The sequence below is a fragment of the Elgaria multicarinata genome, chromosome 11 (assembly GCF_023053635.1).
Source record: "Elgaria multicarinata webbii isolate HBS135686 ecotype San Diego chromosome 11, rElgMul1.1.pri, whole genome shotgun sequence".
NCBI lineage: Eukaryota > Metazoa > Chordata > Lepidosauria > Squamata > Anguidae > Elgaria > Elgaria multicarinata.
In genome coordinates this window covers 14,137,445-14,209,380 of record NC_086181.1, presented here as the reverse complement: position 1 = coordinate 14,209,380, position 71,936 = coordinate 14,137,445, and the positions used below count along the sequence as shown (strand labels likewise).

Here is a 71,936-nt window from a genome sequence, read left to right as displayed (position 1 = left end):
CCACCCCCCTTGATCTAATGAGATTTGTGTGATCTAATATTTTCTCCATATTTTTATTATTAGAATTTCCTGACACAATCTCTTTCATTTTTTTCCTTCTTCCTTTTTCTCACAATGATCCTCAGGAATTTTCAAAGGGGAAATAGCACCACTGATCCAAAAATCACATAAGAATTCAGCCAATCTGCTAGATTCCAAAATAACAAGAAGAAATCCTGATCAAATTTGGCAAAACTTTTATAAATTCTGAAGTAAAATTTTGAAAATTCAAATTTTGCTCTTTGGAAAGACGTTTTTAAAACATGCTTTTGTGATTACTTTTATGGCCCTAATTTTATGTGTCACTTGTGCCAAATACATGACTTTTTAAAAATTAGATTATACATTATTATTAATTAGAAGATTATTGGAAAACTAACTAAATAAATAAATATTTGTTTTGGTGTGTGTTTTTAACTCGAAAAGTTTGTTTATTGTTCTGCTTGTGCAAACAATCACCCTGACCTTTTTTTCCCCATACAAAAGTAACATAATACATATTACAATGCATATTATACACATCAATCACTAAGACATTCCTTTTTTGAACCACTTAACTATGGTATGTGCATATATACTCATAACTACATTATGTTTCTTATGCAGAATCCAAAGTTACCAATAAACTATTTTCTTTATAGATCCATATATTTTATAAACAACTAAACCTATGCATGTTTAGATAAAAAAAACTCCTACAATTCCCAGCATTCTCTAGCCAGCCCCAAATCACGTTACCGGAAAACAAAACTGAATATTTTGGTAGGTTGCTTTACTTCTACAAAAATTAATAAAGCGTGTCCAAGGGTTGTTGCTTTTTTTTTTTTTTTTTTTTTGCTAATTTGGCCTCTTTGTCTTTTTTCTGCTGTTTCTGATATGCTGTATTATATGCAACCACTCATCCCCTGAAGGTGCTATTTGTGCACTGTCCACTTTTATGCACTGAGTATTCTTGCTGCAGCCAACATATACTTCTTTATGTGGTTAACTAACACATCCATCCATAAAATTAACAGGATGAAACAAGGGATCTAATGAGATTTTGCAACTTAACATTTTCCCCATATTTTGATTAACTATTCTGGGATTTATTTATTTAATTATTATTATTATTATTATTATTATTATTATTATTATTATTATTATTATTATTATTTTGAAAAGGGCATTCCTACTACCATATAATTTTTTAAAAAAATCTTTTTATTTCTGACATTTCCAGCAATTAATCGGGTAATTTTTATTTATTTTGGAAGCAATCCTATGGACTGCACCCTTGCTGCTCAGAACCTAGAGGCCTCTGAGACAGCCAGCCGGGTCTGAGGAGCAGTGGAGGCTTTCTTTGCCTCCCTGTCCTCCACTCTCCTTCATTTTCATGAGATGGGATTTTCAGCCCTTTTAGCGAGGGCACTTTGGAGGGCGAGGGGAGGAGGCTGGCGGAGGCTCAGGATAAATCATATCCCCGCCTCTCTGGCCTGCTCCTCTCCTTTCCAAGGTTGATTTTCTGACCTTGGAGAGGCAGGCAGTACAGTTCTCTCCATGAGGAGACGGGGGACGGATCTCCGACTCTCCCTTTCACGCTCGGAGCCCTGCCTCTGACCTCAGAACGGATTTCCCAAGACATTTTTTCTTTCCTCTTTTCACAGGGACCACAGGATTACTCCCCTGATATATTTTCACTGGTTTTGTCTACCCCCAGCCCTCACCATCACCTTATACAGATTTTTTTTCTAGTTGACATATTTAACGAAAAAACATGGCCCTTATGCCACAGGTTTTCCCGAATTTCCATTGCAATATTATTTCCAGTACTTTCTGCCCGCTTAACTCTATAATCTTGAACCTGTTCTGATTCTGTTTCATATTTTAAAAGTAATGTATAGGTTAGATAATAGATGCTCTTTATGCCGCATTATTAGTTGCTCAAACTCTGGGTCTGTCTTGACGAGGGGTTTGCCCTGGGGTAGATTCAAGTGGTGGCAGGTCATCTATATGACACAGCTGCCATCCCGAAGCCATCCAGGGTCAAACCTCCTAAACTCCGCTCCAAAAAAGTCGGGCCCTTACCCAGACTTTTTTGGACACGGAGGCGTGCCATAGCCGATGGCCACCGATGGTCGCCATCCGCTGGAGGAGGGCAAGTTTGGGCACCCCACATCCCTCCCCCTCTGGCTGCCCCATTCCTTCCCTTCCCTTTTTAATTTTTTTTTTAATCTATAGATGCGATCCTTCACATCTATAGATAAAAAATAAAACCCCAGGGGGAGGAAGAGAGGGACGTGAACTGGCTCTCCTCCCTCTGACCTCCCTCTCACTGCCCCATTCCTTCTACACACTCCACCCCACTCTCCCAGTGCTTGGTGGCAGCAACTCTGCACTCATGCTCCTGGTGCAGATGCCAGGAACGAGCAAGTGCTACCCAAGACGGGGGCCAGGTCATCTCATGCAGTGAGATAATAAATGACTATTTGAAGGCTAACTTGAGTTATAATTTCCTTGATTACACACACGTGCACACCACACCCCTTCAAATTCATTTCAGCTACAGTGCAGCAGCAATTATTAGTTTATTGAATACATAGGGAGGGAGGAACAGACAAAAAGATCAACTACCGATTATTGAATTGAGTTATCATTGAGGCCCCTAAACTGATGTCAAAAATTAGTGCCAACTGATAGGACTTATTTAGTATTGTTGCCTCCTTTAGAAAGGCAGTTAGCAGAGAAAAAACAAAAGGCAGACTAGAATGAGCGTTTACCAGTCCTACGTCCACACAAAGCTGAAAAGGAGACGGCATTCTTCTTTAGTGAAGAAAGATAAAACATCTTTACTCAATCAGGCATATAATATGCAGGCATAGTGTACAGTTTCAAAGAACAGTTTCTTCAGTCCATTTGTGTTCTATTACACTGGCAGGGGCAAGAGAGAAAACACAAGTGCTCCCAGCAATGGAGGAAGTCAAAGAGACGGGATGGGGAAGGAAGGGAGGAGCCAAAGGAAGAAATCACAGAGAACCACACTGTAAGCTGTAGAGGTCTTAAGGCTAACTGTGGCCTAATCGTCCATGAGCTAACTAACTGCAACGCTGCCCCCTTCCAGTAACTTGCAGACGAGGTTGTAATATTTCCAACACCAACAGGGCAGGATTTGGGGGCAGAAATCCAGAGCCCCACACAGGAAGTTCTGCAAACACAGCAGGGCTGGCTACCTGCCTTTCGAAGCATGTGAAGTAATACGCAGGGCCATCTCGAGAGGCCCCCCTCTTCTACCGTAAGACCATGAAGTCTGGAGGCTTAACATTTCCTAACTACACCACTGTGCAGCTCCTTGCCAGAAATGGGGTGCCACACCTTGCTGCTCTCCCTGGGTGGATGGTGTCCTCCTGTAGTACCTGTTCTTGCTAGTCATAGCAGTACTCCTGGTTGTAGCCCTGTATCTGGGCCATCTCTTCCGCCCCCACTCAACCAGGATGCTTGCAGGTGGAAGGTGGCTGGAAGTCAGGGACGCTGAGTCTCTTCAGCCAAATTTAAGAAGCTTTTGGGGGCCACAGTCCAATGGTGGGCAGGGCCAATGCCAAAGGGGTGGGGCAAAAAAGACCAGCATATTTTAGCATAATGCTTTTGGTGCCAGTAACAGCCTAGGAGAGGCATTTCAACCTTTCAGAATGGGGAAGAGCACTGCACAGAAGCTGGGAGACCCCAGACGATCGGTGGTTGGGTGAAAAGGGTCAGGGGGAGGGGCTATCTGGGACACCAGGAGGGCTGGATTTGGCTCCCAGGCCTGAGGTTCCCAACCCCTACTGTAAGTGCTACACAGCACAATGGAGCAGAGGACTGGCCGATAGTTTTGTGCCCTGGCTCCACTTAAGGCAGTCACCTAGTGTCTGAAGACAACTTTTTCCATGGTGAAGTTGTCACGCGGACAGACTGATCTCTCTCTCTCTCTCTCTCTCTCTCTCTCTCTCTCTCTCACACACACACACACACACACACACACACACACACACACACACACACAGTCTATTCAACCCCTGATTTAGCCTTGCTGTTATGGAAATGTATGCAGCTGCTTTTGCTCAGAGAAGTTGGCCACTGCTGCCCATAACGGCTGTGCTTCGTCGAGGGTGGGTTTTTTTGGTGTGTGTGTGTTGGGGGGGGGGGGGAAACTGTTTTTATTTTATTTTGTTTCTGAAAATGCACTGCTGTTGGAAACCCGCTGAGGATCCTTGTCAGTTCTTGGTCGTTCCGGAGATATGAGTGGGCTATTCACATGGATACAGAACCAAACAGCAGATTATGATGCTTCTGCATTCGCTGGCCCTCCAGGAAGGAGCTGCTTGAAAGACGAAGCTTTATCTCACAGCCGACCGAGATGCGGTGTCCGCGGGGGGAAGAACTTGGCAGCGCATCTCTTCTCCCTTTCAGCCCTTCCTGTCTCGGTTGGTCCCCAATGCAACTCCATTTTCTTAATAAATAAATTTGGACAGAGAAGAAAAGGGAGACAGAGAGAGACCACTAAGCAAGCAGGCCTGGAATGACCTCACGGTGAATTTTAGAAGACTGCAAAAATCCTGAGCTTTCCTAGCCGGCGTGGGCAGAAAGAAGAGCCGTTTCCTTCATCGGCATGGCTGCATAGGAAACCCAGGCTGCCGATCCATTTTCAGCTCTGGTTTTAAAGGGGTTCCCCTTCTTTAGAGGGTAGCGTGCATGACTTTGTGTTCTTCTCATGTGGTAAGCCAGCCTGCAGGGCATGGGCCCCCATTCTGCTCATGCTACTGAGCTGGGCCCAGAGTCCAGTTCTGATGGCGCCACTGCACATAGAATCATAGAATAGTAGAGTTGGAAGGGGGCTATAAGGTCATCAAGTCCAACCCCCTGCTCAATGCAGGAATCCACCTTTACACAGTGTGTAAAGGTTCCCTAGAAATGTGCAGGGGTTTAGGGCCGTTCACACAACAAAACTGATGGGGTGAGATGCATACTGAGCTTGGCTACTGAGCCTGTGCACAATTGCTTCCATATATGCCCTACGTTACAGCTTACTAAGCATTCACTGCACCCTCCGGAAAAGCAGAGTAGAAAACACTGTTGTGGGGTGTGCGTGGGGGATACGTGGCTTAACTGGCTTGAGTCACAAGCTGAGCATGTGACGAAATAACTGTTGAGCCCCATCCAACGTCACTCAAATCACATTCCCAACGCATGATGAGATGGGTAAAGGAAAAGGGGCATTCATTTCTAAGAAATTAAATGTCAGGGAAGGCAACATCAAAGTAGGTGCCTTTTGCTGTAATGACTCAGAAATGCACATCTGCCCTTGTTAGAGCTGCTGAACACATTATGTTAGCACTTAAGATTGTAAAGTGTATACATAAATATGTAATTGAGAATGTGGCAGATGTGGGTTGTATGGATCAGGGGTGGGCAATTTCAGCGCGGGTGCATTGGCCCATGCAGAACTGTTTGGGGGCCGTACAAGCGAGTAGGGCATCACTCACACTCACACACACACACACACACACGATCGCTGGGGTGGTGGTGGAAGGCACACGGGCTCAATTCTGAGTGGGTGGCGCTCCCCATGTGCCTATTTTGCAGCAGAAACAGAAATGCATGGATCAGAGAGCCAGGCATGACTTCAGCTTCCTGTTAAAGTGCTTACACACCACTGCAAAACCGAGGTATGCTGCTCTCATTAATATTACCGTTATTCATACGATTATCATTGGTTTATTATCAATACACTAGTTTAAAGCCCATATCGCCGTGGGCACCGGTAGTCTGCGGGCCAAACATACTGTTCCTTGGCTCCTGCTCTGTCAGTCTTCCGGAACCTGTATGGAGGTTACTTTCCTTACACAACTGAGGACGTTTGGCCCTCGCTTCCTCACACCTGTCACCCTTGAACAACATTTGCTTCTTCCCTTCAGGACTCAATCCCACCTCCTTCCCTCTTCCCCCACGTTGTAAAACCCAGCTTTTCCTACATTTCCCCACATTTAAAAAGCCCAGCTTTTCCTAGGGCCACTTCTTTCCCTCCACTGTCGCCATCTCAGAGTGTTCGCCACCCTCCTCCCTGCCACCAATATGGTCACACCGAGAGCAGGCTCCCTCGCTCTGTCCCCGCCTTTGTGGGTTTTTTCTCCCTGTACACCTGCGCAGCACAGAGCTACATAGGACTGCAGCTCCCCAGCTGCCTCAGGCTTCTGGCCAAGGCATGAAAACACACTCTTTGGCTACAGAAGCTCAAGCTTTGAACTTTTTCTGACTTTCACATTTTCCTGCATGTCTCTACTAGTCAAGCTTCAGTTTAAAACAAACATGAGCAAAATTGTTTTGGTCAGTCTTAAGTAATAAGCCTTACACTACTATACTCTTCTATCAGATGGGATTCCTGCAGAATGGGGACGGGTGCAGCCTCCCACATGCCTTCAAATCCTGCTCTGGATGGTTAGGGGACCTATGGGGCAGATTTTGGGAAGGGGTGGGGGTGAGGGCAGCAGTAGAGAGGAGGAGAAAGTCTTGTTGTCCAAGGGGAAATCTGCTCATGCAATGCTGGATTCTGCCCTATGTCATGGTGGGTTAGAAAGTATGAGAAGACAGATCCCTGCCCCCAAGGTGCTTACAATCTAAGGATTGGCACAAGGGGAGGGAAGAACAGGCAATTATTTTAGTTGCACGTAGTTAGGCGGAGTTGCACCAAATTCCTTGTTACTAAGGTAACCCTATCTAGCCCTTGTGTTTCAATTTCAACTTATCAGCAACTTGGTAGATTACTGAAAATCTTACAGACTAGAGTTATACCTATATATACCAATCCAGAGAAAGGGCAGGCCATTATTAAAGAAGGCATTTGCTCTATGGCAGATGTATTCAGGCACAGTGCTTTAATTTTGTCTGGTCCTCTTAAGTACAACCCAACATCTAGACTCCTCCTGACCTCACCTCTCTTCACCTGGACCATGAGCAACCCTTCCACCAGCCTGTTTGGGTGGTTTTCTTTGTTTGTTTTTAAAGAACCCTGAAAAAGAACTGCATTTACCGTGTGAAATAAACCTGTTGCATTACCAGTATCTGTGCAGCTTGAAATCAGTAGTCAAGGTTCAACAGAGAGAGAACCAGTCCAAACAAACTAGGGGGCTGTTTATAAGCGGGGTAAGCCCCGCAGTGGCTGTGGATCTGTGCTGAGTCAGTTACACAACACGGGTGCAGCTTCGCAGCCACTATTGGGCTTTCCCACGAAGCTGCGGATTGAAAAAGTCAGGGATTTACCCAAACTTTTAAAATCCAAGCGACATCAGTAACATTGCTCCAGGGCCAATCTGTGGGTGGGCCATGGTGGAAGGCGACCAGCCCGGGGTGGAGTGGGGGGGGGCTTTGGTACCTGGATGGCTGCAACTGACTCTACCCCAGAACCTGCAATTTGCAGTGGCGTAGTTAGGGCTGGCCGTTGTCGCCAAAGTTCAGAGCCCTACAGTCCAGCTTCCCGCTGCCAATGACCACCCAAAGAGTGGCAGGTGATGATAGCATCAGGATAGCAGAAGCAAAGTCCATTTTGTTCCTGTAGTCCTGGTGGTGCTATGATTTAAGCAAGTTTAAAAGGCCAAACTGCACATGCTCAGAGATGGGGTTGTGGTTTTTATCAAGGTTGGCAAACAGAGCTGTTGTTGATGGTATTCTAGCACTTCAGGAATGCAGAAGCAGTTGTAAAGCATAGAATGGGAGTTGGAGGGAGAGGGGTGGGAAAATGTCAGTTGTGTGATTCTCAGGTGAAGTAATACACATGGCCATCTAAAATGGGACCCCATAAATCGATTAAATCCAGGGTCTAAAATTACCTAACTGCACCACCATCTCAGTGAATGTGTTGGTGAAGCAACTCACAGTGTGTTGGCTTCAATTCATGCAGTAAGTTGGCTTTTGGGTTACAACCGGGGGAGAGAATTGCCTCCCTCTGGTGAATGAAACATGAAGGCCTGATTCATGCATAACAACCCAGAGTATGTGTTGTGGTTGCATCTTGGGTTGTGGTTGCATCTTGGGTTGTTGTTACGTGCGAACCCTGCACTATGGTTTAACTACGGCTTGTTAACTACTAACAACCCAGGAAGAGAACCTCCTGGGTTGTTGGATTGTGAACTCTGCATAAATGAAAAAGGGAACAAAGTTTCTAGTACAATGAATGACAGTGCTTTGGAATTTAGATGGCAACCATATATATATTCTCCCAATAATCACAGTAGGGCTTACTTCTGAGTAAATATGCATAGGACAATACTAGGTAGGATAATAATAATAATAATAATAATAATAATAATAATAATAAGAAGAAGAAGAAGAAGAAGAAGAAGAAGAAGAAGAAGAAGAAGAAGAAGAAGAAGAAGAAGCCGCTGCCCACCTTTCTTCCAAGTACCTCAAGGCGTAATTCTATCCTCACAATAATTTTGCTAGGTAAAGAGTGACTGGACAAAGTTACCCAATGAGTTTCATGGCTGAGTGGGGACTTGAACCTGGCTCTCTCCAGTCTTAGACTGGCTTTCTGCTGTCACACCGGCCTTGCTCTTCATGTAGGAAAAAAAATTAACCAGGAGCATATTTTGGTCACCTTTAGATTTGTACGTTTATTGTGTTCATGTAATGCACCCCAGCCTATCAAGATGTGTCCATCCTTTACATTGCCCCTACCTCCAGCAAGTCTCACTGCCTGCGCTTCCTTGCTTCTTCTTACCTGTGACAGCTCACACAGCAATCAAGTAGTCAGTCTCTATTGTGACACAAGGCTCTTTGCAAGGGCATCATTTCTAAAGTTTGTGTGTGTGCTGGGGAGGGACAGACGAAGCAACGTTTTGGCACTCGACATGTAGAACCAGCAATTTCTCTAGAATGTGTCCTAATCCTTCTCACCAAGTGGGTGAAATTCACCCTTGCCAACTGCTGTGTGGTCCTCCTCTCTAATTCTCCGTACTCATGGCTTTTTAATAAATGCTGGTCTTATGACCATGTTTGTTTTCTCTCTCTGGCATCAGCTAACGGACAGCTGTCTCCAACACGCAACGTTCAGTCCTTCATTCATTCTGTCCTACCATTAAGGCATACTTTCTCCTTGTCTTTATTTGTTGTTGTTGTTTCATCGCTTCCTGACACTTGTCATACTAGATAGATCACCCTCTTCGTCTCCTACGATGCCCTTTGGCCAATTATCCCTCTCTGCCTACCTGCAGATGGGGAGAAAAGCGCACCAATAAAAGCCTTTAGATGGCTTCAAGTCAGTTCTCCCTTCTCCTTTGCGGAAAGCAGATTGCTAAGATAACACTGAAGATTAATTTCTCTTCTGTGGAGGGGAGCAGATCTGAATAACACAAAGAGGCTTTTGACAATTTTGTGTGTGTGTGTGTGTGTGTGTGTGTGTGCGTGTGTGCGTTCTCCTCAGCCCTGTGGATGCCGGCTGAATTAGTGGTGTCTTTGAGAAGGGGGGAAATAATTTCACACACCATTAGGGCTGTTGGGAAGCAGCAGGATCAAGTTTTAATGAATACAGGATCAAAAGCATCTTCAAGGCAAGCAGCCGCTGAAAACAAGAGACAGACTCGCCAGGGAAGAGAATGCTTCTAATGAGAAACAAAGAATGGACTCAAAGACACGAGGGAGTCGATTCCTCACAATTGCGCATTTTAAAGTATAATTTCCTTCTCTCTAAGAAATTAACTTTGATTCCCCCCCCTCCTTTCCCAAACAGGTGAATGTAAGAGCCTCGCACAGACGGCAATTAAAATCCCCAGATCATATTTAAAGGTGATAAAATAACATTTAAAACACACACACACCAAAGAGCCCAGTGGTTGATTTAACAAGGTTGGCCCCTGCCCTCCTGCTCCGCAAGCAATAAAGTTTAAACTTTTGAATCTGGACGTCTGCAGTGCTGGTGATAATGGTGCCACATTGAAATTCCACAGTGGGAAACACAGTTTAGTAACATGTTTGCTTAGTGATCTCTCCACCCATTTCATCAAGCCTGCGGCTTACTTAGTCAGGGCTTGAATGATTCAAGGGAGGGGACAGGGCTGAAAATGAACTGGGGATTGAAAGCACCCATGCCTTGGGAAAAGCATAACCAATTTACATTCAATCCTGCCCTTCTGCTGATGGTCTCCAAGTGGGATTTGAGTCTCATAAACAACAACCCTGTGAGGTAGGTTTGGTTGAGAGAGAGTGGCATCCGCCAAGGCAGAGAACTTTATGACTGAGTGGTATTTCAGCCTGTGGTCCATAGACACTATACAGTTCTGCCATGAGAATTGCTGTGCTGGACAAGGTCCATCCCATTCAGCATCCACTCTGGTCAGGGGAGAATCAAAAGCAGCTCATAACCAGGGTGGATAGCTCATCATGACTTGCCCTACGGGTGGTGGCAGTTCTGCCCTATTCCCTGCAGCCTCCTTAGATGAGGCAAGCTGACTGGAATGACCCTGCCTTCCAGATCCTCAGCCACAGAGAAAACCTCCATTTCCCTGGGATCCGATTCTCCCTTCAGCATGACAGTGAAAATAGTCAGAAACCTAGGAACCTACCTGTGGGGATTTAGTGGGAGGAGAAAGCAGTCTAAACATGCTCAGAGAAATTCTCTTCCCTAGCCACTTTGCATATGCAGCCAAGAATAGGGTGTTATGTGCGAGGGGCAACATGACCAGGACTGAGGCCTAGCAAAAAACTGCAGCCTAACTTTAGCTTAAGTTCACCACAAGTGTGTGCACTGCACATCTTTTCTTTAAAGCCATGGAAGTGTTATGATTTCTTAGCTGTTGGATATGCTATGTCCTCCCGCAAGTGAACAGAAGTTTAGGATCCTTCAGTTCTATTCTACTTTCTTTGAGAACAGGAACAAAAGTTTCTGAGGAAAGATGTTAGGCTGAGCTAGTGGTAGGGTGACCATGTGTCCTCTTTTACAGAGGACAGTCCTCTATCTGAAGGGCTGCCAGAGGACTGCTCTCTATTTGAAGGTGTTCTCTGTTTGCAGGTCTGTCCTTTCCAATTCTGGTTTAAAGATAAAGAACCGTAAGAACCGTTGCCCATCCATAGTGAGTACCTGGGCAGCTGAATGAACAGGCAAGCATTCAGGTCACACTGGGTCACAGTCCTCTATATCATGGTGAGATATATTGCATCTCTGTTAGAATTGTAATAATTATTTCCAAATTTGCATCTATGAGCACACACACATTTTGGGGTGATGCAGTGCCTTCATAAATGGCCACCCTAGGCACTGGGGAAGTGGTTCTCCCACAGTGCGTGTCAGCAAGCTGGCTCTGGGGAGAAAGACCCAGTGCTGGTACAGCTGCGTTGCTCAGGGCAGGTAGTCCTCATTTGGGCAGAGCAGCTGCAGCTCCATTTTCCTCTATTGTACAACCTTAGGTCTACTGCAGAGGACAAGCTTGGACTGCGAAGGGGGGAATGCAACCATGCTCACTCCCGCTAGCTAGGGTGGCCACTTACACATTGCACCCCCAAAGGAAATGTATCACCAAAAGAGCTGACAAGCTTGCACAAGCTAATGTATATGTATAAACGTAAATTTGGAATACTTACTATAATTTAAAAAGAAATCCAGGACATCTCACCACAGTGGAGAAGACTGTCAGCAGGTGACCTGCTCAGTCTGCTTTCCAGGTGCAATGTCAAGGACCCCAACTGCTCTCCTTTCTTAAGTTCTTCATCTTTCAACCAGATTTAGACTGGGAAGCCCATCAAACAGAGGTCTGTCCTCTGTGAAGTAGGACGCCTGGCCATCCTACATGCTACCCCAAGTCAAACCTCCACGGCTTGACTCAGGATGACTAGGGTTCCCATTCCCCCAAGGCAAGTAAAGTGGATCTTACTTCACCTTCTGCTGCCTCCTGCTCTGCCACTTGTGATGAGAAGTGAGGTAAGGAAGAATCCAGTGGAGGCTGGTGGCTCTGATGCCAGTGGGGCAGTGAATCCACTCTGGGTTTCAATCAGAATTCTAAAGAAGCTATCCAAGGAGTTCTGACTGAAACCCGGAGCAGATTTACTGTCCCACTGGAATTGGAGCCACAGCCTCCACTGGAAGACTGAGAGGAGGCCTGTCTAGGTTTCTTCACGGGTTCCCTACTCCCGACTGCCTCTTGCTAGCCAAAAAGAGACTGTGTGCAGTCAGATTCAGATCCCAGGTTCATCCCCCCCCTTCTCAAGCCCTACAGATTGAAACCGATGGCACAAACCTGGGCAAGCAGAAGCAACGCAGTGCTGGATTTAGGAACAAGTCAAGTGAGTAGGCGGTTATTCGCAAATTATGCTAACTAGGCAATTGACATTAAAAGATCAGTGTAGGAAGTAGGATATGAAAAACTGCAAAACCTGTCCTAATTCTCACTAAGGTGGTAAACATGTGCCTGGACTGTTCAACATTAGACGGCGCGCAGGGATTCACATTACTCAGTTCTCCATTCAAAAAACATTCCCTCCACAAAGCAAATTAGATGTTGGGGAGAAGAGCTCTAGTCTAGGCTTCTCCCTTACATTATTTGTGTGCAAATTCCGTAGTCCAAAGCGGTATAGCCCAGACATTGGTTTACTCAACTCAGAGAGGACCAACTTAAACATGATATCGGGAGATTTGTGATTGGTTTTAACACAGTTCTTTTAAAAGATAAAAATGGCTGGGTGCTGGGAGAGGAGGAATCGGATCAGGTCCACGGAACTGGGGGAGGGCATTACTTTTCCGTCCAGGTCACTTTCCCAATGTTGATTGCCTCCTGAAATTTCACATTGCCCCCTGGATGAAAGCCTACAACAACCCCCACTCACCCATCCAAATACAGCGGCTTTTACCTTTAAAAAGAAGAAGTGGGAAATCCAATCACAAATCTCCTGATATCAAGTTGGGTTTGGCCTGGAGAACTAGAACACAGAAGGCCTAACCAGAAAGTTACATGGGAGATGTGTGTAACACAGTCTCACAATGTGGTGACTTTAACTTATTGGGGCCAAAAGAACAGTAGACAGGGAAGTGTCTTGGGCAAGAGGGTGGGTGAATTTTACGTTGAAAACACCCAGAGGAGCCTTCTTCTGTTCTTCCACTCCTGATTGCAAGCTTCCTGCTACTGCTGCTTTCCATTAAAATAAAATCAAAGCTCAGGAGACTGTTACATGCATCTCCCATGCAACATGCCGTTTGGTTGTGACATAACCAACTACAGATGGAAACAAGAAAAAGCAGGGACTAATTTGAGATGAGGGGTGGTGGCGGTCACCAGATATCAGCTCTGCAGAACGCAAAGTAATAAAGGAGATGCGAGAGAGCCTCTGGGCTCATACAGAGTGGCTTATATCGCACCTCTCTTTTTAGAAATTAAACACTCCGCGAGGAAAAAAAAAGAGACAAATCCTTTTTTAAAATGAAAAAGGCCTTCTGAATGTAGCTCAGCACCGCTTTTCAACACATCAAAACATTCCTTTTTAGATTACCTTCAGAAAATCAGTTGTGAAGATTTCCCAGTGGCATAAGGAAAGGTGAATCAAATTGAGCTTCCATTGTCTGTTCTGACTGTTGCATAGATAAAAGTCCTATTAAGTCCCTCCACTGAAAGAGTGAAGGGGTTTTGTTTGGAATAGTTTTTGTTTGTTTTGCTAAAACAAAGATTAGCAAATAGAGGAAATAATTAAATAACTGTGGTTTTTGTACTGCCTTGATCGTCTGGAGCTTATATGAGTTTTTAATTAGTGCTGCATTTTCAATAAGTCTATCTGTACGTGTTACCGATTCTTTCCTGGATAACGTGGAGATAATTACAAGAATCCTGTTTGGTGGGTTTCTTTCTTTTTCTTTCTTTTTTATTCTCTCACTAAAGGAACGGCTGATATATTTAATCATGATGTAGAAATGTTGGCAGCTTTTTCTTTTTTTTTTGCAGCCCAGCCTCCCTCTAATTACATTTCTAGGTTTTTAGCAAATTGAAAGGGAAAAACGGAGGAACAAAATAATTAAAAACCGAAGAGGAAGTGAATATTAAAAAAGCAGATGCTGTTAAAAATCCATACACGCAAGTGCTTTCAAGGACATTGGTTTAGAAACTGGGGAGACAAAGTGCTGTCGAAATGCCACAACGGAAGCCATGTCAATGGTCAGACACAAGTCTGCTGTCTCACATTGTTCAGCTGATCACTAAGGATGTAAAGCGCCTGCTAGGACAGTGGAGGATTTCTGTGGCTCCCACGTGGACACCGCTGTCAAAACTCATATGGCAGAGATGTGCGGTGAGGTTACGTTCCAAACACAGATGCCTCCATGTGCAACTGGCCTCCACACTTATCTTAAAATACAGAATGTCTCTTGCAGTTTTGAAAACATGTCAAGCTTAACTTCTATCCCTTCAGCCTCTGAGGACCATCAATACTGACCTCAAATAACACACCTTGTCACGGATAGAGAGTGGATTGGCCAGTGCTTTTCGCTCACTTTTTCGGGAACTGTAACCCTGTTGATTACTTTCATCTAGACCATCAGTGGGGAGCCTGCAGACTGGATGCAGGCCTTCTAATCCAGGCAGCAGCTTTCCTTAGCCCTGTTGCCCCCCCTCCTCCTATGCAGAATTTGCCTTTTTAAAAAAGAAGAAGCTTCCATTGACACAATTTGAATTTTTAAAAAGAGACTAATGCCACACAGGGGAAATTTGTGAGAGGTTTAACTTTTCCCTCCCCAACTGTGACCCCCCCCCCAAAAAAAAACAATTTGGCACCCAGCAGAGAAATTATTTGTAAGCTTTTATTGACACCAATGGAAGCAGTTTTGAAAGCCTAATTGCCACACAAGGGAGGGGTCAATTTTCAGGAGGGGTGTTGCAGCTGGGTAGGGAAGGGTTAACTTCCCCCCCTCAATCACACCTCCCCCACATGGAAATTAGTCTTTTAATAAAGCGCCTATTAGGACATGCAGGACACACTCACAGAAATCATTCATTATCTCCTTATTTAAATAGAATTAGAGGATTCCCTCTCTCCCTAAAGAGTCAACTGCATCTATTAAAAGCAGGGGTCCATAAATACACTCAACTTTTACACACATTTACTTTGAGAACGGCCATATGCCCACGGAGAAAGCACCCCCTCCACGTCCTTGAACGCACAGCATGAAGTTGGAGAGCGCTCCCCTTTTCTGAGTTCTCTGCACAGTTTGTGCAAGGCACAAGAGACATCTTGCCACCTTTGCACACAAAAAGAAGTCAGGGGAGATTACGCTTCTGGTCATTTTCCATCAAGCTTTAAAGAAAGGCTGTGTGTGTTATTCGCTTCTGCCCTTTTCCAGTGCCTGTGACATTCACCAAAGCCAGCCAAAGTGTGTCGACTCTTGATGAAAAGCCATCAATAGAACAGAGTGAAAGTGTGATATCAAAGCAGCCGAGCCTTAGTGTTTACTGTGCTCCTCTTTCCCCGCCCAGTCTATTTTGTGACCTAAACACAATTGCTATTCCAGTCTGTCTGATTTGGACTGGCCATGCACTTTTGAAGCTTTTCAAGACTACTGTCCTTTTAATTAAAAGCTTAATCGTTGTGACTTCTGCCCCTGTAATTGCTTGCTATTCAGCGGGGACATGGCATTATTGAATTTCTCTCAATCTGTTTTGCAGAAAAAAAGAAAAGTAAAAGGAAACCAGTAAATAGCGCATATACATAAGGGTAAAAAGAACAGGTAACTATGAGGCAATCAGTAATGCCTGCTTCCATACTGAAATAGAAGCAATTACACACAGAAAACCATAAGGAGAAAGCTTCTAATTAAAGTTGCAGGATATCTTTTCTAAATAGGATTTATCCTCGTTAAACATTATAGAAAAAAAATGGTCAAGGGAACAGGAGGTACCAGATAATGTAGTGTTATATTGTGTCATGTGGGGCCCCCATTTTAATTCCAGGTCTAGAAAAGCAATGCCTTACTATGTCACAAAAGAGCCCTAATGTGGGGGGGAAAAATCTAAATTTTTGCTGGGCATAAATTATACACAGTTATGTTCAGGCACAACTTCTTTATGTATAACATAGAAAGGAAATGAGTACAAGGTGTTAAGTTTTCAAGATTTCATTCTAGAGAAGATCAAACATAATCGTGAAAGACACAAAGGGTTTTGCTCTAAGCATCCACATACGTCCAGCCGCATATTTGGCTGGACTGTCCATTGCGAAGTAACTTCTAGAGAGTGGTTTTGGACATTATTATTAATATATATGGTTATTCTCTGGAATTGTTAGCAAGAACAACTTTACTGAATATTTTAGAAAATGAGGAAGAATTCTGCATAGCAACTAACGTCCCCACCTATGCAACAACAACAGAAAAAAATCGGGCGTTGTGTTGATGAAAAAACTAGACTAACAAGTTGGCATGGTACAGCACGGCCAAAAATAAAGAGGACGTTTTGACCTACAGTGTACAGACTGTAGCAATATAACTAATTATTGACACATATTGAGATAGACTAAACTGCAATCCTAGACATATTAAAGAACACACACAAATAAATGAAGACATTAATCAGATGAATAGATGACTGGATTTGCCAAAATATCACCCAATCCTATGCATGTTTATTGAGTTCAGTGGGGCTTACTTCCAAAAAAAGTGTGCATAAGATTGCAGCTACAATTAAGCACTTTAAAATTCCCAATGATTTCAATGGAAGTAATAAGTATACAAGGAATCAGGAAGTAATAGTTTAAAGCTGGTGTTAATGTTGAATTAGAATTCTGTTTTAATATTTGTAAGGGGTTTAACAGGTTGTTACCCATCTCCAACCTCTGGTGATAAGATGGGGTACCTAATAATAATAATAATAATAATCCATACTATACTTGGGCTAAATCGAGAGAAAATAAACTGCCCCCCCATTTGTGACACAAATTATTAATAAAATAATGATTCTGTCTGTTAGGCTATAAACAATTTTGCATTGATTACAAATGTAGTTATAACAAAGCCGAGTATATATTTAAATAAATTAAACTTGCATGATTATGCAAACTGGCACCAGTCCAGATTCTTCATTTTAGAAGAAGGGGTATACAACACAGTGTCTACTCACAGTTGCTTTTTCTCTTTACTTGATGTCAAAAATTTTAATTTCTAGTTTTATTTATTTTCCTCAATTTATATTCTGCCTAGAGATGCCCACTAGCAATATAAAACAAAATGAAAAACAGTATCAAAAAATAATCAGGAACAAAATCAAGAAACATTTTTTTAAAAAATGTACTTTACCCATTTTTGGTCTCCCCCCTCCCTTACACCACAAAGTACTCGAAAAGGGACGAGCTTTTTACAGACTCAATTTTACAGTTGTGGGCAAAGCTTTCCAGTACTTTGAAATGCAGCTGAGATTTCATTTAAGATTTCATGAGCAGCAGAGATGAGGGGTGCTTCCAGATTATTATTTTTTGTGTGTGTTAATGGAAATAATCAGAAGGCATTGTGCGGTTATTTCGTCTTGTTTTCCTTAACAGCTGCCTAAGGAGCATCCACAGTTCAGTTACGTCCTAAAGCAGCTTTCCCCAACCTGGAGCCCTCCAGATGTTTTGGACTACAACTCCCAGCATTCCTGACCATTGGCTAGGCTTACAGGGCAGATGGAAGTTGAAGTCCAAAACATCTAGAGGGAACCTGGTTGGGGAAAGCTGCTTTTAAGGCAGCAATCCTATACACATTTACATGGGAGTAGGCCCTATTGAAAATAATGGGACTTCCGAGTAAATATGCATAGGATTGCACTGAAAATCCCACTCCAGTGTCCAAAGGAGGGTCCAGCTCTTTTCTCTTTACTAGCTCAGTAGAATAGGGAATACCAGCGCCTGTCATTTTTCTTAACCCTAGTTGAGAAGCTGCTCCTGTTCAAATTCCCCCTCATACAAAATCCCCTCTTCTACATGATAAAAGTCTTTCTTCATTTGAGAGTAGCTGCTGGCCGAAAGTTGTGTTTTATTAATCTTTATTGTGATAATTTTTCATTCTTTTATACCTCACAACTATGGCAATTATTTTTTAAATAATAATAATCCAAAATCCAGTTAGGTTGGTCTTAATAACGGTATTGTTCAACTGTGGATATTGTTTTTCCCCCCTCATGGACCAACATAGCTACTGCTTCCTTTTTCGTAACTATGGCAATCACTTTTTATTAAAACGAAAGGGACTCGTGCTTTTGTCAAGCATACCTAGTACACTGTGTGTATTTGTTTATAACAATAGTTTGTTGTTTTTTTTAAAAAAATCCCTTTTATTGACTTATCATGATAATACAACATCAGAGTATTGAACCAGGGATTTTAAACTCTCCTGAGGAATGTGTCCCCCCCCCCACACCTATGACTGGTAATCAGTCACTTCCATGGCAACTCCACGCGCCGCATGCGCAGTGGCGCCAGCATCTCCCGATAGCCTTTTCCCTATCATCCTAATATCTCGACGGTTTTGTTCCCGCCACTTTTTCCGGGTTAGTTCCCTTACGACACATGCGCAATGCCGCCGCCTCTTCCCGCTCCCCCCCCCCGCGCCACTGAATGAACGGAGCGTCGTGGCAACGTCACCGGAGAGTCCCGGATGTGTCAGGTCAGGGCGCTATGAGGAGACCACAAGGGGACGGCCGTAGCCACCGCATATCGCTATCAGGTGAGGTGGAACGGGCGATGGTTATAACTCACCACATTGTAGGGACAAAGGGGGAAGACATAACGCCGGTGGCGGCTGGTTGCAAAATAATGAGCCAAAGGGCCTGACGCAGGGAGAAGGGGCGGGGCGGAAGGAAAGAACCCTCGGATAACATCTGCGCATGCGCGGCAGTGAGGTTTCCACCATCGGGATTGCGGCGCGTGCGCTTTCATTTAAAGGCTTGCGGAGACTGCGCAGGCGCCTTGGATGGAACCGATGTGTATGAGAGGAAGGTCCAGGTGAAGTCCAGGGCACGCATGCGATGCAAAAAGTTTTGTGGCATGCCGATCCTCTGCGCCTGCGCAAAGGGGAATGAAAGAAGAACAGTCACATCCTGCAGTTTCCTGGCTTCCCTTTCTCCTTCCTCCCACTCCATCCTGTTGCGCTTGCGCATAATGTTGCTGCAGGGGCCTTGCGGAATAATGATCCTCTGCAGCTACGTAAGGGGGAAAGAATTGCAAGAGGGAGACATGCTGCCAAATAGTGAGCTGTGAGTGCTGTTCCTGCTTTTCACAAGGGGAAAAGAAGAGGAGGACCTAGGAATGGTGGTGGAGTGGGGAGGGGATTCCCTTTGTTATTGTTGTTGTTATCCCCTTCCATTGCACCTACCTGGGCCACTGGCTTACTACTGTTTATCCTGATAGAGAACAAAGTGGCAGAAGTTACTTCCTGAGGCCAACAGGTAAGAGTCCCTCATCTTGATTCCCTTCCTGGAAGGTGCAGAAAGTGGGTGGGAGAAGTAAGCCCATATTCATTATGTTAATAACAAAATTTGGGGGTGAAATGGTGCTGACCCTTAAAAGCTGGACTGGTATGGTCCAGTGGCTGAAGAGTGTTGGTATGAAATTGCTGATGAAGTCTTAGAGGGAATAAAAGACTTGGCAGCCTGTGGGCAAGATTTTCTGTTTCCTTCATCTGTGTAATTGTAATAAGTTTTGCTGGCGTTTGTAGGGATGCTTCTAGTGAATGGACAGATTTGCCTGTTGGTTCCTTCTGACTATGGTTCTAAAGCTTCCCCATTGTACAATTTATTTCAATTATGGGATGTATGTATAGGCCCTTGGAATTTACACTTGAAAAATTAGAGCCTTTGAGATGGGATGGATTATAATACTAAGTAGAGGCCCATTTTGTTCACTTTGGTTTCCCAGTCATTGATGTGGTAAAGTGTGTGAAGCTTCATTGAAATAACTTTTAATGATGAATGGGGTGCAGTTAGTCTGAAAGAGAGAGGAGGGGGATGAAAAGCATAGTAGCTGTGTTTCAGTTTGCTCCAGCAATCAGACATGGTTTGAGAGAAAAGATAAGTGGGCTTGCTATATTAAGTATTTGATGTGGCTCCTATGCTGTGTGATTATCTCAAATGAGGGAGAACCTGTAACAGTTGTAACTTCATCTGTCATAGTACTGCATTGATGGGCAAAACTGCATAGCAAAGGCATAGGAGGTTGGCTTATACTAAGTCAGACCATTGGTCCATCTAGCCCAGTATTGTTGACACAGTCTGGCAGCAGTTCTCCAGGGTTTCAGGCAGGATTCCCCCCACCCCCCAACCTTACTTGGATAGGTCAGGGATTGTGCCTGGGACCTTCTGCATGCAGAGCATGTGCTCCACTATTGAGTCACAGTCCATCTGTTGACAAAGGACCCACTTTTCCTACATTGTATCAGACAATGATAATGTTTGGTTGACCCTTCAAATACAAGAGCTGGCCAGCCCTTTCTAGTTTTAGGTGTGTGAGGTTTTCTGTTTGTTTGTTTGTTTTTGATATGTAGAAATGCTCTCTAGCTTATGCTTTGGTATCACTTGTGCAACTTATCCAAACAAACTTACTGAACTGCAGAGGGCCAGAACCAAAATCAATGGAATCTGCTTGTTAAAGGGTGATGTTGGATTAAAGAGAGACTTGATAATCAAGAAAACTTATTTGGGTTTTTAACCCACAGAATCTTCAAAAACTCACAGTGCTAATAACATTTAAAATCAATACAGTGCTAATTGGGCTATAACTTACACCTCCAGCTCAAATACTGTTACATACATACCCATTCCTCATCCATGTCAACTTGCCTAAACAAAGGTCTTCCATCACTTTCAAGGTATGTTGAGTGTTGAGTTTTGACATACTTCTGGGAAGGGTTCCACAATTAAAGAGTGCATGTGAAACCTCTAAGCATGCTTTACCTTTAGATTCTGACACACTGAGGGAAGGGAGCAGCTTAATTTGGGGGAAAGAACTCAGCTCAGCCTGCGATGTGTTGAAGGTGGGTAGGGACAGAAAGAAGGTTAAGAGTAAAGCATTGCAAGGCTTGGAACAAAAGTAATAAAGTCATGATGACCTGGTGTTATGCCAGGTCGTGCTATCAGCAGTTCCCACCAAGTTACGAAATTTATAGGTAGGTTGCAGCCAATGGTACTGTTGTCAGCATAACACACAAGGTGAGGGTGGGAGTGATAGGTTAAACCAGGTTTTAAATAGCCGCTCAGCGGGTCACCCATGACGAGTATGAATTGTTTCCAAGTGATCTGGCAGAGAAGCTTTTGTAAATTGGTTCTTATTTTCTTTTCTGCCACACATTATTAACATTGATGTGTGTGGGCAGGAGAGCTAGTAAAAAAATTATGTATACCAGTCTTTTTTCTGAGTTAATTTGCAAGGCTGTCTTAAAAGTCCACAATAATGGCCACTCTGAAGTGGTGAGTTTGTCTGTTCTGTGGAGCGCTAATGAGCCAGGAACGTTCTGAAATAATTTATAGTTTGTGAAATGGTGGACTTAAAACTACAAAAGCATAATTCAAAGGACTGTTCAACTAAGAACCCATTCAATAATAATAATAATAATAATAATAGCATTTTATCCCACTTCTCAGCCCTAAAAAAGGTTCTTGGGTTGGCTTACAATCAGCCTGTAAAATAAATAGCCCCTGCCCACAGGCTTACAATCTAAAATGACATGACACAGAAGGAAAACAATAGATTTTCAGCAGGGCTGATGGAATGGCCTCTTATCTCCTGGGAGGGGCAGTCCAACTGGAACCAGCCTTGATGTTCCCTGGACATGCTCCTGTCTCCCTTCTGCTCCTTCTCCCTTATAGGGTGGTTGATGTCTGTTAGCCCTGTGGGGGCAGAGAGTCCAAATGGAGCAAGGCCCTGATGTTCCTTTAGCTGCTTCTTTCTCCCTCAGCTCCTGAAGTGTTACCAAAACAAGCCTTTGGATATTGAGATTAGTTGTTTGAGCATTCCAAAGTAGGTGACATAACACAGTGAAACTTACCTGGCTTGTTGGGCATCTCTGACCCATCTCTAAGAGAAATTGAAAGGAAAGGAGAGAGCAGCTTTGGAGTTTTCTGGAATATAAATGCTAGGATAAGCAAAAATACTTGTCACCACCCCCATTTCCCTTTAAAGACCTGATTCTGAGAGTTAAAATAGAAGTACCGTGTGATAAAACTGTTGCTGGGCTATACTAGTTCGTGGCTGTCCAGATGTTTTGGCATACAACTTGCATCAGCCCACGTCAGTATAACCATTGGTTATGAATGCAGAAAGTTGTAGTCCAAAATATCTGGAAGACTACAAGTTGCTTACCCTGGGGTATATCATTTCAGATTGCAGGTGGAGTCAATCTCCCACTTAAAATGTGCCTTAAACCTTCAATAAGAGAATGTCAGGGAGGAAACTGGCCTAGAACCTCTTCCCCATATGGCAGTCTTGAATGTGTAGGAAATATTTTAAGGGTGGGAGCATTCGAATATTTGATTCCCGTCTGTAGTCAAAGTGTCACAGTCTAGTAATATATGTATCAGCAGTGCTTCTGCCCATCTGTGTGAGCTCTGACAATCATCATGAGTAATGATGCCTTAATGGAAAATTAGTTCAAGTGGGTGAAAGGTGGCCTCCTATCCTGATCAAAACATTATGGGAGGGCCAGTGAAGAGGAAGGTCACTCCTGAGGAAGGGTTGCCTTACATTATTTATTTATTTATATAGCACCATCAATGTACATGGTGCTGTACAGAGTAAAACAGTAAATAGCAAGACCCTGCCGCATAGGCTTGCATTCTAATAAAATCATAATAAAACAATAAGGAGGGGAAGAGAATTCACCAAACAGGCACATTCTGACAACCACTCTCCTAGGTGTCCTGGTTTAGTGATTAGATAACCCAAACTGTCCCTTCCACTGAGTCACTACATCCCAGCATGTAGAGGTTGATTGCTTTGTCAGCACTATGAATGATCCTTCCCCCTCAGCATAGACTATTCCATGTGCCACAACAGCTCAGGCAAACATCTGCAAGTAAATGTTTGTGAACTGCAAGAGTTGCTTCTTTATTCTTCCTGATGTGCAAGACTGACTAACATTGGTATATATGGACAATCAAGCTACTAAAAATGTTTATTGGAATATTGCTGTTTTGCAAATATCTCTACTGTGGTGTTTGTAACTGAAATCCCATTTGCACATAATGGTAGCAAATTGTAGGTTAATTAATCTACAATTTTCCACAGTGCATGCTAGGCATTTTCTGCAGCCTTTTTGAATCTTCAACCTCCATTTGGGATGATTGAGGGTTGCTATGTGACATCTGATTCCCTCCAGATGATTTGGACTACAACTTCCAGGATTCCTGACCATTGGCTATGCTGGCTAGGCTTGATGCAAATTAAAGTTCAAAATATCTGGAGGGCATCAGATTGGGGAAGGCTGAATCAGAGTAAGAGGCGTAGAACTCATGTCTGCCTGTTTGTCTTCTCTCCCATGTTATGAATTTAGTGCTACTAGTTTTGGGTCTGTGATATTCTTGCCTCTTCTGTCAGATCTGGTTAAATGGCCAGACCAGACTAAGTTAAATGGCTTTAGACAGTATAGCATTGGATCATGGCCTGCAAATGAGGCACCACCAGAGCCTCTTAAACTTTAATAACAGTTTAAAACTTTCCAGACTACACTTCCTTTGACCCTGTTGATCACAGCTGGTGTAAGCATAGTGCTGTCTCCTAGGCTCCTCCTTCTTCCTGACTGCTTTGTGCTATGATAGGAACACCCTATACTGCATGATTTAAAGTGCTGACAGTGGATGGGGTTAATCAGATACGCACAAACAGCATGGCCAAGATTTGCTGGTCATAAAAGATGGTGGTTACCTATTGCTTGATTCAGGGCCTGTTCAAGCAGCATGCCAACCTGTGGTTAGACCGCTAACCCTTTTGCAGCAAATGGTTAGTGAGCGTGTTTAAACCGTGGCTACATAGCCACCATGATTAGGAATTATTCACATGACATACTACGACATGGTTGGCACGACACGCTAAGCCTTAATGTTTAGCTCAAAATGTTTAATCACTGGCTTAGCATGTTGTCTGAACAGGGTCACAGTGTCCCTGTAGTAAACCGCACGTACACTGTGTGACACACCCCTCCGCCAATATTATATCAGTGCAGTGTGAGTGACTACAGCAATCTTGACCATAGCCACTCATCCATTGCCTGAGAAAAGTTATACTTTTGTTTGCGTGGAATCAGATAAGCAGGTTGCTAGACCAAACACTCAAGCTACATATGGATGGCTGTATTGACAAAAAAAGAAAAAAGTATAGCTTTTCTGCAAGATTGGAGTACAGCTGGGCTGGTACTGTGTCACCTGGATGAATAAGCTCTGCCCTCTGTGGTACTCTCACCATTAAAACGTTGATACTTACTGATAGCTTTTGGCTTCATTGATGCCGCAAGAACCCTGACTGCGTTAAACTGTTTAGTTCACTTTTTCTTTTTTGGGGGGTGGGTGGGGTAGGGGGTAGAGAGTTTCACTTAGGCATAGCCTGCATATGTGTTCTGAATAAGAAGAGGTGTTGTCCTTTTTTCTTTTAAAGCTTGGGTGAAATGCAAAGGGGCTTGAAATGGCTGGTTCTTCATTTTTCTTGTTCCGACATGTGTGTTGCTGTTCTGCACAAGAAGTTGTTTTTGTGGGTTTAGCACTCCCGAAGTCAGCAGATTGCCTAAGATCCCTCTAAAGTTCCTAAGAGGTTCCTAAAAGCAGAGAATTGCCTAAATCCCTCTAAATTTGGATTTCCATGTTCAAGTTACTGTACACGAGAGGAGAATTAAACTGGAAAAAAAGATCAATGGTAGACTCATTTGGATTCTGCATTTATGATCTTTGTTAATCTTTCATAAAGTGTTCTAATGTGAATTGTGTGCTCAGGATAAGTTAATGTAAAGTTTGGCATCTTGTCCCCCACCCTCCTCCCCATAGCATGTTTGTACACCTTTGAGGCCCTTGTAAGAATATTAGTGTTCAGTTAAATTTCTAGCTGGCATGGTTTCAGACAGAGACAACAAAATAAAGGATAAGGAAGGAGGGGGCAGATTGAAAAAGAAACCTAAATTACATTCCATTTAACTCTTGTGGCATTTCTACTAGAAAAGTATTGCAAAGTGTTATTTCTCAAACTTTATGTGATCTTGTCCTCCTAAATTTAGTAGCACTTCTGTGTAACTTGTGCCCAGTCTAGAAGCTTCCCTGCATATGTTTGCCATTTCCTTGCATCTCCTACATTTCTCCTTTTCCTCTCACCTAGAACCTCTAGCCAACATCCCAGGGTGCTTCACCCTTTGGTATACACATTCTGTGCCATATATATAATTAAATTTATATCCCACTTTTTTTCTTCTTGCAAGGAACCCAAGGTGGCTTACCTAGTCCTTCTCCTCCTCCGTTTTATCCTCAAAACAACCCTGTGAGGTAGGTTGCACTGAGAGGCAGTGACTGGCCCAAAGTCACCCAGTGAGTTTCATGGCCAAGTGGGGATTAGAGCCCAGATCTTCTGAGTCCCAATCTAACATTCTAACCACTGCACCACACTGGCTCTCAGTGCATGTGATAACACACCTGCACACACAGGCAATTGAGCTTCCTAATAGGTTTGAACTCCACCTTTCCCTAACAGTGTTATCAGAGATCACAACCCATGCTTTGAGAATGTTCATAAGCCTGTTTCCAGTAAGAGACACAGAATTCTGTGCACACCCCTTCTGGGCTAAGTTTCATTTTCCAGTTTGAAAACAAAAGAAAAACAATCACGGGTGAGTGGTAGAAGCCCATCAACTTGCTTTGTCAAGACCTAGCTTTGTAATAGTAACAATAATATTTGCTATTTATATTGTGTGCTTTTTAGTGTTCTGAGCACTTCACCTTATCCTTTATAATTCATATAAAAGATACATAAGGCAGGCCAATCACCATATGATGCATAGTCATGGACCCAGAGAATTTCTTGAGGGCATGTAAATGCTGTTATTTTAAAGCTAAGCAATTGCTCAGCTTGGGGAGTGTTTAGACTGGAGAGTGTTGTGAGCTCCCCAAAGAAAAAAATGCTGTGTGTGTGTAATCTCAACACATACTCTGATAATCACATGCAGTTTAATAGCCTTCTGGATCATGAGGACTAGAACCTTTTCCTCCATACAGAAAAGCTCGCATTTGTGGAATTCTAATGAACCCAGGCAGGCCAGTAGGAGGATTTTTGAGTGTGTTTACTTGACTTTGATTTTAAGGTCTGTTGTGCTGAATGCAGCAATGATGCTGATTCTCAGAAGCTTCTGGCATTCCTTCCATTTTAATTGCTTACCAGCTGGAGAGAATCTTAGTTGCTGTTTAATCCCAATTCTGCCTGATTAAATTTTCCCGCATAACAAGATTAAATTTTCTGGCATAAGGCCGCAGAACAAGTTCTGGAAAATGCCACATGGATGCACCTGTCCAGAATCCCTGTGACAGTGCAAGACAGGATGCGATGGCATCCCTTAAAAAACAAAGGAGCTGGGAAGCATGTCTGTTTTGTTTCATGCTTATTTCAGAAGGGCTGGAAAGCTATTTGCTAGGGATGCATTTCTCCTTGAGTTTCTAGTTGCCTTCCGTGCTGCATTTAGAACTGGATATGCTCCTAGTCCTTGCACATATTCACTTCTCAAGAAGCATTAAAAGTATTCTAACTAGTGCGGGGGAAAATCAGCACCGCTTAGTGATTTCCTTTTTCTGTTTTTAGGCTTGTAAAAGCCTCCCATCGCAAGGCTTTGGGAAAGAGTTTGGTGCGACATCTCATAATATGAAATGAGCTTCATGTTCTCAAAGCCTGTGTCTAAACTAGAGCCAAGTCACCCAAGTACTTGGCAATGGCTCTACTATAAATAACTCGCTCATGTCTTAAGTCAGCTCTCCCCAGTTCCACCCTCCTTCTGCTACAATATAGAAAGTGATAAAAAACCATTTAGTTATCCCTTAATTGTGATAACTCTTTCCCTCCCTGCCTTCAAGTGCTTCTGTACTGGGGAGGCAAAGCAGTTAGTCCCTCCGCAGGGACCAGTTAGTTCAGTCAGCCAGGGAAAACATTATTTAGTTTAAATTAACTTGCCCAATTGTGAGGGCTCTGTAACAGGTATTGACACTTAAAATAAAACCAATACATAAAATAAAAAACCCTCCTTTCAGGCTTTCCCTCCTGCTGCCTTTCCTATTAAAAACACACACACACACACACACACACACACACACTAAAAACAAACCACTAATGATTTTAGTATTCCTGTGCCAAATTCATTTTTCTCAACGAGCTGTGACCATGTTATCCTTTTCCTTCTCCTCCCTATATTTTGGTCACTCATGCTCCACCTCCCTTGCTTTCTCTGTTCTGCACAATCTTGTCCTATATCAGCCCCATTTTGCCACTACCTCCGTCTCTGTGCCTTTTGCCCTGCAGCTCCCTATGCCTGAAGAAGCCTCATGCATGTCTCTTCTTTAAACACCTTCTGACTCCTCTTCATTGATTCCTTTGGAATAACTCTTGCTGAATAGCTCTAGCCTTATTGTAACATGTCTACCCGTGGCCTCTCCCTTTCACTCCTGCCTTGCTCACATAGTAGATTGTAAGCTCTTTTGTCAAGAACTGTGTTCTATACACCATATGGCACCCTGACTCTGAATCAATCTGTGGTGATAGTAACTCTGAAAACAGAAAAGGTGGAAATATTGCGTTAGTCATTTGTAGCATGCAAAAGTCGAATAAACTAAACTCACCAAACCAGGTTAGTTTCTGAATGAAATGTATATGGAAATATGGCTTAAGGGGGAAAGAACTCATGTGAAAGTTTGAGTCCTAAGCAGGCACTGGGAAGATGCCATGTTAAATTCAGGAGAAGAACAGCAGCTTGTCCTGGATCAAGAAGGTTTGTTGGAAAACAGCTGAAGTGCTACAGCCTTGCAGGTGCTCTGGAAGATGGTCTAGAGCTGGGGTGGGCAATTTGTGGCCCTCCAGGTGTAGTTGGACTTCAAATGCCATCATCCCTAGGCAGCATAGGCAGTGTTGAGGGATGATGAGAATTGCAGTCCAACAACATCTGGAGGGCCACAAGTGGCCCACCCCTAGTCCAGAGAGACATGTTGGAGTTCCCAACTGGTTGTATAAACGCCCATCAGGCTGAACACTTGATGACTGAACAAAGTCCTCAAGCCTGGGGACTTGGAAGGAATGTTGGCTTTCTTAGGCTGAAAATGCACATTGTGGCCAAGTCTTGTCCCTGGCCCCAGCTGCCACCATTTCTCTGTTGCAAAGCAGTGTTGGGAGACAGTCAATAGCAGGAGGCAAGAGTTGGTGCGCTTAACCCTTTCCTATGCCCACTTCCCTGCCACTTCCCCACAGCTGTGGTTTCAGACCCATGTTTGTCAAGGGAAAAGCCATCTGGAACCCCAGCCATATCGGGAGTGGCATAGGAAAAGTGACAGGTGGGGGAAGGCTTGAGCACCTTCCCCCAATTCCCCCCCCCCTTTAAATCGACACACACCATTTTGCGGTAGAGAAGTTGTGCCCAGAGTTTGGAAATAGTCTTCCCCTCTCACCTGCCATATTGCATCTAGGGGTTGCTTGGGTACTAATATCCAAGTAAATAAGGGCGTGCACATTTATCAGAAATGAAGGCTGACACATGGGCTAGGGGAATGGCAAACAGGAGTCCAGTTTCCCCCTGCTTACATATATTTTGAAGGGGAAATCAGTGATTTATGCATGCATGTGCCTTATCTGACACGGATGTCCTTTGTACTTGGGTATTAACAACTGAATACAAAGTATCACCCAAGAAGCAGCCCTCAGACCCAAGAGACTTGAATATTCCTGGAAGGCAATGTTAATTCAACTTAAACAGAAGCTGAAATTTAGTAGTTGTTTTAATTTGAAAGTTCTGCCTTGTGTAGTTGATTAGTGTTACTCACCAAACAGTCCACTAATACACAATTATCTGTTTATACCCAAGTAAACTGAGAAACTAGTTTTACTGGAGGTCCACTTTGACAAGTGAATGGAAGGCCAAACCCCCATTACTCTGATCACTAAATGGCCTTCTGCAAAATCCCAAATGCCACAGATGCTGCTTATCCAGATTTCTTTTCCACCTGGAGTTGACAGTTGATTGAGTGACTTGGCACCATCCAGGAACCAGCAATTGGTAACATATAGGTTTAGTTCATTTTCTGATGCTTTAATTAAGAATAAACAGACCATATCACTGGAGAACTAATTTTCTTTAATCCCATTTTCCCAGTAAATACCAGGAGTTGGATCCGGCTTAGTGATACTTCAAGCAGACCATTAAAATCAATGGAATTTAATTTAGTCATGACTAGACTCCCATTGATTTCAGTGGGTATACTTTAAGTATGACTGAGTCTGGATCTAAGCCCAGGACATCTGGGTGAAAACCAGTAATTATGGGCACCCTGTCCAAAACTAGTGTTTTCTGGTAAATTGTCAACTTTAGAACTGATACCACTGAACTACAGCTGATAAATGATACATATGCAACTGCTGAGAAATCTGTTTTATAGACAGTAATCCCATATGGCTCCCAGAATTCAGCCTGTGACCTCAGTAACTCAAGATATTAGATATATTGCAGCTGAAGCTAGGAGCAAACTAATGGGATTTCTGTTAGCTCTGATCCTGCAGTTCTTAGGGATACATGTGAACCCTGCTGGTATGGAGTTCCACATGTGTACAGGTGCTCTGTTACATTCAGTGGTGGGGGTAGCTAAGTGATGCTGAAACTAATGCGGCAGTCGATGAGAGAGCAGAGATCTTTGTGTTTGTTGGAGTCCTGCCAAGTTCCTGCTCTCATTCTACGCTTAATTTGGGTCCCGTAACCACTTCCTTACCAGATTTTAGTGTATTACTTATGACACTTAAGCACTTGTCGCTTATGTTGTACTCTCATTTACTGTCTCTTCTGGTGGACTGGAGCTTGTCAGAGAGGTTTTAATGTAACTTCAGTTTGCCAAAACAGCAACCCGGTGACAGGCTATGGAAAGAAGACTTTGTTGGTTTTGCTGCAACTGACATAGCTAACCTTCTGGAAGTTGTTTCCATGAATTCTGAAAATGACATGGATATTTAGAGTCAAATGTTGGCTCATTGCTGTTGCCTTCCATCTGTCAGTTCGGTTTGGTTTGGTTCTTTTCCCTTTGTGACTAAATCTGGTTGGGCTTCATTCCCTTGTTCAGGCATCATCTAGCCATCACTAGCCCAGAGCAGCCAAAAGTATTGCTGCTGAATTTCATAGTTGCTACTTCTGTAGAGAACTGACAGGATATGTGTAAGTGTCATTTTAACTCCCCCCCACCCTCTTTTGTGTATGTACTTGTATTTCATTCTCTTGTAGCAACAGCTCTACACCAAATTACATAGCTCTGGCAATGTGGTGTTTTTTTTAAAAAAGCCTTAATAGCAATTTTCCTTTCTGGCCTGTTAAGTAATCTTCTTTACAAATGGACCAATGTTTTTTCTCTGGTTTCTTTTTCAGCTTGATGTTCAAACTCCTTGTCCTATTTCATTGGTGTGCATCCTTCCCCTAATTAGATGTCGAATCTTTTGCTTTTGCCTTACTGGTTCTATTGTCTCTTTCACATGAGTGTCTTTGCACCTTCCCATTATCTATGGAATATGCCTTTTCTCATTTTTTTGCATGCTTTTTCAAGTCCCTAACACCTCTCTCTTATTAAAGGTTTCACATTATGGGTGATTTCTCTGGCTTTGGTGTGGGCTTTGGTTCCCTGATCCATTTCTCTCTGGTGATGGTTGTGTGTCCAGCTGACCATGTGCACTCAGTATCAGAACTTGCTTATTTGTTTCTGATCCATCTTGAAAGCTTCATCTAAAAAGCTAGATCTAAGTGGAAACTGTATCCAGTTACAATGGCCACTAGAGCATTATTTTATCATAAGACTATGAGTCTTATCATATACTCAAAAATATGAGTCTTTTATAGTTGTTCATGACATGGTGCATCTGTAATCTTGCCACATGGGTACACGTTGAGAAGAAATGTTCAGTATGTGAAAATGATGTTGTAGGCATTATGTTGTGGAGACGTGTCCACATCAGAAATGAATGTGAGACTCTAATCAATCAAAGAGTCTGGTTGCATCTTGAAGACTAACAAACTTATTCTGCCTTGCAGCAGACTAACATAACTACTATTCTGAAAATAAGCAAACACAGTCTAGCTCAGAGGGTAGGCAACCTAGTGCCCTCCAGATGTTTTGGACTACAACTATCAACATCCCTGTAGGGGATTATGGGATTTGCAATCCAAAACACCTGGAGGCACCAGATTGCATACCCTTGATCTAGTTTGAACTTTGGCAAATGTCTAAAGTGAAGGGAATTGTTGTTTTAAATGGATATTGTTGCTTTTTATCCTTTTGGTGGTTTTAAATTTTGTACATCTGTTTTTAATGTTCATTGTTTTTAACTTTCGTAAACCGCCCAGAGAGCTTCGGCTATGGGGCAGTATATAAATGTAATAAATAAATAAATGAATAATGAATGGAATGGTGCAGCAAACCGAGAATGCAAAAAAAGGAGGTAATCTTTGGGGTTATGATGGCTCTTCTGGACGCAGCTAGTACAGTATGTCTGCTGTAGAAGGAAACTTGTCACTAATTAATTTGAACCTAGGATCTGAGCCTGTTCGTAGTTCTGGAATGTATAAAGTAGGATTGCAGATAGATTTGCATTGCTGTCTCCTTCTACAGCAGGACCATCTCTCAGTCCTTGTAATTACCTTGAATCCTTGCAATTATCTTTTTCAGGCACTGCTGCTCTTTTTGTACAGGGATAGCATGGAGTATCTGCCTTCCACGCATCTACACAGGAGAGCATAATGCAAACAGCAAGCCACAAATCAAGGGTTTGAGTGTTTGGGCGTAATTAGGAGGCTAGAATCCCTTCAGGAAGACTGGAGATTTTTAAAATTAGGAAAGGCACAAACAAATCCATTCCAAAAGTATGCCAACATGGTTAATTAGCAGAGCTAAGGAAGCTATAAAAGGCAGAAGGACTTCCTTTTAAAAAATGGAAAGACTACTAACTCTGGTGAATCAATGTAAAGTGACAAGGCAAGCATTGGAGGAATTTGAAGGGCAATCGCTAGAGATGTAAGAACTAATAACATAGTTCTTAAAATAACATGAGAAGCAAGAAATAAGCCACAGAGAAACCTTTTGCTGCATCTATCAAGATTCATTGAAAATATAGGGATTTTATTCTTGAGTAGGTAGATCAATATACTTTTGTGGGGTGAGGACATCAGGAGAGGAGGGAAATACTCTTTAATCTATTAATTCAGTTTTAAGATTTTATGTGGGAGAGGGTGCAATTGGGCTCTGGGCCCACTGAAGCTGCCCACCTCTTTTATTTATTTATTAATTACATTTATATACTGCCTCATATTTATTTATTTATTTACTAGCTGTACCCTGCCACGCGTTGCTGTGGCTCAGTCTGGTTAAATTGAAAAGAAAGAAAAGACAAAGCGGATGTTTCTAATATGTTTAATTTCACAATGCTTGTGGATATACAATATTTTTAGTTGTTCCATTGTCTGTGTAGATATAGAGATTGTCTGGTTTGCCGACTCTAGAACACGCAACATATAATTGTCCATGTGAGAAGCAATCTGTGTCTAGATCTAAACCGCACAATTCTAAAGATTGGCCCTGAGCTTTGTTGATGGTGATTGCAAACGCCAATCGAATTGGGAATTGCAATCTCTAAATTGAAATGGCGTATCTGTTGGAATCATAGGAATGCGAGGAATGAGGACATCTTCACCTTTGAAAGGTCCTGTCAAGATTGTTCCTTCTATGACGTTGCTCAGTAATTTTTTTACTGCAAGCCACGTGCCGTTGCAAAGTTTTGTGAGAGAACATGCAAATAGGAGAGGAGGCAGAGGCAGTGGATTGGCCTGCTGTTTGGTTTTAAAAAAAGGATGTTTTTACGATGAGGAGGTTAGTGGAAACTTCTGGCAGTTACCTTTCTTCAGAATGTGTAACTGTCACAGGTGTGACATCTATATTCACTCAGCCAATTGTGAGAGAACATGCAAATAGGAGAGGAGGCAGAGGCAGTGGATTGGCCTGCTGTTTGGTTTTTAAAAAAGGATGTTTTTACGGTGAGGAGGTTAGTGGAAACTCCTGGCAGTTACCTTTCTTCAGAACGTGTAACTGTCACAGGTGTGACATCTATATTCACTCAGCCAATTGTGAGAAAACACGCAAATAGGAGAGGAGGCAGAGGCAGTGGATTGGCCTACTGGTTGGCGATGTCACAATGATCAGCAGGACTGGTTTTTAGGAGGCCTATTTCTTCAATTTTAAGACAAACTTTTGTCCCCATATAGAACATAGTTACATAACAACGCTCGCATATTCGAATGCAACGTTGTGTCAAAATTTCAAAGCAATCGGTGAAGAACTTTCGGAGATAAAACATCTGTTGTGAACGAACATTTACATTTTTATTTATATAGATAGCTGAAGCTCTCTGGGCAGTTTACTGAGGTTAAAAACAGTAAGCATTAAAAACAAATATACAAAAATTTAAAACCAACAAAAGCATAAAAACAACAATATCCATTTAAAACAACTATTCTGGGGTCAGTTTAAAAAACTCAGCATATGTGGTTAACTGCCTCTTGTAAATAGTCTCTTCAAATAGTGTCTCGTGTTCTTGCAAAATATTTTCTGCTACACACACTAAGATGTAATTAGGTATTCATTTTAATATCAAAGTTGGAAAGGGGGCATTGAAAGAAAATACATTTGTAAAAAAAAGTTTATTTAAGAGATTTCTAGGCCAACTTTTAGGACCATGCTCTCACAAGGTGGTTTCCCATGTATACAATATAATATATCATTAAAGTCAAAACATCAAACTGTCATAGTGTAACAAAAACAATATCCTACAGTGATCAATAACAATAACAAAAATAAACTTATTTAAAACAGTAGTACCAAACATCTATCTAAGGGAAAGCATCTTGAAGCAAATATGTCTTTACATATAAATTTATTTATTTATTTATTTATTACATTTCTATACAGCCCAATAGTCGGAGCTCTCTGGGTGGTTCACAAAAATTAAACCAGGGATTTCATCCCATTAAATCAGGGATGTTGATAGTTGTAGTCCAAAACATCTGGAGGGCACTTGGTTGCCTACCCTCTGAGCCAGACTATGTTTGCCTATTTTCAGAAGAGTAGTTATGTTAGTTTGAAGGCCTCAATTGATGGAGTCATCGTATTTCAGTCAGGATAGAATTCTAGTAACATGTAGGCCATAGCCAAAAAGGCCCTGTCCCTTTTGACTGCCAATTTACATTCCTTTCATGGAAGGACACATAAACAGGGTCTTCAAGACTGTTCACAAAGTGCTAACAGGTTTGTGTAGTAGATGAAAGTGATCCAGAGTATGTGAACATGTGCAAAAATAAGGAGCAGTGAAAGAGGCTAAGAGGGGCTGCCGCCTTGTGCTCTGCTATGTCGTCGTGGTGGGAGGGGCTGCTGAAAGTGAAGAATTTCTGGACAGTAACATTCTAGATGGCAGCATTATGTCACGTACTGTGTGAAACTGGAACAGTGGTACAGATTAGGGCTGTGCACAGCCTGCCTCCAACTAGCCTTGGAGGCTGTTTCAGAAGCCTTTCTCTGAAAGGGCCCCAATACGACTCGCTGCACTTCAGGGGTGTGCCCGACTTGTCTTGGTGCCCAAGTGAGATTTGGCTCCTCAGAAGCAGGTTGGTCTTGTGGGATTCCCAACTCCCCGCAGCCCCCTCTCCTTCCCTTCCCCCCTTGCCCCCCAAAACCCAGAGCTGCCGCCACCCTCCTGAGAGCCGAGACGTGATTTAAAGTTATCATGGGGGCTCTCTGCTTTTAATATATCTATGGCTGAACACTATGATGTCCGTAAAGGGGAAATGGCCCTTTATGACCATTATAGTTTGTGACCATAGATATATTAAAACAGAGAGCCCCCCTGATAACTTTAGATTGCAGCTCGGCTCTCAGGACAAGAATGCAATTTAAAGTTAAGTTCCAGCAGTGATGAGAAGTGGGTGGGGAGGGAGTGCCCCAGCACTGCCCCGAATCAGCCCGAGGTGCCCCAAGGCTTTGGTGCTGTTCTGCTTTGGCCTCAGGGCACCTCAGACCGGCCCGGTGTCAGCTTGGATTCGGGGATTCAGCCCAAGGCAGTGCACAGCCCTAGTTCAGGTACCCACTAATGAGCAAGAAAAGCCATTAAGAGAACAGTTGGGTTGTTTAATCCATATTTTCTGATGTCTCTGTACCAGTGCATGGAGCACGGGAAATAAACAGGATAAGCTTGAGTTCTTAACACAGGAAGGTAAATATGATTTAATAGGCATTATTGAAACCTGGATGGATGAGACTCATAACTGGAATGTAGGGACTGAAGAATATAATTTATTCAAAACCAACAGACCAATCAGGAGAGGAGGAGGAGCATTATATCTAGAGGATATATACACATGTGAGGAAATCCATGCATCTGAACATGAAAGATCAGATAAGAGCATCTGGGTAAAAATGAAAGAGGAGGGAAATGACAGCAACATTATTGTATAAGTCTGCTACAGAATGCCAACCCAGCCAAAAGACTTGGATGATGCCTTCCAAGATCAGATTACCACATTTTCAAAGAGGAGCAACATAGTCGTAATGGAAGATATTAATTATAGAGGTATCTGTTGGAAGTCAACCTCTGCTAACAATGAAAAGTCTAATAAATTCCTGACTTGCCTTGTTGACAATTTCATCTTCCAAAAGGTGGAAGAAGAGATAAGGGGATCCACTATCCTAGGCCTGATCCTCACCAACAGGAGAGAACTAACTGATGTGAAAATAGTTGGGAATTTGGGGAGGAAGTGAGTGACCAAGTCATTTTGGGATTATGAATATTGAGGAAAAGGAAAGCTATGCCTAGTCAGACTTTACAAAAGCTGATTTCTTTTAACAAATTTAAAGAAGTCCCTTGGGTGCAATCCCATGGGTAGAAATACCTGAGGAGAAGGGAGTTCAAGATGGGTGGGAGTGAGATATTGAAGGCACAATCACAAATCATTCCCGTGAACAAGAAAAATGGGAGGCATCTTTTCAGCCACACTGGTTTCTTTAAGGAGTGTTTTGCTTTCCAGTTTAAAAGGGGCATATATACGAAATGGAAGGAGGGGCAAACTACCAAGGATGAATGCAAACAAGTACTCAAAACTTGTAGGGAAAGTGTGAGGCGGTCTACAGTTCAGAATGGATTTAGGATTACAAAGAATGTTTTTTAAAAATAGCCCAAAGTGGGGAGTATGGATACGTTTGGAGCAAGAAGAAGAACAAGGAAGTGGTAGGCCTGCTCCAAGGAGGAGTTGCAGAAATATTAACAGATGACAGAGAGAAGGAGGAACTGAGCAGTTTCTCCTTTGCCTCAGTTTTCTCCCACAGGGAAACTCCTTGATGATGCAAGAATAGATAAAACAATGGGCCCGTTCAGACAACACACTAAACCATGCTGCTTAACCACAAAATGGTTAATGGAATGCATTGACCTTAATGCATTCCATTAACATTATTATTATTATTATTATTATTATTATTAGTAGTAGTAGTAGTAGTAGTATCCTGCCTTTTGCCCAATTAGCGTGTTGTCTGAACCAGGCCATTGAAGGGAAGGAGTTGCAGCCCAAGAGAGGTAAAGAGGAGGTGTGGGATCACCTAGCTGCCACTCAATGAATTCAGGTCCTGATTACTACGGTACTTTCTTGGAGGTTCTTTCTCCTACGGTACTTTCTTGGAGAATAGGTGAAGTGCTGTGTTATTGGAGATGGGCAAATGTCCCCAGCATCAGGTGGCTGCGTGGATGGGGGAAGAATCCAGGCAGCTACTGACAAGTCAGCTTGACATCAGTATCTCTAACAAATCATTAAAACTGTGAGCATCTAGAAAAAAAAAGGTTCTGAACATAAAGAGGGGTTTCTAGAAAACAAGTCTTGTCTGACTAACCATATCTCCTTTTTTTGTTAGTTACTCTACTGGTAGATCAGGGCAATGCTGTAGACATAGTATATCTTGATTTCAGTCAGGTTTTTAAGAAGGGCTCCCATGGTATTCCCATGCTGGTAAAATGTGGGTGAAACCAAGCTGCTGTTAGATGGATTTCTTCATGGGTCACACCAAAAGAGTGCTCATCAGTGATGTGAGTTTTCCAGAAAATTTTTAATTTACATTTTTTTCTATGCAGATCAAGCTAATTTGCATGGGGTCATTTGCATCGGAAAATTTTCATTTTGCATCGGAAAACTAATTTAGCATGTTTACTAAATACAAGTAAAATAAACAACACAGCTATAAAAGGAGCCTGTGTTAATGTTTTTGTGTCAATATACCACAAGTATGTGAATATTTGGGAGGGGGGAAATTAAAGCATGCTTAATGTGATTAAAATGATATATTATCTAGATATTTTTATTGGACTACTTGTAAAAATTTGAAGACAATAGCATATACTTCCCTTATTATTTAAATGAAAGAAAGAAACAGAGCTACTGAAAACTACTGATATGCTAAGTCAGTCTTTCCCGACCTGGTATGTCCAGATATGTTGGACTATAACTCCTGGTGTCCTTCAGTCAGTATGAAGGGTGCCAGGTTGGGAAAGGTTGCACTAATTAATTTTAGCAACCCCGAGAACTGAGCATGATATGCTGAGAACCTCCCATCTATTTCAACTCTTCCACTGAAGTTGTTGGGGCACCTTAAGTTTCACTGCCACTACTTAATAATTCCATTTCACACTAAGATATATATATATATATATGTATGTATTTCAATGCTATACATGTATTATCTCACATACTTGCTAAGGATAACCACCTGAAAAACATTAATTACAACTTTGAAACTGCAATGATTGTGTAATGTTGTATTTGCAATTGGCATACTTTCATAGTTAGAAATGAATTTATGAAATGAAATGGGAAGTTTTTTATGGGAAAAATAAAGCACTGGAAAAATTTCCATGCCACATCACTGGTGCTCATCACTGGCTCTTCATCAGCCTAGAGAGAAGTGATGTGGGGTTCTGTCCTGGCCCTCTACTCCCTTGGACAAAGGAGTAGAGGGGATCATCATCAAATCTGCAAATGAGCCCAAATTGGGTAGGGTAGCTAATATCTTCAATGACAGAAGCAGGTTTCACAATTATCTTGACAGGATGAAGAATTGGGCAAAAATAACAATACAGATTCAAGGGAGCCTTCAAAGGAAGGCTACTAAGGTTTGAGCAGTAGCAACACAATCTGTTTTAACTCTCTGTGCTATTTATGGAATTATGGATTGTGCTGCTGATTATGATTTTAATTATGTTTGTAAGTTGTCATGAATGGTCAGAGGTAGGGGTATAAATGTGTCAAATAAATTATAATTATGACTTGAAAGAGTATGCCATCACTTGTGAATAGTAATATGTTTTATGTCCTGTGCAATCCACTTTGATGTTCATCGTTGGAAGGTGGCAAAGTACTATAGACGGCCAAAGATCCTACTGACTTGGGTGTCCTCTCCCTTGCATAAATTGTTTTTACTGTACAGGATAATGGCAGTATTATGAATTGCAGGAATTGCTTTTGGGAATCCTCTTTGGGATTCAAATGCTATGTTGAGACTGGTTTTCTAGAAAAAAGGTATTTGAGAAACGCAAGAGCAGCGTGCTGTTTGAAGAACTGTTTTTATCAACTCTGTTGATAATTGACTTTTTAAAGAAAATTATTACTTAAAAAACATTAACTTCGTTACTGTTTCCTGCCTTTGAGTGCTGTATGAAGAAAGGCAGAATAGAAATTGAAATAATAAAGAACTGCATAGAGTGGGAGACCTTCCTCTGCTTCTCCCCTTCCTACAAGTTGGCAAAAGAAACTTCAGTTCCTGCTTATAGTTTCTTTCTTAGCGCTGCTGACATCTCTGGGAACAACCTGAAAATTTCGGACAAGACTTTGAATGCTCAGTGGTTTTAAGTCAGGCATTTGATAAACAGTTTGGACACCAAGTGTATGTTTTGGTTAAAAAGCACACGCACCAAAAGGACAGGCAGGAAGATACCTATTCACACGCCAAGTCACAGGAGTTAAGAGAACAGAAAGTCGAGCCACCTCACCTCCCCCCTCCCTTTGTCAACTGCCTTGTCCCGTATTCTGGCAGTGTTCTCCTTTCTAAGATATAAAACAGCCTTTGTCTCTGGAGAAATCTGGAGTTGGCTCCAAGTTAAAGTGGAGTAACCTGCACCTTGTGCACAACTGTCAAACTTGTTTATCCCACCAATTAAAATAAAGTGCTCTGTGCAAAAGCCTTAAGAGAGAACTTGGTGGATACAGTTGCCTTTCTGTTTGTGTTTAATCTGACAGCAGTACCTTGAAACCTGAGCTCATGGGTGTCTGTAAAGGTGTGAAGAGCTCAAACTGCCCTGTGAGCACTGGGGAAGGGTGGCAGCGATAGGGGAATAAGCCTGGTATTCTGGCTATAAAACTGCCTAGAATGGAACTCTTGCTCACTCTATGTGCCTCGACTGTGATTTGCTGTTATATTTTCTGAACTAGAATTCTGCCTCTTAATCCTCTGTGGCCATTCAGTCACAAGAAAAGGCAGTCTTCACAGGTTCAGATGAAGTCTCCCTTTTCATCAAGCTTGTAGATACAAATAAAACAAACAATCCAGTTAATGCATGACTATACATCAGTCTGTACATTCAGAATGTAATCAATCTCTCTGGGCTAACCACTTGAGAATGCATGTGGTGGATCATATGTTTGAACGTCCCTCCTGCTGATCTATGCCCACGGAAATCTAGGACTTTGGGGGAAAGTGTCCTTATCCAGCTTTTTGCTTAATCTGTAGATTGGCTTTTGAATACTATCATCCAAAACATACTAAAATGGAACCTCTGCAGAGAGAAACATGGTGGCTTTATACAGACTTTGCTCGTTTGAAGTCCGAATGAAATTACTGGCATCTCCAGTGAAAGGATCTTTGGTAGGAAGGATCGCGCAGTCCTCTGTCTGAGCAATTGAAAACTGCTGAGAGCAAACCAATGATCTGATCTTGTATAAGGCATCTCTTCAGGCTTCATATAGAATATTCTGGGAGAAATTAAGCACCAAAGAAGGTTCTTCTGTAACCTAACTTCATAAAGCAGGTGTATATGGCTGCCATCAACCACCCAGTTAAGTGTGAGAACACACAGAAACCTTGCTAGACCAGACCATTCTTTTTAACCCATGGCAGATAAATGGCCCTTGGAAGATCCTAAGCTGGACCTGATGGAGATAGCCATACCTTGTCTGTGTACAGTATGTGGTTGCAGAATGAACATTCAAGTTCCACTTAGCTATCTGGGAAACAACAGTTTGTCCAGAGGTATAGCAATCTGGAGGGGAAGGGAGATGAAATGGCAGATGAACTGTTACTTCCTTTGGCCTGCCAGGCTCACACAGACAGGGCAGAATGGATTGGTGGTGTTTTTCCTTTTTGGTGGCCTTTTTTGGCCAGTTCCCCCCCTGTTTTTGAACGTTACCCTGTCATTGCTGGCCTCCTTGCCTGCTCTTCCATTGCAGTTCTGGCAGCAGAAGTGCGATGCCAAGGGACTGTTCTGTCTCTGCTGGGAGGAGGCTTCCGAGGCCAGACCACCCCCTCTTTGCCTTCAGAGAGAGAGGCAAAATCATTGCCCACCTTGGATGCTCTCCTAAGGGACCATAGGACTGTATCCTCATCTTTTTTTAAAAAAAATAAGCCATCCTGGTTCTTGGCCATCATTGCCTTTTTTCACACTGAATTCCACAAGTTAATTATGGATGAAGTAGTAGCTGTATTGACTGTGAACGGACTGCCAGTCAACTTCATTGGATGACCCAGAGTTCTGGTCTTTGGGGAGAGAGTAATTTTATACACTTCTCTCATGTCCCCTCTGGGTCATCTTTTTTCTAAACTAATAAAGGCTCAATGGACTTTATAAGAAAGAAGCTCCAGCTCCTTGATCATTTTAGTTACCCTTTTTCTATATGTTCTCCAGCTTCATGATACTATTTTTATGATTTGGCTACCAGAGGGCTATGTCTGTGTATATTTACCTATCTCCACTTCTCATTTTTACACCTTTTCTCATTTAATAGTTCTATTTCCTTCCTGCTTCTGAAGAATGAAAAAAGCTAGTTTTTTATAGCTTTAGTTCAGCAATTTCCCTCTAAAATAACTTCGTTCCTTTCCTTATTGTCAATTTATGTCAGATTTTGTACTTTTTGATTTTTAATTCTTAAAAATGGACAATGATTTTAAAAGCAGTTCTTGCTTTTTTTTTATCCACTCTCCTATTTAACCACATTGGTTGTTTGTCCCTGTTCTTTTCTGTGTCACTTAAGCCTTGATTAGGGTGGTTGTAAACAACCCCCAAGCTTTCTGCAGAGATCGGATCCTCTTAATTATACCTTTCAGCTTCCTTTTACTTTATCACCTCTTCCTTGGCTTCTTGACTTTGTTCCAAGGCACAGTTGTTTGTATCTAGAAAGGTTGTCTCTTTCATGGTCTGAAATTACATTTTGCCGGTTAATTTGAGAGTACTTGCAGTCACCCATTATTATTACACTTTGGCTGTCTCTGTGATTTATCACCATCAGAGTTTCTGTCAGTGGGGCAATACAGTGTCCCAAGTATTTTGTGCTTTGCTTTTTGCTCCATAAGAGGATTGCCTCCAAGGCAGATTATAATTGCAATGAAACATAGAAACCAAAGATCTGCACTCTTTGCCAGGCCTTGGTTAGCCAGCCAAATTTGTAGTTCCCACCAACTTTGTTGCTCCCGTGGCTCAGAGGAGGCAGGGTGATGGGGTTGTCCCTGCAGTTGCTCTGGGGTTGAAGACACGTAAAGCAGGAAAACATTTTGCTGCTTCTAAGTGCCTCTGAAGCCCACCAGAAGGTCAGCGGCTCATATTGCCACTGACAAGCATATTTGTATATCTCGATTAGAAAACAAAGCACTCCTTGGGAAGAAAAGAAATGGATGAAAGCTGAAGACCTACAATTTTCGGAGTACCAGTCTCATATTTCTAGGATTCCTGATGAGCAGCAATAATAGGATTTTTTTTTCTGCCCCTATGCATTTGGGGGGGTTAGGTTCTAACAATTTTTTTGAAAAATAATAATCTAAGAAGCGTGTACAAACCTGAGCCAGTATTCCAAATTCCTGTATGTCAGCAGCACATTCTTAGGAGCCCAGTTTGCCAGGGTGTCTAGTTATGTCCCCTCCACCGTCATACCCTGTCACCGTTTGCCTGAAGTAGGTGACCATATATTTAAAGAAAGGGAATGAATCGATTCATTCTGTAGTTAATGAATAACTAGTTAATGTTATGTAGTTAATGGGGGGGGCGCAGCGGATAGTGTAGAGCCTCTGTGACATGGTTAAAATGTAAGTCAGGGCTGTGATCTGTGTTCAGCACTAAGGGCCATGTTGGAAATATTAGCAGGAGGCCACCTGTCAATTTGCAAAAGAAAAGAAAACAAACACCTAAAAATATGATCCATATAGTGGGGCAGTAGTTCTTTTGGGATGGGAATTTCCCAGATGCCTAGATCACTAGCACTCAGATGCTAGTTGGTGCCTTGGGCCGGGGAGGGGGGTAATTCTAGCCATGCTTACTCAGATACTGGAGTCTATGCCTCCTGAAGAGGCTGAGGCACAGTAGCCTGCCACCAAAAGCTTGCGAAGGCCTGACAAGTTACGTCTTTAGACGTTATCTCTCACTCTCTCATTGTGGGACTGGGTTTCAGTTTTTTTTTTAAATGCTCTAAAACTCCTACAAGTCTATAGGTTTAGTAAAATATTGAAATCAAATGCAAAAATCTTAAGACCCTTCGGTAGAGATGCTCAGTAGAATTCAGCTTCCTCCTGTTCAAGTTCAGATTGGCCTCCTCCTTTCACACATAGAGGATCCTCCTCCTATAACTTGTTCTTCATCCAGCTGACTAATAAGAACGTAAGAAGAGCCCTGCTAGATCAGATCAAAGGCCTGTCTAGCTCAGCATTTTGTTCCCATAATGGCCAGCCAGATGCCTCTGGGAAGCTCACAGCAGGACATGAGTACAACAGCACCCTCCTGTTTGTGTTTCCCAGCAACTGGTATTCAGAGACATGCTGCCTCAGGTAATATCTAGCCATCATGACTAATAGCCATGGATAGCGTTATCCTCCAAGAATTTGTCTAACCCAATTTGGTTGCCATCACACATCTTGTGGTAGCAAATCCCATTGTTTATGTACTGTGTGAAGAAGTTCTTCCTTTTAGCTGTCCTGAAACCAACAACTCCTGTCCAGTCTCCCAGCTCATTCCCCCAAGGGGCTACAGGTTGCTTTTTCCTTTTGACATCTAGATTTTCTTACATAGGTTCAAAGCTGTGTGTATTCTATATCAAGGAAACATTTTCATTTTTGTGTTTGTTATGCATAGCTTGCTGTGTTTGGGCATGTTTAGCCTGGAGAAGAGAAGATGGAGGGGAGACATGATAGCACTCTTCAAATACTTGAAAAGTTGTCACACAGAGGAAGGCCAGGATCTCTTCTCGATCCTCCCAGAGTGCAGGACACGGAATAACGGGCTCAAGTTAAAGGAAGCCAGATTCCAGCTGGACATCAGGAAAAACTTCCTGACTGTTAGAGCAGTACGACAATGGAACCAGTTATTTAGGGAGGTTATGAGCTCTCCCACACTAGAAACCTTCAAGAGGCAGCTGGACAAGCATCTGTCAGGGATGCTTTAGGGTGAGTTCCTGCATTGAGTAGGGGGTTGGACTCGATGGCCTTGTAGGCCCCTTCCAACTCTGCTGTTCTATGATTCTATGATCCAGATTTTCAACAGAAACACCCCAAAAATGACAATTGAGTGAGATTTTCGTAGAAATACTGCCCAGAGTTTTCTCTGCAGCTATAAATTCTAGAAATATGGAAAGTAAATGGAACAGAGTTGATTTGAAGGGTTTTGAATTTTGTGCCTGATACCGAAGATTGCTGTGCTTTCCTTTTTAAAAGCATCTGAAGATGTATCTATTCCCTCCTGAGCTTTTAGAGAATCCACTGCTGGTTCCCTTTAAGTATATAACTTTCCTTCCTCCAACCTCCTCTTTTGTTTAAAAATCTGGTTTAATTGGACTTTTTAATTTTATGTAAAGTGTTCTCGACCCTAACTGATAGGGGTGTGTCATGTGTGGCAGTAAAATTAATATAGATATGGTTCTTTTAGCAGTAAAATTGCCAGTGTGTTAAACGCACACAGTGCTACTGTTGTAAAAGTCGTATCTGCTGTATTATCTATTTGAACTGGCAACATAATTTGTGTCTGCATGAGCTGGGTATCTGGGACATAACTCATATAAAACTTCCTTTGAAACTCATCTCTGTCCCTGCCCTTAACTGTTCTTTACTATTTTCCATCTTTAAGAAAAGGATAAAACACAATTTGATGCAAGTGCTTGTGGAACAGATGAGGGGACCTGATTGCGTCCAGGGCCTCCTACCAATCATTTCAACGTACCCATGGAATTTACATCCCGACCTTTGTCCAAGAAGCTCAAGGTTTTCTCTCCTTACCCCCATCCCCATTTTATCCTCACAACAATGCTGTGAGATAGGTTTGGATGAAAGGTTGTGATTGGCTCAGGGTCATCCCGTGCGCTTCATGGCTGAGGGAGTCCTGAACCTGGGTCATCCCAGTCTCAGTCTGACACTCTAACCAGTACACCGTGTTGGCTCTCAATGGCCTGGTTCACACATAACAAACTTAGGGTGACCATATGAAAAGGAGGACAGGGCTCCTGTATCTTTAACAGTTGCATAGAAAAGGGAATTTCAGCAGGTGGCATTTGTATATATGGAGAACCTGGTGAAATTTCCTCTTCATCACAGCAGTTAAAGCTGCAGGTGCCCTGCCCTCTTTTAAATCTGCTCACTCTAGTATAGCTCCTGCACCTTTAACTGTTTTGAGGAAAAGGGAATTTCACCAGGTTCCCCATATATACAAATGACACCTGCTGAAATTTCCTTTTCGATACAACTGTTAAAGATACAGGAGCCCTGTCCTCCTTTTCATATGGTCACCCTTACAAACTACCATGGGTGAATTTCCCTGCGGGACTTCTCGTTGCAGTAGCAGCCGCCGTTTTGAGTATTTGGGGTGCAGCAGGGGTGCGCTGTAGCTTTTGTTACATGCAAACCAGGTGAAGGTGGATTATTGGGGTGCTTGTCAAACCACCAGCAACCTTAAAATAGCCCATGGATCCTGGGTGGCTTGACAGCCACCCCAACAGCCCACCTTTGCCAGGTTCACACATCATGAGAAATTACAGCGCGCCCCGTTGTGCCCTGAATATTCAAAATGGTGGCAGCTGCCGCAACAAGAAGCCCCATGGGGAAAGTCACCCGCTGTGGCTTCTTGTTACTTGCAAACAGTTTAGTATCATTAAATGCAGAAAGGATCCCCTTCCTTTGCATTTTAACCCACTCAAAGGAGTGTAAGCATCTCAAGTTGGGTTTGTATGTCTAAAACAAGCACAGCCAGATTTGTTCTTGGCTTGACTAGTGTTTTGTATCTGAAATCTGTCTGAGAAGCTAGAATTTGGGGAGCCTGGAATACAAAATCTCCAAGTGTGTGTGTGTATTGGGACTTCATTGGAGAAACTGGAGATGCTTATAAACATGTTTCTGGTGACCAAGAAGTTTCCCAGCCATGAGTGAATCCCCCTCCCATCTCATCCCCAGCACTTGGGGGCTTTGCTGAACAAAAGGCCTCCTCTGAGCCTGAACAGAGTTCCCTTTCCTCACTCCTAGAATCTTAGCAAGCATAAATGTTGTGTCAAAGGGGTGTATAAAAAGCTAGGAAGCTGCTGCTGCTTGTGGAGAGCCCTACACAGCAGGAATCAAATTAATGGCTCGTTCCAAGTAGTAATTTGATGCCCTGGCATGGCGATGTGTGAAATCTTCTTTTCAGAGAGAGAAGAAGCGTGGTGGGTAATCTCTCTGTGCCAGGCTAATCTCGATATCTGCTGTGTTTCTGAAAGCTTTGTTGCCTTTTGAAAAATCTATTTAATTTTCTCTTGGCAATTCACAACTGTGTTGATAATACTCTTATCGGCTTGCTTTAAGCCAGACGTGTATGGTATGTGCAGATTTGTCTATTTGTGATGGGTTTGGGGTGGGTTTTTTTTTAAAACACCTGTTGCTTACTTCTACCTGTCCTTTGCATGTTGCTGGGAGAAAATCCCTCCTTTTTGTAAAGTATTTTTTATGGGGAGGTGTGTAGGTTGGACATTAACAAGATTCATTTTTATGTAAAAAAGGTTTCTTTAAAAAATATCAATAGACCCATCCCTTAATGAAAGCGAATGTTGAGCTTGTCCCATCAAGTTTCTTCCCCAACCACCTCTTTGATGCTGGTGTTCTTGGTGGAGGATTGGGCAAGAGAATGAGCTGTGAAAAAGCAGAAACTTCTCAGGAAAAAAGGCAAGGACTGGTTAGCTGCAGGTGGCTCTAGGGCAAAGGTGGGCAACTTGTGGCCCTCCAGCTGTTTTTGGCCTACAACTTGCAGCAGCTTTAGCCAGAATAGACAGTGGTGAGGCATGATAGTTGTGGCTTTCCAGATGTTTAGCCTACAAGTGGCCCACTCCTGCTGTAGGAAATGCAGGGATCAAGAGGCAGTGGAGAGGGGAGAGTTTGCTTCTGATCCGGGAGACCTGGCCTCAAGTCCAACTTCTGCCTGGGACTCTCATCTGTGGCCTTGGGTAAAGGATTTCTTCCCAGTCTCAGTTCCCTGTGAAAGCCCTGTCTGGAGTCCCAGTTTTCCATTCACTTGTGATATCCAGGCTAGATTACTGTAATGTAATTCTGGTCACAGCATAGACGCTGACTTTGAGAAGTGGCCGTGTAAAGCCCTCTTATTGGATTCTGAGCCTTTAGCATGCTTTCTGTTTTAGCTTCACCTCTGTGCTCCCTATGGGGTTGCACGTAAATTGGTATTCTTAGGAAGCCACATTACGTTCCGGATAGGGGTGCTTGAGGAATTTGATCTTTGCAAATTCCAGTACGAATGGACCTGATCTGTAATTCCCGGGCCAAGTATGAATTGGAACTTACCTGCCAGTTTTTGCACTTCTTGAAATGCTTGAAAGCAGTTTTCAGCTCAAAAACTATATCAAAACTTAAATGCATACTTTGAGAAACTATTGAAATGTGTTTTGTTTCTTGTATAAATTCAAAAAATGGCAGATTTATGTGGGAATGGGATAGAACATGGGTGGGAGGGTGCTGTTGCACCATGTCCTGCTTGTTCATCCCTGGCCAATGGCTGGTTGGCCACTGTGAACAGAGTTCTGGACTAGATGGACCCTTGGTCTGATCCAGCAGGGCACTTCTTAATGATCTTAAGAGTGAACACATGGGAAAGTGACATAGGCTAGGAGTAGACTGGTTCGCCCATCCCTAGTTTCAGGTGTGCGTGGAGCATGCTCACTGCAGCATTATTGCACTTTTATCTCACCCTTTCACCAAAGAGATTGGGGGTGGTATACATAGTTCTCTAACCCTGCTCCATTTTAGCCTCACAATAATCCTTTGAGGTAGGTTAAAAGATTAGAGAGAAAAAGTACAAATGAATAGCTTAAGGGTACCCAGTGAGGTTCACAAGTCATACCTATGTAGGGATTTGGATCAAGCCCGTGTTTGACAGTCTAACCACTGTGTACCACCCTGACTCCACATGGCAACTCCCAGCATCCCAAACCAGCATCACCATTTTAAGGGCACCAGGTGGTGTAAGATTGATTTAGAGTGACTGGTTAATCAGTGACATGAGTAAATAAGCATGGAGCTGCAGTATTAATGGGGCCTTTTGACATGACTCTTGGGTGCCACCTTGGCTATGCCCAAAATGTCTGGACCTGTATATGCTAGCTGTTGGAGGAGACATGATACTTGCAGGTTTGATGTGCAGGGCTAAACCTTTGTCCCGGTGCAATGTGGTGTGAATAGGATGAAAGACTTGTGCAGTTGGTGTACATGTGAGTCCTAATACTGTTAAACATTCTAATGTGCTATGCAAAATATTGTTGGATTAACAAAGCTAGCTTATTCCTTAGATTGAAAACTTTGCAGAGGTCACGTTCATCCTATTGCCAGCCTTTTTGATGGCAAAAAGTATAAAGGGCGGCCAGTGATGTATATAACCTGATGGGTGTACATTGGGTGCTTACCAAGCTTCTGTCGATATTCCACTTAAAATGGATAAAGAATGTGTTTAAAGCAGCAGTTTCTGCAGCTGAAACTCTCCCCATGGCCTGAGTTCGATCCCAGCGGAAGCTGGTTTCAGGCAGCCGGCTCGGGTCGACTCAGCCTTCCATCCTCCCGAGGTCGGTAAAATGAGTACCCAGTTAGCTGGGGGAAAGGTAATAACGGCCGGGGAAGGCAACGGCAAACCACCCCGCTATAAGGCCTGCCAAGAAAACGTCAGGGAAAGCTGGCGTCCCTCCAAGACTCAGTAATGACTCAGTGCTTGCACGAGAGGTTCCTTTCCTTTCCTTCATGCAAGGTAAAATCACAATCTGAAAATTGTATCAGAAAAGGTAATAAGAGTTTGAAACTCATGTCAATTTTGATGAGAGAGGCCGGATGAGTTTGAGCTGGTTTTCCAAAAACAGCACTACTTCTCTCCCTCCCCCCCACCCCCCAGCAATTCTATGGGAACATCTGTTTTTTCTGTAGCTTATCTCTCACACTTCTGCTGTTAGTGGCAGTTTTGTTGTTGTTGTTTTTAATTTTAGATTTTGACGGGCTGGTGGATACACACATTTTGCCAGCTGCTGGCAGTCGAGTGTGTTAGTGAGTCATGGGGGTGGGTGGGAAGTGTGTGTGCTATCCCACAGGACCCTGCCCGCTAACTGTGCGTGCCTTTGAATGGCAGACCGTTCTGCAAGTACAGCAAGAGGATGATGATCATGATGTTGGCTGTAGGGCGGGAAACTAACAAGCCATGGTGCATAAAGCAAAGGACCAGTAGTTCGTTAAGAGTGAGTGAGTATGAGAGAGAGGCTTGAGTGAGGAACAAATTTAAGGTACATGAATCCAGCCACATATTTTGCCACCTCTACCTGCTTGCCAGGAGCAAATCCCAATTAGGTGTTCAACCATACGGCCAATTTCTCTTGCACTGTGTTTAGCTTAACTTCCATAGAGAGCCGTGTTGCTGGAGGCTCATGTTCAGGGCTTGGCTTGAAGAGCTGGGGGAGAGAGGATGAATGCTCTGCAGGACAGGATGAGCCACCATCACCTCAATTATTTGCAAGAGGGAGGGTTAATTTTACTTCCATGTACCAGCTTTTACCCTTGCTATCTCACCTCTTTTTACTCCGCGCCATCTTTGTCTCACCTACTGGTGAAATTCAGATCTGTTTTGTTTAGTTTATTCTATAAAATTGCAACGTACGTTGACATTGCTGTTTAATAGTATTCCATGATACTGGTACAAAGTTAGGAACTGGTGAGGCTCCTGAGTTAGCTTGCTAATTGAAACAGTATGAACCCTACTGAAGAGGGTTTACACTGTTTCAATTTACAGTGCTACAAAATGTGCGGCAGTTGGGGTGGTGGCAGCCGGGGAAGGAATCTTGTGATACGGATGATTTACAGGATGCCTAAAGTAGGCTGCAGCATCAGCGGAGTGTGTTTGGGATGCGCAGGGGAGCCATCACAGGATGGCATCCCATGTGCCCAAGGCTGCCTCCCCCTGGCAAATTGGCACTTTATTGGGCTGCTTCTGGTAGTCTCAAAGGTCTTTGTGATGGTTGACCAAGACCAGGTTCTTTTTATGATGGCTCTGCTATATATCAACCTGTATTTGAAAAACAGGGAGTATGGGATAAAGTCATTACAGTTATCATATGTACATAGAACGGGGGCAGACTTTGTACCCATCTTCATGCTATGCTTTTGGCTACTGCCTTATTTCTCCCTCCTCTCTTTCCACTTCTGTGGACCAACAAATGAATTGCACTTGCCCAAGTTCATATTTTCCATCAGGTTTATGGCTTTTGTTTGTATAGTTGAGTACTCTTTGTATCAGAGGCAGTCCGCCTCTGAATACCAATTGCTGGAGAACCTGAGCTATAGTTGGGCTCATGTCCTGCTTGCTTGTGTGCTTTCCAGAGGCATCTGGTTGGCCTCTGTATGAACAGAACAAAAACTAGCTAGGCCTTTGGTCTGATCCAGTAGGGCTGCTCTTATGTTGTTTTCTCTTGCATACTGATGGCTTGGATTCATGTGGCCTTTTGTAAATCTCCCAATTCTAAATTCCCCACCTATGAAAGGGGTGTCATAGTGAGCCACAGAGGGTAAATATTTTAAAGTCTCTTCCACAAATTAAATGTGGTATAGAAATAAACAGCAGGAGTGTAAGGTGCTAGGGATGGGGAAATCACAGGTGCCTTAGAATTGGGGAGAAAAACACAGCTCTGGCGAACACTGATTGAGACCCTATCAGTTTTTCATTAGGAGTAACTCTTAACCGAGCATAATACATAATAATATTTTTTTTGTCTGTCTCTTCTGCCAAGACTCTTGTTCATGCATTGGTTATTTCTCGGTTGGACTACTGCAACCTTCTTCTCACTGGCCTTCCTTCTTCTCACATCAGTCCGTTGGTTTCTGTTCACCACTCTGCTGCTAAGATCATCTTCTTGGCTCGCCGCTCTGACAATGTAACTCCACTTCTGAAATCTCTTCATTGGCTTCCAATTCACTTCAGAATCCAATATAAACTTCTCCTGTTGACCTACAAAGCTTTTCACTGTCTAGCTCCTTCCTATCTCTCCTCTCTCATCTCACACTATTGCCCCGCTTGTGCTCTTCGCTCCTCTAATGCCATGTTTCTCGCCTGCCCAAGGGTCTCTACTTCCCTTGCCCGGCTTCGTCCATTTTCTTCTGCTGCCCCTTATGCCTGGAATGCTCTTCCAGAACATTTGAGAACTACAAGTTCAACTGCAGCTTTTAAAGCTCAGCTAAAACTTTTCTTTTTCCTAAAGCTTTTAAAACTTGATTTTGTTCTGACTTTATACTGTTAGTTTTACCCTACCCAGTGCCTGTTTACCCTACCCTGTGCCTGTTTGCTTTCTCTTCCCCTCCTTATTGTTTTATTATGGTTTTATTAGAATGTAAGCCTATGCTGCAGGGTCTTGCTATTTACTGTTTTACTCTGTACAGCACCATGTACATTGATGGTGCTATATAAATAAATAAATAAATAATAAATAATAATAATAATAATAATAATAATAATACACACAAATCAAAATGTGCATTGGGCACCAGAGCACTGAGTGGAGCAGTTGATACGGCAGTTAAAAAAACCATGACAAAATAGTTCTAGAATCTTGTTCTAGAACCTGACAGAATAACTGTGTATTTTTGTTTCAACTGTTCTTCCTCTCTCTTCTTCAATCAGGGTGAAGATTACACACCCAGATTTTTTTTAACTAACCTGTGAAATCCTGTCCGACCTCCAAACTGGCGATGTCAAGGGTACCGAGTCCTCCTCCTCCGGCAGAGATGTCAAGTGGACCTGTTGCAGAGAGCTGGTGTTACACTCAAGTAAGTCTGCAGTTAGGGATCCTTCTGTCATTGCCTTATTGAGGGAGAAAGGATATCAGATAATGGTTGTGATACCAGCTGGCATTCAGTGTCCCCTGTTTGAATTGCCATGGCCCCAAACAAATGTTGTGATGTTTTCCAAGTAACTGAATTTGATCACTAAAACCTTGAAGGTCAAGTCCTGCCGGCTTTAGTAGTGATGAATATAATGTGAAAAAAAAAAAGTATGGGGTTCCCAGAAACCTGTGGTGCCCCTGCCAAGCTCCCCAGAGATGGACATCAACTTGCCCTATTCTGGGTGCTCTGCTAAGGTCAACTCAGGTCCCCAAGGGAGCCAGATCCCCAGCCCCTCTGGCATATGTACCATCGTTTGCAGTGTCTCCGGAAATCTATATAGTCCAAACTTTCACAAAGCATGAAATGTTGCCTTTTCATTTGTTCTTGGGAGTTTGATTTCTTTCTTTTTTAACCCAAGCCATCCTTTGAATAGTTAATGCGTCAGCACAATAAAATCAAATGGGCCCTTGGATATAAAGCTCTTAGCACACAATCCAAAGCTAGGCTCCCTTTGACTCGAGTGGGAAAAAGTTAAGCACATTAACTCTCCCCTTCAATTCATTCATTTATTTATTACATTTCTATACCACCCAGTAGCTGAAGCTTATTGAGGCCCAGACTTCAGCGTTTTGGCTGTATTGTGCCCTTTATCCACAAATGCATTGACAATTCCCTTTAACTGCTTCACCCCAGCCATTAAAAATCATCCTAGATATAATAAGATGTTGGCACTCCTTCCAGGGCATGCTGGGGCTCAGACGCCTACAGGTCTTCAGGGAAAGGGAGCCTTGTGTTTCGTTGAGCAGCCTGCAACACTGCCACTCTCTGTTACAGGGAGTTATAATCAAGAAAGGTGTTTTGCATTGGTTTTGAACACCACGGTCTCAAGTGAGTGGACCTCCATTGTGGAATCCAGCAGTTGAATCCTGAGAATCTAAACATTCATAAAATGCAACAAATTCTAATCCTCATGGATGCAAACAAGAAAACCTATTGGCAGCAAACTTGTTAAAAGCCATGAGAGTCTCTCATTTGGTTAAGAGCCCATGAATTGCAGGCTAAATGCTCCTGTTTGCTTCTATGTGAGAGGAACAAGTGTAGGAGTGCTGTGGGAAGCCATTAGTTTGCACAGATGAGACCCTTTTGGTGTACTTATCACATTTCAAGAGGATGGCAACATTTTCATGATATCGTAACGCTTTATTTTCTCTAATGTGGATGAAAGATATTCACTTCCCAACCCCAGATTTCTTTGATTAGTAACGTTAGTGGAATTCTTTTAGTTTCTGCCTTTCTTTTCCTTTGTAACTGTGTACATGAATTGTTGGCTGCTATTCTTTTTCCTTTTCCTTTAAAGATTAAAGTGGTCAAATTTTCCTACATGTGGACCATCAACAATTTCAGCTTTTGCCGGGAGGAAATGGGTGAGGTCATCAAAAGTTCAACATTTTCTTCGGGAGCAAATGACAAATTGAAATGGTAAGGACCAACCTGGCCAAAATCTACAGTGAGGAGTGTCACGACTGCTCCCCTTGGGTCTCCTTTTTACCTTCCTCTATAAAGGATCCCAACCGTGGTCACCGTTGGTATACTTCTGTCCCCTGGTTTTGTGGTTTTATGACCCCTTTTTAGTCCCACAGCAACCAGCTTGGCACTCTGTGTACCTTTTAATTCCCCCTTTTATTTCACCGCTGCCACTATATAACTCAGTACCTTACCTCAGGTACTTAAAGAATCCACTCCAGAGTGAAACAGAATGTTTATTTAACAAGAAGTAAGTTTATGCATTGGATCAGGCTTTCTGGATTCATTAGTTCAGTAGTTATTTGTTACATTAATTATATCAGGTTTTCCTTGCCTACTCTACCCTCTAACTCAACTCTAACTCATCCTGTCCCTCTTATTCTCAAGATAATAACTCACTATCCTAACTGCTATTCTGCTTCACACACTTGAATCCAACAGCCAATCAGCATTCACTCCAACATTCCATGTACTCACTCCCCCTCCCAACAGAATTAACCACTTACCATCCCTACCATATGAAGTCCAAACAGCATTTACAATACAGATATATGGCATAAAAACAGTGAAACATCACAGGGAGCAGCAAGAGACAGATTAATTGATACTATGTGGTGCTTGAAGCTGGGTTCAAAATTCACTGGGAAGCCGTGGGCAGGTTGCCAATTCACAGCCTCAATGCTGCCTTCTGTAAAATGGCGTGATGGTGATTTGACTCATAGGGTTGTTTTCAGAATGGCTAAGGAAAGGAACTGTTTGTGCATGTCTTATGCTCCAGTAGAAAGCAGAGCTGTACATCTGATATGCACCAGGATGCTTTGTGTCGGCATCATAACATGTTCTTGTCTCCCAATACAATCTTCTTTATCCATATTCAAAACATGGCTGAGAAATCCATTTCAGAGGACCAAAATGTCATCTTGTCTAATGGAAGGACCATCAGCCAGTGCAATCCAAGCCACACCATGTAAGGAAAAAAAATGCCACAGGCCCACCACAAGAGCAGTAGTTCCTAAAGGCTCAAGCAAGCAAGCCAGGTTACATGGCACAAAAGAATGAAACCAATTTATGGAACTAGTTAGTCTGAACTGAGGACAATCATTGAGAATCTTGAGTTTGAGTAATGTTTACCCAGTAAGAAAATCCCAAGAAAGAGAAATTTGGTGCAGCTCTATTCTTAGTATTTTGCCTCTAGCTGGGGTAGTCCCTGATGCCTCAGAAAAAAGGGGGTATGGATGTGGGGGGCACAGATCCCATGCAGGGGGGTGGAAATGTTCAAGCCCAGCAATCTTTTTGTGGTTGGGATCTCTGTGGAAACCACATACATTATTACCCCATTGCAGGATGCGCCCCATCGTCCCCTGGCAATGCAAGCTTTTGTGCGCCCAGTATGACAGATCTGTGTGTGGAAACTTGTTTCCACCAGCAGGTTAGATTTATTGGATCTGGGTGAAAGATTGTATGGAGAAGACGAAGAGGGTTTTTCTGTTTCTGCAGGTGTTTGCGTGTGAACCCAAAGGGCTTGGATGAAGAGAGTAAAGATTATCTTTCGCTCTATCTGTTACTGGTCAGCTGTCCGAAGAGTGAAGTCCGAGCCAAATTCAAGTTCTCCATCCTGAATGCCAAAGGAGAAGAAACAAAAGCGATGGGTACGCATAGCTGGTGCTTGGTACTTGTATTTACTGACCATACATGAGCAGAGAGGAAGTAAGAGCCCAGGTTGTGTGTGTGTCTTGATTTTCTTTTTGAAAAAGAATCCTGTCTTGTGTGTGTTTCCAGAGAGCCAGCGAGCGTATCGGTTTGTGCAAGGCAAAGACTGGGGATTCAAGAAGTTTATTAGAAGAGATTTTCTCTTGGATGAGGCCAACGGACTCCTTCCAGATGACAAGCTCACTCTCTTCTGTGAGGTAAGGGAGGAAGCAATTCACAATCTTCATTTCATTCGGAAGGATATTCCTAAAGATACTTCTGCCATTTCAGCATCTTTCATAGTTCCAACCCCTTGTTTGCCCTGGGGCAGCTTCTTCTTCTTAATTTGTATCCCTCCTTTTGCCCAATGCTGGGCCTCAAGGCGGCCTTACAAAGTTTAAAATATACATGGGGGTGGGGGGCAGAGGGAAACAAAACCATAAACAATTAAAAAATACACAACAAAATTATAAGACATTAACATAGATGGAGGGCTGGATTATTCTCCAAAGGCCTGCTTGAACAAAAAAGTTTTAGCCTGCTTCTGAAAGCCCATCAAGGAGGGAGCCAGCCTAGCTTCCCCGGGAAGAGAGTTCCAGAGCACCGGAGCAGCCACCGAGAAGGCCCTCTCCCATGTTCCTACCAAGCGTGCCTGTGAAGAAGGTGGGACAGAAAGAAGGGCTTCTCCAGAAGATCTCAAAGCATGGGCAGACTCATAAGGGAGAATACGTTCTTTCAAATAACCTGGACTCGAACCATATAGAGCTTATTATTATTATTATTAATAGTAATAATTTGGATGGTTTTTTCCCCTCTCCATTGGTAGGACATGGCTCATCTCTCTTGCTTGTGTTGTCTGGAGCTATTGTTCTATAAGCTCCTCCTTATGTGCTTCCTTGCAGCATCCTGTGGCTTGCACAGGTTGGTGAGTGGAAGAGGAGATGGGAAAACAGATGTGCGGACCACATTTGCTTAAAAAGTAGTTAGGCAAAGTAGCCTTTCTGTCCTCTGTGACTCAATCTTGGAATTAGACGTGTTCATCTTAAGCTTCTTTCTGACAAAAAGTTATGAATCTGGGAAGCCAGAAGTGGTGCACAAAAAAATAATAATATCTTGTGCTGGTTTTCGCTGATGCGAAGAGTTTTTCCTGCCATATAGGTGGGATGTGCCATATGCTCAGCGAACGTTTTTTCTCCATGGCTACAGGTGCCTACAGCTGTGTTTCTCTTTAGCAAGAATGATATTCAGAGTTCCTCCCCGCCTCCTTTTTTTTCTCCGCTGAGGCTCTCTAAAGAGGTTACAACATTTGGCAGACTGAGAGACTTTTGTGGGGGCTTCTGTTTGCTTTAAAGTTTGATTACTGCTGAGAAAGGGGTTTTGCCTGTCATTTAAAATTTCACTTAAATTTTGCTGTGACTTTCTTTTGTCAACCCACATCAACAGAAGCTAACGAATGGTCACGTTTGGGCATGATCATATGAGACAGACATCCACATTTGCTTGCACAGTCCCTGTTTTTCTGGCCAGTGACTGGGGGCCTGCCGTTTAGGCTGTGTTGGGATCTTTGAGGCATCCGTCCTCCAGAGTTAGATGGGTGCTATGTCAAGGAGGCAGACGCTGGGTTGCACTGCAGTATTCAGCAGAGACTGCAGCATCCTTAGGATCTCAGCATTCATTTAATAAAAAGCAAGCTGTTATTATTATTTATTATTATTTATTGCATTTTTATACCGCCCAATAGCCGAAGCTCCCTGGGCGGTTCACAAAAACTAAAACAATTCAAAGTATAAAACAAACAGTATAAAAACATGATATAAAATACACATTAAAACGGATTAAAACATACCATACATGATTAAAACATCCTGAAAACATTCTAAAATTTCACTGGATAGGCCAGTGAAAAAAAATAGTTAAAAAAGTTGTTTTTTTAACCCCTTTTGACTACAGAGGGTCCTGGCCACAACCCAGCCAAAGTCTTACATTTGAAGTCCTGTCAATTTTGATTGGATAGATTAAAGCACATGCATAAATCTTCCATTGAAATCGCTGGGACTTGAGTGCTTAATTTTAATTATATTGTTACCTAAGCTTTTCTTTGTTTCTTTATGATTCTTTTAAATGATGCCTAGCAAAATCTCCCCAAGCAGTGGAGTTCTGAGCTATGGTTTCAATGCAGCCTTGCAAATAAATCCAACAGGAATGATATCATAGAAGCATAGAATAGCAGAGTTGGAAGGGGCCTACAAGGCCATCGAGTCCAACCCCCTGCTCAATGCAGGAATCCACCCTAAAGCATCCCTGACAGATGCTTGTCCAGCTGCCTCTTGAAGGCCTCTAGTGTGGGAGAGCCCACAACCTCCCTAGGTAACTGATTCCATTGTCGTATTGCTCTAACAGTCAGGAAGCTTTTCCTGATGTCCAGCCGGAATCTGGCTTCCTTTAACTTGAGCCCGTTATTCCGTGTCCTGCACTCTGGGAGGATCGAGAAGAGATCCTGGCCCTCCTCTGTGTGACAACCTTTTAAGTATTTGAAGAGTGCTATCATGTCTCCCCTCAATCTTATACTCGGTTTTCTAGGTCATAATCCCATTTCATATTGGGCTCCAGACCTTCTAATGGGCACTAGCTTAGATAGCGTCAGAAGGAGATTTGACAGATTCATGGAGGAGAAGTCCATCTATGGCTACTAGTCACAACGGCTATATAGAACCTCCATGTCTGAAGGCAGAATGCCTCTGAACCCTCATTTGCTGGGCATTGACTTCATCCCTGGCTTGTGGGCTTCCCAGAGGTATACCGTTAGCCATGATAGGAAGCTGGCTGATGGACTAGAGTTACCTTGGTTCTGATCCAGCATGGATATTTGTATCTCTGTAGATAAACAAAATCACCTCTGAACAAGCTCTGGAGAAGTTTGTGAACCTTTCACTAGCTATTGTGAGATTTCATTTTCAGAGGACTTGGAGCCTGGGTTTTGCTCAGGCTTAGGGACTGATAAGTAGTTATATGTGGGGTCAGGAAGGCATGTAGCCAGTGGCACTGGGTGAATACAGGTGGCCACTTGACAGTGGTAACTTGCTGCAGTATGTCAGTAAACAGTTGGCAAGCTGGTCTGTAACACCTTGCCAAGTGGTGAAAAGCATTTCACTACACATCGACATCTGACATATCTGAGGGAGTAAAGGATTTGGCAAAGGGCTTCTGAGTTCCCAGGGATTTATCCATATCTCAGCGGTCGCCTATATTCACTAAGAGATCACTGAGAGATTTTTGTAGCGTGTGGCTTGACAGATTTGCTGTATGAAACTCAAGAGGCATTTTAGGGTGACATCTCTGCAGCACATGGTGGCTTGGATTTCATGGGATAATCTGTAGGGGTGGCTGGTCCTGTCTGTTATCCCAGTGGGGTGAACTTACATGAACTTCCAATTCCATCCACATTTGCGGGTGTCCGTAGCAGGTGGGGTGGGGGACACACACAACATTTCCCCCCTCTGCATTGCTGTGTCTTCCTCACAAAAAGATCTGCATCACTACCTGAGAAGATATGTGGGATTTGTTGTTGGTTTGCTCTGTCCTTGTAGGTTCACTGCTGCTACTACTGCTACTACTACTTCTACTCCTTTTTGTAGAGATGTTGACCCACTGTGCTTCCTTGCAGGTGAGTGTAGTACAGGACTCTGTCAATATCTCCGGCCAAAACTCCATGAACATGGTGAAGGTACCCGAATGCCGCTTGGCTGATGAGTTGGGAGGCCTCTGGGAAAACTCTCGCTTCACTGACTGCTGCCTGTGTGTGGCAGGCCAGGAGTTCCAGGCTCACAAAGCCATATTAGCAGGTCGGTATCGACACGGACGCGAGGCTTAGCAGGATGGCGGATGGACGGATCAGTGGCAAGGCGAGTGCCTTGATGAGTCTTTTGTGGATTGCCCCTCTGCTTTAAGGGGCTCCAAATGACCGTTCGAGAAGATGGGGACCACTGACCCCAGGAGGAAGGTGAAGAGCAATGGGATTGCGGCTCAGAAAGCCTTAGAACAAAAGGCGGATGGATAGTCAAGGATATGGAGGGAAAGAGAGCAGATGAAACTGTAAACTCTGCTTGGCAAGAGGTTATGTAGGAGATATGTATGCTGTCGATCCCAGGGTGTGCTGTTGGTTACAGAATTCAGCTTCTTCTTCGTGGTCTCGGTGCGTCACACATATGGGCTTTGGAGGCAGTAGATAAACCGAGAATGGCTCGCGTTTCTACATCTCCACACAAGATGGAGTCTATGCCCCAAAATCCTCCGGCAAGGAGTGAAGCCTTAATTTTTGTTGTTGTTGTTGTTGTTGATGCACAGGCCTAATTTGTTAAGGAGGTTGATGGTGAAGTGGGTGTTACGGGTAGCTTCCTGCTCCGTACTAGCCACTATCAGCCAGTCATCTAGGTAAGGGTAAATCTCTACCCCTCGAGTCCTCAGAAAAGCGCAAACTGGTGCCTTACACTTGGTGAAGACTCGGGGGGCAGTAGAAAGACCAAAAGGAAGCACCTTAAATTGGAAGATGTCTTCCCCTATTATAAAGCAGAGGAATTGGCGATGGTCAGGGTAAATTGAGACATGAAAGTAAGCATCTTTAAGGTCAATGGAAGTAAACCAGTCCCCTTGGGAGAGGAAAGATAGGATGCTTGCGAAGGAGTTCATCCGGAATTTTTTGGGGTGGATGAACTTGTTCAGGTCTCTAAGGTCCAAAATAGGTCTTAGCCCCCCATCCTGTTTAGGAACCGTAAAGTAGCGGGAGTAGAACCCGCACCTTAGGGTATGAGTTGGTAATCGCTCTATGGCGCCCTTCTCCAAAAGAGACATGGTCTTTTGCAATAGAGTGTCTGTATGTGCAGAGAACCTTACGGTTCCTAAGGGAGGGAGGGTGGTAAACTCAATTTTATAGCCCCGGGAGATGATGTTAAGGACCCACCTGTCGGTGGTAATGGTGGTCCAACTATTATAAAAGGGGGCAAGGATGTCGCCAAATTTAGGTGTAGAACTTAATGTTATAGGGCAGTCAAAGACGCCGTCTTTGACTCTGGTCGGGTTTGCCTCTATTTTGCTTGAAGCGTCCCGGGAATTGTTGCCTCTTGTACTGACCTTGAGGTTGGTACAGAGGAGGTCTGTCTTGAAATTGCCAAAGTAATATCCTGGCTAAGGTGAAAAGAGGACACCACCTTTGGAAGAAAGGCTGGGTCTGGTCTAAGGACCACCTTGCCGGAGGATTTTGGGGCATAGACTCCATCTTGTGTGGAGATGTAGAAACGCGAGCCGTTCTCGGTTTATCTACTGCCTCCAAAGCCCATATGTGTGACTGCACAGATGACCACTCGAAGAACTACAGTTACAGGTAAGCAACCTGTCTTTTCAGGGTTTTGTTCTGGGTTTTTTTTGAAAGGCAAGTTTCTAGCTCCTACGGCTACAAATATAATACTTGAAAATGTGCAGCCGGTGCTTGCTGATACTCCAGAAGTCTGATGGATTGCTTTAAAAGATGTCCAGTTGTTGGAGGCAGATTTCAGTGATCTTTGCCCTTCGCATAGCTAGCAAAACCAGAATGAATAATGCAAGAGTGTAAAATGTGTTCAACCTGCATCATTTAAACAGATTGCAGAATTCATCTTAACTTAGATTGCCTGTGAGCAGAATGTGTGTGTGGCTTGTTTGGTTTTTAAAAATTTAGCACAGAGCGCACACAGTTCTGTATACCCTGTGGCGAGCTGTATACCCTGTTAATGTATCCAGCTGGTTTAACTGCAATGGGCTCCTGCCAAGGGAGCCCCCCAGCACTGTAGAGGGAGAGAACTGAGGCTGACCTCACAGGCGGGCGGCATCCTCACTAAACTGCAGTTTCCGGATCCTCTCTTGCTTTGGGGTTGGGAGGGGATAGATGGATTTGGGGAAAGGTACTTTTAAATGCGTTTACTTCAGTGTACTTAAGCCCTCGGGAAGACCTTTGATTCATTTCTCTCATGAACATTGTATTTATTTTTGACATGTCCCCTTTTATATCGGTGCCTGTATTTGGAGGTACTGATTGTATGTGTCAGTTCCTCTCTGGAGAGGAAGCATATCTCTTTGCATCTTTTTTAAATTGTGTTTGTGTGTTCTCTTTCCCTCCTCCCCACTCTGCCTACGGCAACAGCACGGTCTCCGGTTTTCAGCGCTATGTTTGAACATGAGATGGAAGAGAGTAAAAAGGTAAGTGGATGGAGGAGGAGGAGGCAGCTTTCTAGTCTTGACAAAGAGCTGTTTGCTGGTCTGCAGGTGGGGAGATGTTGAGGAGGTGAAACCATTCTTGGTTGGCCCAGCAAGTGGCTTAACATGTTGGCAGGCTTTTGACCTCCACCCACAAATGCCTTGCTCAGTCAAAGAGGCTCAAAGCAGAAAGAAAAGGTATTGCTGTTAATGTATCCAGGCTGACAGGACGTCTTGCTCCGGGAACAAAGAAGAAGGCAGCTGACACTGAACTGCATCTTGGGCCGTTAGGTCTTGACCGGAAGAGTGGCTAGGGACCCAGCACTGCCCACGAAAACAAAATGTTGCTGCAGTTGGGCAATTGGTTTTCATTTTTTTCTGTTTCCAAGGGCTAGAGCACTGCATGGTACACTGAGAGTCAAACCTCTGTTCGCCTGTGGAGCTGTCTTTGGTGCAAGTTACAAGCCCTATGCAAGCATCTGCCTACTCACATGTAGGGCTAAAGCGAGGTGGCGGATGTGATTACAGGCGTAAAACCCAATATCTCCGCATGCCCAGCTGGTTAGACGTTTGTATGTTTCCGATCACAGGAACTCTGTAAGCCTGTTCAGCCGAACACACTAATAGAGCCCTTTCCAGATGTCCCCTCCCCACTTCAGCCCTACATGTGGTCAGATGAACACCTGCATAGGGCAACAGTGTTCCAGCCGTTCCTACCATGCAGGCTTGTGGGGAAGACAAAATTGAGAGATGGGCATATTTATAACCCATCCTGAACTCTTTGGCTTGGGCAAGAAAAGAAATCTGAATAAACCTTTGTAAAGTCAGAAAATAGGCAAAAATGGTCATATATCCAATGCTAGAGGTTAAATGGGAAAGCGCTATTGTGCTGTTTAAGATTATTATTAATAATAATATTTATTTATATAGCGCCATCAATTTTCATGGTGCTGTACAGAACAAAAGAAAACAGAATACCAAACACGCTGCCCTATGGCTTACATTCTAAAATCACAGTAACAAACAAATGGGGAGGGGAAAGGCCAGCCAGCATGGCGGACAATAAAACAAATAATAAAAATTAGTATGGTCACACTATGGAATATAAGCTTTTGAGAAAAGAAACGTTTTCAAGTAAGATTTTAAAACTGAGTTTTATGTAACGGTAAATACCAGATTACTCTGTTAATGTCTGAAATGATAGAAAAAATTATTCTGGAATATTCTGTCGCTGCAAAAGGTAGTTGAGACTGAAAATGTTTTGTGCCCTGCATGTTCTCTGCTAAATATTTATGTGCTTTCCAAATAGTTAACCTAGTCCCGAAAGAAAGATTTGGGACAGGAGAGGGACAGATTGGTTTGTTATCTGAGAATAATCTTAATCTCCCCTCTGGTGCAGAATCGAGTCGAAATCAACGACGTGGAGCCTGAAGTTTTTAAAGAAATGATGTGTTTCATTTACACGGGGAAGGCGCCTAACCTTGACAAAATGGCTGACGATTTGCTTGCAGCCGCTGACAAGGTACACAAGGAGCACGGCAGACCAGCCACAGACCATTTTTTGGCCTTAATAGAGAGAGAGAACCGACATGGAGACCGTTATGCTAGAATATTTGCTTTTCACATTAGATACAAAAGCCATTTGTTTTGGTACTTTTTCACATTGACTGAGATACATATGTTTTAAATTGAAGGGGAATTTTCTCACACTCCGGAGATGCGTTGTGACATTCTGGGGTGCAACCATTTTTGGTGTCCTACCAAATTAATTCCTTGGTCTTGGAGCATGCCTTGGTAGGTTTTCTGAGACTTCCCAGCTCTCTTCAGATGGCAGGGGTTGCCAAGTTCTTGAGTCAGGAGAGGGGCCAAATCCCTCCTCCCCCGCCAAGATGCTTTGTGGCTGCGTCAGCCATGAAGTCATGACTACCTTCCTCCCCTTCTAACCAGTAGCTTGGCTCAGCGTCAAGAAGTTCACTTACAAGACAAGAAAGAGGACTGAGAGAGATGAACACTGCTTCCTTACAGGTGCCGGCCCATCGGGTGCTGAGAGGCTGCTTCGGGGTCCACCCTCTGGGGAGACCTCTCCTTTCACAGAGAGGGGTCATCTGCTGTGTCGGAAGCAGTCTGTGCTTCTCAATGCAGGTTACAAAATAGCGTTGTCGTTTGGACCAGAAGCAACTTAAATGAAAAGCGATACGCCACCCCCTACCCCCTCTGTGAAATGAGAGGACCCTGCCTCATTGCAAGGGCCTCTGAGGAGACTTCTGACTTCCTGAGGAGAGAGGCACCTGCAACTTAAGGAAGCTATACCAACACTCTTGGCTCCCACCACCCCATTGAATTTGCAAAGTACCTCACCTATCTGGAAACAACAGAGCTGCTTGCTAGTGGCTCAGAAGCAGTGATGCACCAGGTACTCCTAATTTGGTATGGGAGAGTGGGTAGCAGGGGACTAGGCGAGTCCAGGAGTTTTATGTGGCCCATGGATCACTAGATGACCCTTGGATGCCAATTTGTTGGAGTCAGGCATTGAAATCCAATTCTTAGGATCTGGTACCAGCATAGAACTGGAATACAGAACACCGGGGTTCCATGAGTACAAATAGGCCAGCCTCCTCCTCTTCCTCCTCCTCCTCTTCTGCTTTCATAGGAGAATTCAGATACTTAAAAAAGAAAATATGCCATCCTATCTGGGCCCCCATTGAGACAGGACCATAGAAACCCTCCATTCCATTCCTATTCTCCTCTTTCCTCCCCCTTGCTGTATATAACAGGATAGGTGAGGGAAAGCAGTTGGGGTCCATCTCCAAAAGTGTGGAGTCTGAAGGGTATAACTGACAGCTGGAAAATTTAAATAAGGGCCCTTAATACTTCTCCGGCACATCACCCGCTATTTAACCTTTGCTCCACAGGGATGGTTGTTTTACTCTAGTATGAAAAATTGCAAATAACTGAGTGCAAGAATAAAATATTTGGCATCTGCTAGAATCCTGTTTTTTTTTTTTTTAAACAGTTTGACTGCTGGGAAGTTCTGATCAAATAGACAAAATTACTCAGGATTCACAAGTCTGCCTTGGTTAAGTCCCATGTAGGCAGTTGGAGGGGAGCTAGAAGTCGGGACAGGGAGCAGGCGGAGGCAAAGAACAGAGCTGAAGAGGATGGGCTGCTAGAAATTTGAAAGATTTTCCCAGCTCTGGTCCAAGTTGTCAGGAGAATAAACACTCCAGAAGCCTTTGTGATTTGGTCCATATTGTGGTTTGGGCCTAGGAGGAAAAGAAATAGTGAATTTCAGGTGGAACACTGCAAAAGAAAACTTCCTGCTTTTGTGTGTTTTGTAGAAATTCGTCATCATGCAAATTGAGATGTGCCTCTCTCCCCATGACACGGGCTTTACCCTACCTCCCTGCCATCCAGCAGGTGTCAAGTGGGTCCTTCTACTTGCACAGCAAAAGCCCATCTTGGCCTTTTTGGTGACTGGTTTGGGGTCTGGTTTGGTGACAAGTGAATTTTAAAGCCCACTCAACTACAGTCATTGTCCAACAGTTGGTAGGACAGTAAAGTTGTGTGTGGGGTAATTGTTTGGGGGTGCAGGATTGGGACTTTAACGTAGCTCTTTCCTCTAAACATCCCCGGGTGTCTTTTTAAAAAGAGAAACCAAAACCTTTTATGGTAGCACATAAAACCTCTTAATATTTGCCCGAGAGGCTTGGGAACAGCTTGTTCTGTCTTTCCTCCACCCTCTTGGGGAAAATACGTAATTATACTATAAACAAAACACAGTGCATATCCGAAGCCCTGGGGACCTGCCATTGGGCTCTTGGGTGAAGATGTGATTAGAGGCGTCGGCCTCGTCTTTCAAAAGTGTTATTGAGGAGGATGGGAAAAGATGCTGCAGTACCTGAAGGACCCGGATACACTGACCTTTGGTCCAGCTGCACATATGGGCTGCTTTATTGGGCCTGCCTGTTCCTTGTGCCCAAACCTCCAAAGTTCTGCAAATAGTATGTTATGCAAATGCGCTGCTATAACTTTGCATAATGTGGCTTCAGTGATTCGAGCTTGGCACATATTTTGAATGTTTTGGCAGAAAAACCCAGGGGTGATGGAGGAAGAGCATAGAGATGTTTCCAAAAAACATTTTTCCTCCCCAGCAGGAGGCCTTGGGGGGTTTAGTGTGTGTTCAGATAGTATATTCTATCCCTTTGTGAGGAATGCTGACAGATGCCCAGAATTTGCATCCCTCTTCTTCTCTCCCCCCCCCCCCCGCTTCTGTGTAGTGAGTCTTAAATTCTGTGCTTCAAAATATTTCTACTGTATAATATGAGGTGGGGGAGAATGGGTTGGATCCAGGCTTATGGAGCAGTCTTGTGCACGTTTAGACAGAGATAAGTCCTACAACTCCCAGCACTCCCCAGCCAGTCATGCTGGCTGGGGAACGTTGAGAGTTGTAGGACTTATCTATGTCTAAGCATGCATAGCATTGCGCCCTTAGTCATGCTTAGAATAGACCCACTGAAAACAGTGGGATTTAATCTTGACCATGACTAAATCAAGTCCCACTGATTTTTAGTTGGACTGTTCTGAGCATGGCTAAGTCTGGATCCAATCTACTAGGCTTTGCCTGCATTGTCTTGATGTAGTGTTGTTGATGCAGAAGAGTTGTGAAGAACTTGGAACGTATGTTCCAACATGCAAAAGAGTCTACCAGCACAGAGATGTCATAGGATTTTTTTAAAAAATGGTGCAGGAGCCACAACTGCAAAAATGTTTTTTGTGCCACGAGATTAAAAAACCACCGAAAAGTACCTGGCTGTGGGGGAATCTCCCTCAACAGGAGGGAGATTGCAGTTTTCCTCTTTCTGGGCAACCTCATTGCTATATCCCTTTGTATGTTTTTGCAGTATGCTCTGGAACGCTTGAAGGTGATGTGCGAGGATGCTCTGTGCAGCAACCTGTCTGTAGAAAACGCAGCAGAGATCCTAATCTTGGCTGATCTACACAGCGCTGATCAGCTAAAAACTCAGGCAGTCGACTTCATAAACTAGTAAGTAGGTTTTCCATTTTTCCCCAGAGTGCAGGAAAATCTGGCAACTAGAATCCTGGGGTGAGAAGGTCCATTGCATTGCACTGACTCTGGGTTGTGCTCTAGCATTCGTATCACTGGTCCATCAAAGAAGATCCAAGCTCCCTTTGTTTAGGGAGCACCTGCACCTTCTTTTTCAAAACATCAGCCCTTTACTCCGCCATTAACTTGTGCCTCTACTTCAGTCGAGAGTGAACCCTCCAGCATGGCACCACTTATATTCTTATACTCCTTTTTGCCCTTATGCTGAAAAGACGTTGTGACTGGCTATTGCATATTCCTTAAGAAGGAGTGTGAAGAGAAGCACCTTTTAGAAGCCCCTGTTTCTGCCAAGAGGGACCGTGGTAGCTGCATTCATATTCATTCTCTCTCAAGCATCCCATGGGAAATAAGCTGGGAACCTCGAAAGCAAATGCCACAGCAGTAGAGGCATGTCAGGCTGAAGTGCAATGCCAGCAGTAAACAGCCAGTGCAAAGCTTCCCTTCTCGGGGATGATTTGGAGGTTTCTTGCATTCTAAAGACAAGGGCAAAGGAGGGGGAAAGATGGAAACAGCCCTTGTGTCTGAAATGAAGGATGCGTAGATCTGAGTGGGTGCAAGTGGGAAAACGTAACCTCCAAAACAACCTTGATTCTCCCCATGTTTCAGCCTACAACTCCCACCTATCAGATCACCCACCTATCAGATACACACCTTACTGGGGGATCCTGGGAACTGTAGCCAGAACATCGGGAGGGCCACAAGTTGCCCACCCCTGTCTTAGGCCAGGGTGGCATTAGCTTGTTTGCATTGCTCTGTCTAAGAATACTTACAAAAAAGCTGGGCATTTGTAGGCAGTTGGTAAGATATTTAAATGAGCTATGAAAGTAGGTGTGAAATCCCCAAAGCCAGTTCCTCCCTTGGAGGTGTTGAGCTGTTGCTTTCCTTACTGGTAATCTTGGCTTCTTGGTGATTGCTTTCAGCCATGCTTCTGACGTCATGGAGACTTCAGGCTGGAAGTCGATGGTCGTCTCTCACCCTCATTTGGTGGCCGAGGCGTATCGTTCGTTGGCCTCTGCGCAGTGCCCCTTTCTGGGACCTCCACGCAAGCGGCTGAAGCAGTCCTAAGGCTGGACCCCCATCGCACAACCCGGTGTGTGTGTGTGTGTATTTTTTTTTAAAGGAAGTAGCGACGGAAACAGTTGCTTCTCCGACCTTGACCACCAGGTAGACAATGCAACCTGTGGAGCTTTTTACTCTGTTGTAGGGGTGGGCGGGGGTGGGGGAAGAAAGACTGCTTTGGGACATGCAGACTTTTAAAACTAAACAAAAAACAGCACCGAGTAAACTTGGGGGCAAATGGGGGAGGGGTGGACTTTGGGTAAAGGGGGCTGTTCAACCTACTATATCCCTGTGGCTGCATTGTCTGTGTGTTTCCCTTTGACTTGGCTGAGTCAAGAACTTAAGAGGGTTGGCCAGGCGCCGGCCCGAGACAACGGATCCCCACAATGACAAATGGAATTTAAGGCAAAAAAAAAATAGAATAAAAAATAGAGACACGACAAATGGCATCTGCGTCAGACAGCACAGAAGAAGACGTCGGCCGTGCTTGGAGCAAAGAGGACGCTCTTGTTTGGCTTCAGAAATGAGATTGGCCCCGTATGAGGGAATGGGGGACATTGAGAGTTTGCCTTGACGGGATGAAGCCTGCTACCAGGAGCGTCGGTGGGATATATATCGAGAGATGTTTGAGAGGGAGAGACCTTCCAGCCATCCTGAAAGCCCCGCATTTGCCATCCAGCTATGATGAGGGGGTTGGTCTCCCTTGGTAGCACTTGTATATGAATTGTGGGGAAAAAGCGAAAGCGAATCCCTCTCAATAAAAACAGCAGCTTCTTAAAAGTGAGGAGAGGGCTGCTTGAGGATACGCGCTCTGGCAGATGTGGTCATGATGGAGGCAGCCATTATGAGCTTTCAGGAACTGTTGGTGACTTGGAAATGGCTGCCCAAGGACAATGGTTACTTGTTTAGATATCGTGGGAATTTTGTTCTTCTGGTACCTCTTTTTCCTGCTTTAATTTTGTTTCCTCTTAACTCCTGTGATCCCTTCACACCCCCGGACCCTTTTTGTTTTTTTTAAAAAAAGAAATTTTATTGTTCATGAACACTGTGTCAAAAGTTTCTTGTTTTGAGTTGCTAAAATGATTCTTACTGAGTGTTTGTACCCAATCTGCTGGTTTGTAGAAGATCTGGTCCCGTTCGTTCTAAGCCAGTTTTCTTTTCCAGGAAAGAAGTTCCAAAATAGCTGGTAAAGCTTTTCTCTTCTTTTTTTCTTTTTTGAAATATAATTACTCTTTTGTACTGTGTGTTGTTCTGTCTTGTCTTCATGGCTTTTCTTTCCCCCCTTTTTTCAATAGTCCCTTTCCCCAGTTCAAATTTGGTTTTATATGTCTATTTTATTGATGCTGATGTATTTTTGCTTTTGAGCCCGAGGAATCATAGCAGCTGTCACGGAGATACTTTACTACTTCAGTAAGAGCTAGTTCTTAGAGCTGGCCTTCCTGGAGTTTCAAGAGAGGTGTAAGCGTCTGCTTGACTCCTCCCTCTTTGCTTTTGCATAAAGTAATTGGACCAAAGGTCGGAGTCAGAATCTCTGTCTTCTCACCTTGCCTGAAACTGAAGGGTAGAGTGTCGGTCCGAGACCGTCTTCACTTTAGCTCGGGATAGGCAATCTTTTTGGGTCTTTGGCTCATTTGAAAATTTGAGAAACTGTCCTGGGCACCACCACAATATGGCTGCCCTGGGAGGCGTGTCAAAACAAACAACCTGCCTAAAAAATGGAGTACAAGGCAAAAGTGGGGTCTGAGCCCCTATACACTAAACAACTTCTTTCAATCCACAGTTTTCAGCACCAACAGAAACCTATTTCACAGCAATCCCAGCTGCCACTAGGAAAATAAGTTAAAAAAAAAGTGGGAGGGATAAGCCACCCCAAAATGGTTTCCTGGGGCACATTGTTGCCTGTGGGCACTACCTTGCCTACCCTTGCTCCAGCTCAAAGCTTTAGGAGAAGGTCTCAGAAGGAAAAGCATAATATGAGACGGTAAAGTCCCACACTAGTATCGCAACACAAACTGTATGGAAAACAGCCCTGCGATCTTAATTTGGCCATGCAGAAAACAGGTTTGACAATGGGGGAAGTGGGGTGATGAATGAATGGGTTGGACGGATCCCAAAAAGGAAGTTCTATGCCTGATGCTGCTTAGGCTTCTCACCATTGAGGCTGGGTGGAACAACAAAAGGGACCTGCAACGAAAAGTTGCAGCGGTTTTTTTGCCGCCTAATAGGAGTGCTCTTCTTCAGGGTTCCATCTGTTTTCTCCAAGCAGAGCCTTCCACTCCTCTGCCTAACCCCCACCCCACCCCATTCCTCCCCTCTCCCATCTGATATATTCAACGTTCCGTGGCTTCTCAGTATGCTCCGTCCTCATTGGGCTGTTTTGTGCAGGTTTCCCTCTTGGATTTTGTGCATTAAAGATTTTTTTGAAAATAAAATTTCTGCAAGCCTTGGGATTCTCCTGAGGAGGTTGATACCTCTCTTGTTTCTCAATGGCCCCGTTTTGGCTCCTATTCTAGTAGCACTCACTTCCTGAGAGGGCGTTGTTCTCTCTATCTCTCTCGCATTCTCCCCCACCTGAGATCATACAGTAGGTACCACTTTCTGAATTTGCATGGTGCTCAGCTAAAAGCAATTTGAGATCGCTGGCTTCCTTTATAAAATTGGGTGGCAGGATGGAGATTTGAAAAGGAGTGTTTGTTAGGTTCACTGTTTTAATACTTCTAAGTCGAGCTAAACAGGATTTTTACATAGGTAGAATTGTTTTGTTTTTAAACTGCGTTAATAGGGAGTCATACCAATCGCTGGCCCACTAGCCCTGCCTGGCCACAGCTCTCTGGCATGTCAGATCTTTCTCAGCCTTCTACATGAGATCTTCTAGCAGTGGGTTCTGGCAACTGAAACTAGAAGCAACCAGTTACTGGAGCAATCTACTCTGATAATGAGGGATTCCCCTGTAAATGAACCTGCTCCCTCCCCACTGAGGAGAGGTGGGATGTCAGGGAAGTGTTACGCTGGCTTGAATTTGTTCCCTTGGTGTCCAGGCTATGTGGTGTGTGCCTGCTGTCAAATCTAATCAACTCTTCCCGTGGCCATGCCTGCCTTGTGTTGAGGGACTGCATTGTAACTCTGCATGCGCAGAATAGAAAGACCAACGCATTTAAATGTGCAAAGTGTTTTATACACCCCTGTGAAGCAGGCATTTGCGATTGCCTTTCTGCAGCTTTAGGAACAGAAGCTGAGGGCTGACTGGTGGTTTGTGAAGCAAGAATTGGCACAGCTCTGGCCAGCTTTAAGACACCATTTCTCTCTCCAATTACACACTTAGGTGTGACATATGATCCTCCTCTTCCTCCTCTTCCTCTGCCTGTGTTTCCATGTAGGTCACTGAGGAAGGGAAGCTCCATCCCGTGCACCCAAGCATGGAAATGAGGCTGCTTGCCTCTGAGCAGGTTAATAAAAATGGCCTTCTACAAAGCAGTCTTGCAGAGTTGGGGACATGGGTGAGGGAGACGCTTGCTTTTTTCCACAGCCGGCACTGAAACCCAGCAGGATGGCAGAGGGTGGCCGCCAGCCCACTCGCTCACCTGCATGGAATTCCATGCACTCACTTCCAGGGTGGATTTGATTTAAATCAATTTGATTTAAATCATGATTTAATCATGTGACTCCCCCCCCCCCCCGCCTTCCCCAAAGTACACTCTTCCTCGCTATATTTTACACAACTCAGAGTTACCAAAGCCTCATTCTTGCTGGTATAATCTTGATATTTACAACCAGATGAAGGTTTCATTTTTAGAATAGCAACTTTTCAGATTAGTTTTACAGTTACATACATATATATATATATATATATATATATATATACTGATTTGGTTATACTATTAGAAACACATGTATAGATAATTATGAAATTATTGCGGGGTGAACTATCTCCAGTTTAATAGGTTAATCATTCATATTTGGACAAGTTTTCTGCTGTACTTTATTGGAAGGAGAAAAATAATCTTACAGAAACCTCTGGAAGAGCATGACATTGTGAATGGATTAATGGAATTCATTTACCAAAAAATGTAAACAGCCTCATGATACATAATTAAAAACTAATCCTTATTTCATGGTGAATAACCTTTGGACTATAATGTAGGTAGATTTTCCTCAAAAAGCATTTTATTAAAAAAAAAAATCTGATTTAAATAAAAAAATCCATTTTATTTATTTTTTAAAAAAAATCATTGGTTTTTATCCACCTTGCTCACTTCCATGGAATTCCTGACAGCTTATGGCAATCAGGCAAATTTTAAAAAGTAGCACTGATCTAACAAAATGTGTTAAAGAATAAAAAGAGAAAGGAGTAAGTTAAAAGTATTTGGGTGTGGGTGTAATATGCCTTAAATGTAAACAGCAGTTGCTGAATTCAAGATGGAAAGCATGTTATCAGTAGGGGAAGG

At 43.3% G+C, this 71,936-nt stretch overlaps 1 protein-coding gene across 4 annotated transcripts; it reads left to right on the top strand.

Annotated features, from left to right (window-relative positions):
• The first annotated feature begins 18,611 nt into the window (after positions 1 to 18,611).
• On the top strand, positions 18,612 to 67,633 carry SPOP (speckle type BTB/POZ protein). Of its 4 annotated transcripts, none has more exons than XM_063137509.1 (10): positions 18,612 to 18,709; positions 51,667 to 51,812; positions 53,227 to 53,348; positions 54,891 to 55,042; positions 55,173 to 55,300; positions 58,747 to 58,924; positions 61,255 to 61,310; positions 62,707 to 62,829; positions 66,209 to 66,351; positions 67,353 to 67,633. In XM_063137509.1, exons 2-10 carry the CDS (start codon positions 51,735 to 51,737, stop codon positions 67,495 to 67,497), a joined length of 1,125 nt encoding a protein of 374 aa, XP_062993579.1. In that variant the 5' UTR covers positions 18,612 to 18,709; positions 51,667 to 51,734; the 3' UTR covers positions 67,498 to 67,633. The 4 variants fall into 4 exon arrangements, with proteins under 4 accessions (XP_062993579.1, XP_062993581.1, XP_062993580.1 ...); XM_063137511.1 differs by lacking the exon at positions 18,612 to 18,709 and adding an exon at positions 18,936 to 19,238; XM_063137510.1 differs by lacking the exon at positions 18,612 to 18,709 and adding an exon at positions 18,936 to 19,430.
• Positions 67,634 to 71,936: the final 4,303 nt, after the last annotated feature.

Excerpts from the sequence above, each read along its gene's own strand:
- SPOP (XM_063137509.1), top strand. The coding sequence starts at position 51,735 with ATGTCAAGGGTACCGAGTCCTCCTCCTCCGGCAGAGATGTCAAGTGGA. Across the intron at positions 55,301-58,746 it reads AGCTCACTCTCTTCTGTGAG|GTGAGTGTAGTACAGGACTC; the intron begins GTAAGGGAGGAA and ends GCTTCCTTGCAG. Across the intron at positions 66,352-67,352 it reads GCAGTCGACTTCATAAACTA|CCATGCTTCTGACGTCATGG; the intron begins GTAAGTAGGTTT and ends GATTGCTTTCAG.